The sequence below is a fragment of the Puma concolor genome, chromosome E3 (assembly GCF_028749965.1).
Source record: "Puma concolor isolate L17-30 chromosome E3, mPumCon1.1.hap2, whole genome shotgun sequence".
In the NCBI taxonomy this organism is placed as follows: Eukaryota; Metazoa; Chordata; class Mammalia; order Carnivora; family Felidae; genus Puma; species Puma concolor.
Genome location: NC_141682.1, coordinates 6,932,345 through 6,994,764, shown reverse-complemented (window position 1 = coordinate 6,994,764; position 62,420 = coordinate 6,932,345). Strand labels below are relative to the sequence as shown.

At 43.0% G+C, this 62,420-nt stretch overlaps 3 protein-coding genes and 1 long non-coding RNA gene across 9 annotated transcripts in view; 2 read left to right on the top strand and 2 right to left on the bottom strand.

Moving 5' to 3' along the window:
• The first annotated feature begins 3,399 nt into the window (after positions 1 to 3,399).
• Positions 3,400 to 14,781, top strand: ZNF394 (zinc finger protein 394). Its single transcript, XM_025923281.2, has 3 exons — positions 3,400 to 4,081; positions 4,753 to 4,888; positions 13,701 to 14,781. Exons 1-3 carry the CDS (start codon positions 3,629 to 3,631, stop codon positions 14,774 to 14,776), a joined length of 1,665 nt encoding a protein of 554 aa, XP_025779066.2. The 5' UTR covers positions 3,400 to 3,628; the 3' UTR covers positions 14,777 to 14,781.
• A 3,827-nt stretch (positions 14,782 to 18,608) lies between these two features.
• LOC147572917 (uncharacterized) lies at positions 18,609 to 26,174 on the top strand. The gene is made up of 2 exons (XR_015245528.1): positions 18,609 to 19,192; positions 25,393 to 26,174. It is a non-coding gene; the product is annotated as an uncharacterized LOC147572917 (long non-coding RNA).
• On the bottom strand, positions 24,703 to 37,686 carry ZNF789 (zinc finger protein 789). Of its 6 annotated transcripts, none has more exons than XM_086692326.1 (5): positions 37,603 to 37,686; positions 34,765 to 34,842; positions 29,771 to 29,897; positions 27,485 to 27,598; positions 24,703 to 25,880 (listed from the first exon to the last, which is right to left on the bottom strand). In XM_086692326.1, the coding sequence occupies exons 2-5, from the start codon at positions 34,831 to 34,833 to the stop codon at positions 24,868 to 24,870; spliced, it is 1,323 nt and encodes a 440-aa protein (XP_086548452.1). In that variant the 5' UTR covers positions 34,834 to 34,842; positions 37,603 to 37,686; the 3' UTR covers positions 24,703 to 24,867. The 6 variants fall into 6 exon arrangements, with proteins under 6 accessions (XP_086548452.1, XP_086548449.1, XP_086548450.1 ...); XM_086692323.1 differs by having other exon boundaries at positions 37,519 to 37,640; XM_086692324.1 differs by lacking the exon at positions 37,603 to 37,686 and adding an exon at positions 37,380 to 37,518.
• Positions 37,687 to 55,532: 17,846 nt separating this feature from the next.
• Positions 55,533 to 62,420, bottom strand: part of LOC112859940 (uncharacterized) — an 11,657-nt gene continuing 4,769 nt past the window's right edge. Inside the window, exons 4-5 of the mRNA XM_086692322.1 lie at positions 61,673 to 61,799; positions 55,533 to 58,214 (exon numbers count right to left, since the gene is read on the bottom strand). Coding sequence (XP_086548448.1) covers positions 57,001 to 58,214; positions 61,673 to 61,799 — 1,341 coding nt within the window. The 3' untranslated portion in view covers positions 55,533 to 57,000. The remainder of the gene's footprint in view (positions 58,215 to 61,672; positions 61,800 to 62,420) is intronic.

Sequence of the window (62,420 nt, the reverse complement as noted above, 5' to 3'; positions counted from 1 at the left end):
GATACAACTCTGCTTCACATTGTCATCTCACACAAAATGTTTATGTGTCCTTATAAGGACATAGATTATCTATTTATACACAATATTTAAATTCTGTACTGGTCAGGGGCGCCTAAGTGGCTCATTCGGTTGAGCTTCTGACTCTTTAAAAAAATTTTTTTTTTTATGTTTAGTTATTTTTGAGAGCGAGAGAGACAGAGCATGAGTGGGAGAGAGGCAGAGAAAGAGGGAGACACAGAATCTGAAGCAGCCTCCAGGTTCTGAGCTGTCAGTGCAGAGCCTGATGTGGGGCTAGATCCCATGGACCGGGAGATCATGACCTGAGCCAAAGTCAGCCACTTAACTGACTGAGCCACCCAGGTGGCCCGAACTTCTGACTCTTGATATCAGCTCAGGTCATGATCCCAGGGTCATGGGGTCATGCTCAGTGCAGAGTCTGCTTCAGATTCTCTCTCTATTCCCTCTGCCCCTCTCCTCCTGACAAATAAAAAGTAAAAGAAATAAATTTTGTACTGGTCAGAAAGGTTCATCTGATTGCTGCTTTTCAATTCGTGTGTACACAAATTACCTGTGGATCTTTCCAAAATACAGATTCTGATTCAGTAGGTCTGGAGCAAGGCTTGAAATTCTGCATTTCTAACAAGCTTCCCAGAAGTGCCAGTGCCAGTGCTGTCTCCATGCTTGGAGAAACAAGGCCTCATGTAACCCTGTCACCTGTGGGTGTGGGACTTGGTGCCATAGCAGAAAAGATAAAAAAAGGAAAAGAAGAAAGAAAGAAAGAAAGAAAGAAAGAAAGAAAGAAAGAAAGAGAAAGAGAGAAAGAAAGAAAAGAAAGAAAGAGAGAGAGAGAGAGAGAAAGAAAAAGAAAGAAAGAAAGAAAGAAAGAAAGAAAGAAAGAAAGAAAGAAGAGAAAAGAAAGAGGGGAAGGAAGGAAGGAAGGAAGGAAGGAAGGAAGGAAGGAAGGAAGGAAGGAAGGAAGGAAAGAAAGAAAACTTTTCTTGGATGAGGTGAAAATTAAGTCATCATGCTACCCAATTTCTGATATAAATGCTTCATGGAAATTTTTTATGACTAAGGAAGAGGGTGAAGTTTCATTAGAAATGAACATTAACTTTTTTGAGCGTGCAGGGAAGTGACAGAGAGAGGGAGAGAATGAAAATCTCAAGCAGGCTCCCCACATGGTGACATTATGACCTGAGCTAAAATCAAGAGTCTGATGCTTAACCAACCGAGCCACCCAGGCACCCCTGAACATTAACATGTTTTATGACGCAGATTATGGGTGAAACTCCTTATAGGGAATTCCATTCATGAGGACAAGCTCTTTTCAACAAGGCTGTAAAGCTGTTTCTGCATTCCATAACTCAGTCTACAGTAAGAGCCCTTGATTAGTCTGTTTACAATGAATAATTCTCTACAACTCTATACACCAGCTGTTTTCTTTGGTCTTTGTCCTTGTAGCAATAATAAAAGGAAACTAATTTGTATTGTTTGAACTCAAGGCAGGGAGCAAGCTGCCTTCTATTTCTTCTGCCTCAACCTCAAACAATTATCTCTGTCTTCGTTTCTCCTCATTATATTCCTTTTTTGATATCTCATATTCTTACATTTAAAAAATATTAATGAAAAGAAAACAACACAAAGACCCTGGAACCGTGAGGAAGAAATGGGTGTACATACATAGACTGTGCCCATCACCTCCCTTCTTTTCTTCCTCAGGGAAAAGTACTTTTTCTTAGGAACTATGGAGAGTTTGGCCTTTTGGCTTTTCTCTTTCTTTAAAATTCTGCCCTGTTCTGGGGTGCCTGGGTGGCTCAGTGGGTTAAGCGTCGACTTCAGCTCAGGTCATGATCTCACAGTTCATGAGTTTAGCCCCGCATAGGGCTCTGTGCTGGCAGCTCAGAGCCTGGAGCCTGCTTGGGTTTCTGTGTCTCCCTCTCTCTCTGCCCCCACCCCCGCTCAGGCTCTGTCTCTCTCTCTCAAAAATAAATACTAAATTTTTTTTTTAATTTTGCCGTTTTTTACCTCCAAGTTCTTTAGAAAGTGTTTTATTTATATAGTCAATATGATGCCAAACACAGATATAATCGAAACCAGCGAAGCATAGGAAAGAAGAGGGAGAAGGTGGCAGCAGTGTCCATACTGATATTCAAAAGTGAGGGAGAGCGAGTAAATGATAGAACAGAAGGGTTGAGCTTCGAAGAGGACAAAGTCCTTGGCAACTTTGATGCCTGAGTGTAGGACATTGCAAGGGAGCTGCGCATAGGAAAGCTTAATGTCAGAGGGATTTATTGGAATTTATTTAATCTATTGGGGATTTGTTGCCTATAAACTTATCTACACCTTTTTTTAAAACGTTTTTTAAGTTTATTTATTTTGAGAGAGAGAGAGCGAGTTTGTGAGGGGGGGACAGAGAGAAAGAGAGAATCCCAAACAGACTCCACACCATCAGCATAAGCCTGACTCAGGGCTCCAACCCATGAACCACAAGGTCATGACCTGAGCCAAATCAAGAGTCCGCGGACTGAGCCACCAAGGCACCCCTATCTAAACTATTTTTAATTTTTTTTTTACATTTATTTATTTTTGAGACAGAGAGAGACAGAGCATGAACAGGGGAGGGGCAGAGAGAGAGGGGGACACAGAATGGGAAGCAGGCTCCAGGCTCTGAGCCATCAGCCCAGAGCCTGACGCGGGGCTCGAACTCACGGACCGCGAGATCGTGACCTGAGCTGAAGTCGGACGCTTAACCGACTGAGCCACCCAGGCGCCCCTAAACTATTTTTTAATTAGAACATTTCTTCAGCTCACATGGACGTTTTAAGTTTTAATCTCCTGGGGAAATCTTTCACTATACCCTCCCCATCAGCCATGGCTGATTATGTCTACCTCTGGGTCATACAAATGTACCGTGCATACATGCAAAGTATTACATTCACCACCCTGTCCTGTAAGGATTTAAGTGTCTAACTCTCTTAGGAGCCTGAGGATAGAGACTATTCCTACTCAGTTTAATACCTATGGAGTCGAGCACGATGCCTTGGCATGTTGCAGGTAACTCTACAAACCTTTCTTGCATAAATACCACATTGATAGATGACCGTTTACCACTCATCGTATAGTTGGACCTTTTTCCTACAACTAAAGTTACAAAACTTTTTTCACAGACGATGTGTTTAAAAAATGACATTCAAGTTGTAAAATAAGAGTGTCATTTAGTTCTGTTAAGCTGAACGACTATAAGCTCCACCAGAACGGTACACACGCACCAGAGCGTCTCTGGAAGGGGCAGGACGGCAAACCACCGAGATGGGTCTCACTCCTCCTGGGCGCCTAGAGAGGCTCCGGAAATGCCCGGGAGGGGTGGGCACCGCAGGGAGTCGGTGACGCACTTCCGGCAAGGCTTTATTCGTACTTTTGGTCACCTGGCGCCGCGGGTCGTGGTTGGACTAACTGCGGGTAGGAGTAGTACCGGAGGGGGCCGGGCCGGATAGGGCCCCGCTTGAGACCGGACAGTGGGGACCCGCCGCTCTGGGAAGGTCCGATGATTTCCGTGGCTTTTTGCAGGGTTTGTTGTCTTATCACTTGAAGGCAGAACTCCGGAAAAGTCAGCACGTGCTGGAGAAAGATGAGTTCGAGCTTGACCGCGAGTCAAGTCAGTGACTCCGAGGCAGGAGCCTGGATGGCAGCTGAGAAGTATAGGGTCGCCGCGCCGTCTCTGCGTGATGGACTTTTGATAGTGAAAGTGGAGGAAGACTCACCCGGAGGTCAGGAGTCGGACCTGCCCGCGGACTGCCAGGATTCCGAAAAGTCGCGGCAGCAGTTTAGGCGGTTCCGTTACCAGGAGGTGGCTGGACCCGAAGAGGCGCTAAGCCGGCTCAGGGAACTTTGTCGCCGGTGGCTGAGGCCTGAGATGCATACGAAGGAGCAGATCCTGGAGCTGCTGGTGCTGGAGCAGTTCCTGAGCATCCTGCCCCAGGAGCTCCAGGCCTGGGTGCGGAAGCACTGCCCGCAGAGCGGGGAGAAAGCTGCGGCCGTGGTGCGCGCTTTTCAGAGAGCGCTTGATGGGGCCTCACCCCAGGTGAAGAGTGAAAGTGTTCTGGTGGTAGGGGTGTGAGGAATAGAGGTACACGGGGTGCTAAGGGTTTCAGGCCTTTTTTCCTTGCTACATTTTTGAGCTTCAGGGTGTACATGAAACTTTCTTTCTGTAGTGACAAATAAATCTATCCAGGAAATGATCTTTGAGTTAATAGACTTCTGAGCACAAAACCAACGTGGGAAGGGAAAGTAGATTTTACTGAGCATCCGCTGTCAGGGAGGTACCTTCATCTTCTTAAATTTATGTCCATTTCACGCACGAGGTAACCGTATCTCACAGCCAGCACTGGAATTTGGCACTTTCTGGTTACCTGTACATTTTTAATCTGTATCCGATTTCCATTTTGATAAATCACAGTGATATAACTCAAATGAAGATTTTGCTCTTACCCCAAATTAGTGTGGATAGTCCACGGAAAGAAAGGCTTTCCAGGATTGCAAGAGAATTTCAGCCTCTGTCTTTGTTACTCTGAAACTCCAGTTAGTACAACACTCACTGGAACAGACTCGACAGCCATGGTTATTACTTGATTCCCAGGGCTTCCTGCTCAGGGTTTGCAGACTCCTCCGGAGTCTGGCCTCATCCTGAGATTAACAGTCACTTATGCTGTCCTGGGACACCAGGTGCTGAGTGGAGGTCTCGTGTTGTTTCAGGAGTTGGTGAAGATTGAGAATGTGGCTGTGTCTCTAAACTGTGAGGAGTGGGAGCCTCTGGACCCAGCTCGGAGGGAGTTCTGCTGGGAAAGCGCACAGGAGGATCATAGGACCTCGGTCTCACTGGTCTCGCCGAGTAAGTGCTGGCTTTGTTTCTAGCTGTGTGTGATCTGTCTCTGAGCCAGTCACACACCCATGTTGAGAGCCATGGAGTCTCTTTTGTCACCCCACTGGGACCTTGCTGTTCTGTATTGTTAGGTGAGAGATTCAGCTTTTTATTTTGGTTCATTTTAAATAAAATGCATACAGAAAAATATAAAAAATATAACAGGCACCTTATATCTACCACCCAGGTTTATCATATTTTAATATTTGGCCCTAATGGCTTCATTCTCCCTCCCTTCCCGCCGCCCCCCCCCCCCCCCAGAAAAAAATGTAACAACTGTAGATGAAACTCTGGATACCCTCCCTGAAGCTGTTCCCCTCACTCTTACTTCAGAGGTAACCAGTATCCTGATTCTGGTACTTACTTCCATGCATGTTTTATATTTTCTACATGTACATGTAGCTACGTGTGCACATTACGTGTGTACTTCTATATGCAAAAATGTGTATATAAACTGTATATGAACAGAAATACATATACTTGTAAACATATATAGTATTTTTAAATGTTTTGATGCTGTATAAATTATATTGCTGTATGATTCTTTTGCACCTTGCCTTTCTTTTTTTTCCCCATTACATTTTTGGGATTTATCCATGTTGGCACATGTAGCTCTAGTCCACTCATTTTAACACTTATATCTTTCATTGTATGACTTGTCCAAAATTCATTTATCTACTGTCCTCCATCAGTGGACATCAAGGCTTCTAGTTTTTCACTGTTACAAATAGCATTGCCTCGAACATACTTGAATCCTTCTGTGTTCATATATAGGAACGTATATAGGAACTATAGAGAATAGACTTAGGTGTGGTTGCCCATCTTACTGTTCAGAAGGCAGGAGTGCAACCAGTTTGTACTCCTACCAGAAATACATGAGAATTCTTCCTTCTCTACATCCTTACTGACATTTGGTGCCTGGCTGATGGCGTGATGTCGCAACACAGTAGCTCACATGTTCCTTTTAAAATGTTACATCACGCCTCTGCTCAGAACCTGCAGTGGCTCTCTATTTCATGCAAAGGAAAAGCCTGTGTTGCCTAATGTGACAAGGCCCCGTCACCCTGCACACCCCTCTCCTACGCTGCCCCTCGCTCATTGTGCTTCAGCCCCACTGACCTCCCTGTTCCTTGACCATGGCAGGCATCCTGCCTCCTGTTCTTCGCTTTATTTGATCCTTCCACCTGGAATATTCTTTTTTTTATATATTTATTTATTTTTGAGAGAGAGAGACAGTGTGAGAGGGGAAGGAGCAGAGAGAGAGGGCTACAGAGGACCCAAAGTGGGCTCCACATGGTCAGTGCAGAGCTCGATGTGGGGCTTGAACCCACGAACTGTGAGATCATGACCTGAGCTGAAACCAAGAGTTGGACGTTTAACCAACTGAGCCACCTGAGTGCCCCTCTTCCTGGAACATTCTTCCTTCAGATCTCCACTGAGCAAACTCCTTGACTTGTCTCCAGTCTGTGCTCAGATCTCACTTTTCAGAGAGGCCTGACCTGACTATCATGTTTAATAGTGCAGTTTGCCTTTCCACTGTCCCCTCCTCCCACACTACTGTCCCATCCCTTACCTTCCTCAACTTGGTCCACAGCATTCATCACCCTCTGACGTCCTATAGAATTTACTTTCTGTTTATCTATTGTCTGACCACCTCTTCTAGAATGTAAACTCCACAAGGGGAGGGGTTTTTGTTTGGTTCTAATATATCCCAAGCAGTTGGAACAGATAGTGCTTGGCAGGTACTCAATAAATACTAGTTGGGTTAATGAATGAATAGTATTTTGTTGTTTTTAACTTACATTTCCCTGATTGGTTCTGGGTTAAATCTTTTCAGATTTTTTTTTGGGTGGGGGAGGCATTCTGTGAATTGTCTGTATCCTATCTCCCTTCCTTTCCTCCATTTTTTTTTATTGCTTTGTGGCAGTTCTTTATATTTTCTGTATTAACTCTTTGTTATTTTACTATAAAGTAAGCTAGAAAAAAGAAAATGTTATTAAGAAAATTGTAAGGAAGAGAAAATACTTTTACAGTGCTGGACCAACTTTACCAAAAAATTCTGTGCATGACTGGGCCTTCACAGGTCAAACCCTTGTTCAAGTGTCAACTATAGTCAGGTTTTTTGATCTTTTACTTTATGATTTGTGTTTTTCCAACCTTTGGAAAATACAAGGCCCTTCTCAGTCTTGATTCCATCTTTGCAGAGGCAACTTTAATATCTTTTTTGTGTTTTTCACTGGTATTTATTTTCATATTCCTAAATAGGATGCTTATTCTGCTAATTTTCCCCCGATTTCAGGTATTACTTCTTGACTGTCTCCTGAGGGAGACGGGACCATGCACACATTTAGCAGTCTGTAATTCTCTCATTATAGTTAAATCAGTTCTTTTGCATATTGATACAATATTTCAATATCCTACCCATGTAAATACTACCTGTAACCTGTATGATTACATGTCTTTTATTTTACAACTTCTAATTTTCTCTGGAATTAATAATGCCTCATTTTGCATGTGCTGCCTTTCTACCTATTGAACACCAGTCTACCCACAGTCTCCCTGTTAGAAATGTAAAACTGTATGTTCAAATGTATCAGGTATGCTATCAGTTTCATAGTTCCCTTGGAGGAAGCCTGCAGAAACTTCTGCTCCAGTGTGAATGGGCTTCCCTCCAGGCCTGCCACACGGCTATCGTCCTAAGAACCTTCTTTGACTATCACTCTGGAATTCCTTTTCTCTTTCCTGAACCCCACACCATTCTCTTCCTAGGTTTACCCCCTTCGATTTGATGGAGAACATCTTCCAGTATCTTCCAGAGAACATATTCTTGGGAGCTTAATTTTTTGAAAGTTTGCCTGAAAATGTCTGAAAATGTCTCTATTCCTCTCCTACATCCAGATCATGGGATGGCCGGATTCCCCATTAGAAATGATTTTACCATTGAATTTTGAAGACTGAATTTTCTAGTTAGCTTGCCATGTTGCTACTGAGAAATTGGATGCCATTGTGATATTTTATCCTTGGTGTGTGATGTTTGTTCGAAAGCCTTTAGACTCTCTTCTTTATTCCTGCTAGTATGAAGTTTCAGAATGGGTGCAGCTTAGTGTGAAGGAGGCTTTTTTTTTTTGTTTTTTGTTTTTGTTTTTTTGCATTCATTGTTGAGTAGTAGGTGGGTCCTTGTAACATAGACACCCACACTTTGAATTCCGAGAAATTAAAAAAAAAATTTTTTTTTAATGTTTATTGATTTCTGAGAGTGAGAGAGACAGAGCATGAGTGGAGGAGGGGCAGAGAGAGAAGGAGACACAGAATCCGAAGCAGGCTCCAGGCTCTGAGCTGTCAGCACAAAGCCCAACCCTGGGCTTGAACCCACAAACCTCGAGATCACGACCTGAGCCAGAGTCAGACGCTTAATTGACTGAGCCACCCAGGTGCCCAAGAAATTTTTTATGGTATTGTTTTATCTGTCTGTCTTTCGATCTATCTATTTTTATCTCATTATTTTTTTCCTGTTTTCTTTCTGGGATTTCTGTTCATTGGATGTTGGAACTCATGGACTGATCGCATCAGGTTCTTCTCTGCCCCTTCTCATTTCTTTATCTTTTGTTTCACATTCTGGGAGATCTCCTTAGCTTTGTTTTCCAGCTGTTAATACTGAAATATTTCTGCTCTCATTGATATTTTCAGGAGCCTTTTCTTGTTCTTTAAATATTCCTTTTCTTATAGCCTCCTTGTTTCCTGGATGGAATATCTTGTCTTATTTACCTGAGAATGTTAACTGTAGATCATTAGATTTTCTGTTTTACACATTGCATGTTTCCTCAGCACTTATATTCGAGGTTTTCCTGAAATGTTGGTAACTTTTCACTTTCCATTTGTTTTTGTTTTTTTAATTTTTTTTAACGTTTATTTATTTTTGAGACAGAGAGAGACAGAGCATGAACAGGGGAGGGTCAGAGAGAGGGAGACACAGAATCTGAAACAGGCTCCAGGCTCCGAACTGTCAGCACAGAGCCCGACGCGGGGCTCTAACTCACAGACCGCGAGATCATGACCTGAGCCGAAGTCGGATGCTTAACCGACTGAGCCACCCAGGCGCCCCTTCACTTTCCATTTGTATGTGATAGTCAAACATAAGCATTCTGACTGAAAACTCTGTATTGGGGTAGGATTGTGACCTGGTGCCTTTTATTCCCCTGACTTACTCATTCCATAACTGGAAGCCCGTACCTCCCATTTTGCCCAACCTTTTTCCCCCGCCCCTCTGGCCACCATCAGTTTGTTCTCCGTATTTATAGATCTGATTCTGCTTTTTGTATATTCTTTTTCTTTTTTTAGATTCTACATATTAGTGGAATCATATGGTGTTTGTCTTTCTCAGTCTGACCTGTTTATTTATTTGTTTTTAATTTGTTAAGTTTGTTTTTTAAAGTAGGCCCTACACCCAACATGGGCTTAAACTCACAACCTTGAGATCAGGAGTCACATGCCTACCATGAGCCAGCAGGCACCCCATGACTTATTTAGCATAATACCTTTTAGGGCCATCTGTGTTGTTTTATCCTTTTTTATGACTACATAATATTCCATCATGTATATATTATCACATTTTCTTTATTCATCTACTGATGGACCTTTAGGTTACTTCCATAGTTTGACTATTGTAAACAATGCTGCAATAAATGTAGGAGTGCATATATCTTTTTGAATTAGTGTTTTCATTTTCTTTGGGTAAATACCCAATAGTGGAAATATTGGATCATATGGTATTTCTCTTTTTAGTTTTTTGAGGAACCTCAATACTGTTTTCCATAGTGGCAGCACGAATTTACATTACATTCCCACCAACAGTGCATGAGAGTTCCTTTTTCTCCACATCCTCACCAACACTTGTTATTTCTTGTCATACTGATTTTAGGCATTCTAACCAGTATAAGGCGATATCTCCTTGTGGTTTTGATTTGCATTTCTCTGATGATTAGTGATGTTAAGCATCTTTTCATGTGTCTGTTGGCCATCTCTATGTCTTCTTTGGAAAGATGTCTTCAGGTCCTCTGCCCATTTTTTTTTAATGTTTATTTATTTTTGAGAGAGAGAGAGCATGAGTGGGGGAGGGACAGAGAGAGAGAGACGCAGAATCTGAAACAGTCTCCAGGCTCTGAGCTGTCTGCACAGAGCCTGATGTGGGGCTTGAACCCATGAACTGTGAGATCATGACCTGAGCCGAAGTTGGATACTTAACCAACTGAGCCACCCAGGTGCCTCTAGGTCCTCTGTCTATTTTTAAATTGGATTGTTTATTTTGGTGTTGAGTTGTATAAGTTCTTTATATATTTTGAATATTAATCCCTTATCAGATATATCATTTGCAAATATCTTCTCTTATTAAGTAGGTTGTCTTTTTGTGTTGTTAATGGTTTCCTTTGCTATGCAGAAGCTTTTTTTTTTTTTTTAAGATTTTATTTTTGGGGTGCCTGGGTGGCTCAATTGGTTAAGCATCCAACTTCAGCTCAGGTTATGATCTCGAGAGCCAGCTCAGAGCCTGGAGCCTGCTTCAGATTCTGTGTCTCCCTCTCTATTTGCCCCTCCCCTGCTCGCACTCTGTCTCTGTCTCTCTCAAAAATAAATAAAACATTTCAAATATTTTTTTTTATTAAAAACAAAAGATTTTATTTTTATCTAGACTCTACACCCATCACGGGGCTCGAACCCACAACCCTGAGATCAAGAGTCACACGCTCCGCCAACTGAGCCAGCCACATGCCCCCTGCAAAAGTTTTTTTTTTTTTTTGATGTAGTCCCAATATCTTATTTTTGCTTTTGTTTCTTTTGCCTTAGGAGACATATGTAGAAAATAGCTGACGTCAGAGAAATTACTGCCTATGCTCTCTTCTAGGAGTTTTATGGTTTCGGGTCTCACATTTAGGTTTCTAATCCATTTTCAGTTTATTTTTGTGTATGGTGTTAGAAAGTGATCTGGTTTCATTCTTTTACATGTAGCTATCCAGTTTTTCCAACATAGTTTATTGAAAAGACTGTATTTTCCCTATTGTATATTCTTGCCTCCTTTGTCATTGATTGACCATATAATTGTGGGCTTATTTCTGGGCTGTCTATTCTGTTACATTGATCTGTGTCTATTTTTATTCCTGTACCATACTATTTTGATTACTACAGATTTGTAGTATATCTTTTTTTCTTTTTAAAATTTTATTTTAAAAAAAAAATTTTTTTTTCAACGTTTTATTTATTTTTGGGACAGAGAGAGACAGAGCATGAACGGGGGAGGAGCAGAGAGAGAGGGAGACACAGAATCGGAAACAGGCTCCAGGCTCTGAGCCATCAGCCCAGAGCCCGACGCGGGGCTCGAACTCACGGACTGCGAGATCGCGACCTGGCTGAAGTCGGACGCTTAACCGACTGCGCCACCCAGGCGCCCCTAAAATTTTATTTTTAAGTGATCTTTGCACCCATTAATAGCCCCAAGATTAAGAGTTGCATGCTCCACCAACTGAGCCTGCCAGGCATCCCTGTAGTATATCTTGAAACTGGTATTGTGATACCTCTGGCTTTGTTCTTTCTCAAGATTGCCTTGGCTATCAGGTGCTGTTTGGGGGAATTTCCATATGTCAGGCCTGGGCTTGCAAATTTTACCATAGAGAGATTTATTCAACAAATATTTTTATTGAGTGTCTGCAATAAGCCAGATGCTGTTCTTTTTTTTCTTTTAATGTTTATTCATTTTTGAGAGAGAGGGAGAGCCTGAGTGGGGGAAGGGTAGAGAGAGGGGAGGACAGAGGATCTGAAGAAGGCTTTCTTTCTGCTGACAGCACAGAACCCGATGCAGGGCTCAAACTCACGAACTGAGAGATCATGACCTGAGCTGAAGTCAGACGCTTAACTGACTGAGCCACCCAGGCACCCCAGCCAGGTGCTATTCTAAGTGCTGGGGACGCATTAGGGAACAAAACCTATGAATCCCCTGTCACAAAAATCCCCGCCCTTTCTTGGAGCTCATGGTTTGGGACGTGAGCAGAGAACAGCACTGAGGTTCTACCAATTGTGTGTCTGTTTTCACTTGATTCTCCTGATGTGAAAGTGGTCCCTGTCCCCTGTTCTCAGTTGTACCTGGTGTCCCCAGTCCAGAATTTATGTGGTTCAGTCTCCCTGGGGAGTAAACTGCAAAAATTCTGGATTTGGGGTGGAATCTGGTGGCTTACCTGCTCCTTTATATAAAGACTTGCAGTCAGTCCTAGATTTGTCTCCCACTCCAGACATTGGAGGCATGGGGTGTGTCTGTTACTATAACCTATCACATGAATACAATTTCTCTTGTTAAACCATCCTCCATGGGGTACAGGCTGTCGTGCCCTTCTTGACACCCCTTCCTGATATTGTGTCTTCTGCAACGGTGGAGTGGGGCAGGGGGAAAGAGATGGGTGTGTGGGTATAGGCACAAGTGTAAAAGGAAAGAATGGGGTTTGTACAGGTAAATATGAGTACATTTGGCAGGTTAATTAAAATCATTTAACTTGAAGGGCTCCTGGGTGGCTCAGTTGGTTAAGGGTCTGGCTTCGGCTCAGGTCATGATCTCGCGGTCTGTGAGTTCGAGCCCCACGTCAGGCTTTCTGCTGACAGCTCAGAGCCTGGAGCCTGTTTCAGATTCTGTGTCTCCCTCTCTGTCTCTCCCTGCTCTCGCTCTTTCTCCCTCTCTCAAAAATAAACATTACAATTAAAAAAAATAAAATCATTTATCTTGAGGAGTGGTTCATTGAGAAAGTTAAAAAGGTTTGGGAGGGTGCTTATTTTTTTGCAGGCACTTGCTTATTTTACTCTTGCACCAGCATGAAATGTCACCCTTTTTTCTTTCTTTTTTTTTTTTTATTGTATTTAAATTCAAGTTCTTTAACATATAGCGTAAAAACGGTTTCAGGAGTGGAATTTAGTGATTCATCCCTTACATATGACACCCAGTGCTCATCATAACAAGTGCCCTCCTTAATGCCCATCCCCCATTTAGCCCATCCCCCCACCCACCTCCCCTCAAGCTACCCTCAGTTTGCTATCTATTTAAGAGTCTCTTCGAAGATGTGGAGAAACGGGAACCCTCTTGCACTGTTGGTGGGAATGCAAACTGGTGCAGCCGCTCTGGAAAACAGTGTGGAGGTTCCTCAAAAAATTAAAAATAGATCTACCCTATGACCAGCAATAGCACTGCTAGGAATTTACCCAAGGGATACAGGGGTGCTGATGCATAGGGGCACTGGTACTCCAATGTTTATAGCAGCACTTTCAACAATAGCCAAATTATGGAGAGAGTCTAAATGTCCATCAACTGACGAATGGATAAAGAAGATGTGGTTTATATATACAATGGAATACTACTTGGCAATGAGAAAGAATGAAATCTGGCCATTTGTAGCAACATGGCTGGAACTGGAGAGTGTTATGCTAAGTGAAATAAGTCAGGTGGAGAAGGACAGATACTGTATGTTTTCACTCATATGTGGATCCTGAGAAACTTAACAGAAGACTAGGGGGGAGGGGAAGGGGGAAAAAATTACAGAGAGGGAAGGAGGCAAACCATAGAAGACTCTTAAATACTGAGAACAAACTGACGATTGATGGGGGTGGGGGGGAGGGGAAAGTGGGTGATGAGCATAGAGGAGGGCACCTGTTGGGATGAGCACTGGGTGTTGTATGGAAACCAATCTGACAATAAATTATATATATAAAAAGAGTCTCTTACGGTTTGCCTCCTTTTTATTTTTGAATGTTTCAGGTTTGGAAACCAGAATGGAGAACAAAGACTTTATTCCAAAACAAGAAATTTTAGAAGAAGTAGAGCCGCAGGGGCAGCTACAAGAAGGGTCCCACAGGAAGGCTCCCCCTGGATGTAGTGACACTGGTGAGATAGGGGTAGAAAAGCAGTCAAGAAATCCCTCATCATTGAAACTGGAAAATTCTCCTGAAGAGGAAGGACTCCCCTGCACCGCAGATCTCAAGAATGGTCCCATGGAGGAGGGAGACTTCAGACATGGCCAACTTGGGAACAGGGCCAGAAGTTCAAACTCTGTTCTTTGTCAGCACGTGCAGGCCACAGGGAGGCCCGTTGACCACAATGACCTGGGGGACAGTTGTACACAGAGTTCAGAGCCGGTAAAGCATCACACAGTGAAACCTCCCCGCTCCTTTGACAGCGAGGAACAGCTCCACAGTGCAGACCTCTTTAAGACCCAGCGACAGCTCCGTGAAGAAAGGCCGTATAAATGCGGGAACTGTGAGAAGAGTTTCAAACAGCGTTCTGATCTTTTTAAACACCAGAGAATCCACACGGGGGAGAAACCCTACCAATGCCAAGAGTGTGGGAAGCGCTTCAATCAGAGCGCTGCCCTGATCAAACACCAGAGGACACACACGGGCGAAAAGCCCTACACCTGCCCTAAGTGTGGGGACAGCTTCCGGCAGAGCTCCCATCTCACCCGGCACCAGAGGATCCACATAGGAGAGAAACACTTCGAGTGTCACGAATGCGGGGAGACCTGCCGTATTTCCAACCGTTTTAGACATCAGAGAATTCACAAAGGGGAGAGACCCTACACGTGTGAGGAGTGTGAGAAGAGCTTCAAACGGTGCTCAGACCTCTCTAAACACCAGAGGGTCCACACTGGGGAGAAGCCGTATGGGTGTTCTGTGTGTGGGAAACGCTTCAGCCAGAGTGCAACCCTCATTACGCACCAGAGGACTCACACTGGAGAAAAACCTTACAAATGTCTTGAATGCGGGGAAAGCTTTAGACAGAGTCCACACCTTATCCGACACCAAAGGATCCATAGAAATAAAGTTCCACCGTTTTGACATGGCTGCTGCTTGGGCTGTTTTGGTGTGTGTGTGTTTGTGTGTGTGTGTGTGTTTTCTGTTGTCCAGAAATGACATTCTTTGGCATTTGGAGTATGTCAGTCATTTGTGGATCGTATTTCCACGGTCATCACACCCAAGATAGATCAGTCAGTAGGTCTCAGTACCTACTCTGAACATCACTGTGAAGCAGGAATGTGCAAGTGGAGAGCCCTTCCAAAGGATGAGGGGGTCCCATGGAAGGGCCTCCCGACGACATCAAGGGCTCACTTGTAACAGTTCTGTCCTGGTCTCTTCTCTTTTCTTACCTCTGCTTTCAGACCAAATCTTGCCCACTCCACTCACTGCCCTGAGAAATATTTGTGACACTTAGAATTGTCTTTCTGCTTTGATGGTGGACAGGATTTCAAATACATGATGATCCAAAACACCGTGTAAAGTTTGGTACATACAAGACACGCTCTATATTTTTTGCTTTTTTAAAAATGAACTTTGCAGAGTTTCTCTTTCTTCCCCATTCTAGGGGTTCAATTTTATAAGTCTTGTTGATTTCTTTTCAAAAGAGAGGCAAAGGGAAACGCCACCCAAATACACCTACAAATTCCCATCATTGTATCCTTTTCTAAGCTTATTAAATTAAGGGCACTTTATTTGAGAACTTTTGGTTTTTGATGAAAGTCCGCATTAAACCTTTTGGTAAGCTTTGTGTAGGGGAGAGGGAGGGAGGCTCTTGTGATATCAAATAACCTAAAACATGTTTTTTCTGTCAAGGCTTCTTTCTTTTTTCTTTCTTTTCTTTCTTTCTTTCTTTCTTTCTTTCTTTCTTTCTTTCTTTCTTTCTTTCTTTCTTTCTTTCTTTCTTCCTTCCTTCCTTCCTTCCTTCCTTCCTTCCTTCCTTCCTTTCTTTCTTTTCTTTATATTTACGAGAAAGAGAGAGAGAGAGACGGAGAGGGAGAGGGGCAGAGAGAGAGGGAGACACAGAATCCGAAGAAGCCTCCAGGCTCTGAACTGTCAGCACAGAGCCAGAAGCAGGGCTCGAACTTGTGAACTGCAAGATCATGACCTGAGCCAAAGATCAGATGCTTAACCAACTGAGCCACCCAGCCACCCCTGTCAAGGCTTCCTAACGTATGGGACATAAGGAAGTGGTGTGGAGTGCATCCTTGGGGGTGTTCCAGAAGAGGACACCAAAGGCAGAAAGAAGCTCCTTCAGCTCTTGCTTGTTTTTTTTTTTGTTGTTTTTGTTTTTGTTTTTTGTTTTTATTTTATTTATTTATTTATTTTTTTATATATGAAATTTATTGTCAAATTGGTTTCCATACAACACCCAGTGCTCATCCCAAAAGGTGCCCTCCTCAATACCCATCACCCACCCTCTCCTCCCTCCCACCCCCCATCAACCCTCAGTTTGCTCTCAGTTCTCAACAGTCTCTTATGCTTTGGCTCTCTCCCACTCTAACCTCTTTTTTTTTCCTTCCCCTCCCCCATGGGTTCCTGTCAAGTTTCGCAGGATCCACATAAGAGTGAAACCATATGGTATCTGTCTTTCTCTGTATGGCTTATTTCACTTAGCATCACACTCTCCAGTTCCATCCACGTTGCTACAAAAGGCCATATTTCATTTTTTCTCATTGCCACGTAGTATTCCATAGTGTATATAAACCACAATTTCTTTATTCATTCATCAGTTGATGGACATTTAGGCTCTTTCCATAATTTGGCTATTGTTGAGAGTGCTGCTATGAACATTGGGGTACAAGTGCCCCTATGCATCAGTGCTCCTGTGTCCCTTGGATAAATTCCTAACAGTGCTATTGCTGGGTCATAGGGTAGGTCTATTTTTAATTTTCTGAGGAACCTCCACACTGCTTTCCAGAGCGGCTGCACCAATTTGCATTCCCACCAACAGTGCAAGAGGGTTCCCGTTTCTCCACATCCTCTCCAGCATCTATAGTCTCCTGATTTGTTCATTTTGGCCACTCTGACTGGCGTGAGGTGATACCTGAGTGTGGTTTTGATTTGTATTTCCCTGATAAGGAGCGACGCTGAACATCTTTTCATGTGCCTGTTGGCCATCCGGATGTCTTCTTTAGAGAAGTGTCTATTCATGTTTTCTGCCCATTTCTTCACTGGGTTATTTGCTTTTCGGGTGTGGAGTTTGGTGAGCTCTTTATAGATTTTGGATACTAGCCCTTTGTCCGATATGTCATTTGCAAATATCTTTTCCCATTCCGTCGGTTGCCTTTTAGTTTTGTTGGTTGTTTCCTTTGCTGTGCAGAAGCTTTTTATCTTCATAAGGTCCCAGTAATTCACTTTTGCTTTTAATTCCCTTGCCTTTGGGGATGTGTCGAGTAAGAGATTGCTACGGCTGAGGTCAGAGAGGTCTTTTCCTGCTTTCTCCTCTAAGGTTTTGATGGTTTCCTGTCTCACATTCAGGTCCTTTCTTGCTTGTTTTGTTAATGGGTATTCACTGACATGTAATACTCTATCATCCATAAAATGCATCCATAGACATTTTCCATTTGACTTCCTACTTCCATTTCCATTTGACAATCCTACTGAGGTAAAGTGGACAAGGTAAGCTACCTTGTCATTCCCAGGTAGAAAGGAAGTGGAGGCTCACAGTTGATGCTTTAGAACTTGGGTGATCTGACTGCTTGTCTAGTAACGTGAGTTTTTTCCTTTACATCAGTGATGGGCTCCCACCCCACCATGGCTTGCCTCTTCTCCCTGCCCCTCCTCCCCTCTGCCCAGTAGTAGTGGTGGAGGGCCAGTGGCGCATGCACACGCCTCAAGATAAGAAACACTAGCTCAGAAATGGGGTTAAAACGATCATTATTTAACTTCCCAGCGCCGTCTTTCCACCCCTGTGCCTGGTGAGGGAAGGCTATGGGGTTTGCTTTTTTGCCCTTGTTGGGTTAAACTGTAGGAATGAAACTAAGCCTGAGCCTATCTTATCTTTCTACACACAAACATGTATTGCATGTAAGTTTTTTTTTTAACCTGGTTGGGGTTTTTTGTGTGTTTTTTAATTTATTTTTTATTTTTATTTTATTTTTAAAGTTTTATTTATTTAAGTCATCTCTACACCCAACATGAGGCTCGAACTCAAAGACTGAGATCAAAAGTCACATGCTCTATTGACTGAACCAGCCAGGTGCCCCTGTGGTTTTTTGTTTGTTTGTTTGTTTTATTGTAATGTTTATTTTTGAGAGAGAGAGAGAGAGAGCATGAGCCAGGGAGTGGCAGAGAGGGGGACACAGAATCCAAAGCAGGCTGCAGGCTCTGAGCTGTCAGCACAGAGCCCAATGCGGGACTCAAACCCACGAACTATGAGTTCATGACCCAAGCCAAAGTCAGGCGCTTAACTGACTGAGCCACCCAGACACCTCCCCGCGGGGTTGTTTTTTTTTTTTTTAAATCGAGGGAATATAAGCATACTATTGGATATTTGGAAAAATAACAGGAAAAGAAATTACCCATAATCCTACAACCCTGATCACCTGTTATAGGCATTTTGTTGTATTTCCTTCTGTTTTTTTTTTTCTCTGCATGCTTCTCATGTAATGAAAACCATAGTGTTTTTTTTTTTTGTTTTTTTTTTTTTTTTAATTTTTTTTTTTCAACGTTTATTTATTTTGGGGACAGAGAGAGACAGAGCATGAACGGGGGAGGGGCAGAGAGAGAGGGAGACACAGAATCGGAAACAGGCTCCAGGCTCTGAGCCATCAGCCCAGAGCCCGACGCGGGGCTCGAACTCACAGAGCGCGAGATCGTGACCTGGCTGAAGTCGGACACTTAACCGACTGCGCCACCCAGGCGCCCCAAAACCATAGTGTTTATATTTTACATCTTTTTAATATTATGTCTTAAGGGTTTTACGTGGTTTTCATAACCTTTATGCTTAATGGCTGCATCATTATCCATTGAGTAGATTTGATAATTGTGTCCCATTTTCCTTTTACTGGTCATTTCAGCCATTACTCCTTTTTGTTGTTGCAAGCAATGCTGTAGTGAAGATCAGTGTAATTTTAACATAATTTGGATTGTTCTTTATTTTTTTAATTAATCAATTTATTTACTTATTTTTATTATTATTATTTTTTTTTACAGAGGGATAGTCCAATGGGGGAGAGAAGCAGAGGGAGAGAGAGAATCTTTTTTTTTGTTGCTTTAATTATTATTTTTTATTTTATGCAAAATGTGCATAATATTTTAGGATCCCACGCCATTTAACTGTTTTTAAGTTGAGAATCCTTTACACTTTGAACACCTCAAATGTAAGACTCAGGGAGGTCTTTCTGACAAAAAAAAAATCTCAAAAACTTCACTTAATTTGAATTTACATCTTTCTAATTGTCATTTTCCTAGGATGAAAAGAATCAACTGATGACAACAAATGTGTGGCTCAAACAGGTAACTGTCAGTCCAAGCATTATATCCGCTAAACTAATTATTTCCAGTCTTTTCTATTTAGAAAGACTCCCATTTGAAAAATAATTATTTTCAGAGCATATTGAGTTCTTCAGTGAGATATCTGGGAATGGTTAGGAAGGGGCTATTGGGGCGCCTGGGTGGCGCAGTCGGTTAAGCGTCCGACTTCAGTCAGGTCACGATCTCGCGGTCCGTGAGTTTGAGCCCCGCGTCAGGCTCTGGGCTGACGGCTCAGAGCCTGGAGTCTGTTTCCGATTCTGTGTCTCCCTCTCTCTCTGCCCCTCCCCCGTTCATGCTCTGTCTCTCTCTGTCCCAAATAAATAAATAAACGTTGAAAAAAAAATTTAAAAAAAAGGAAGGGGCTATTACTTTTCATTTTCTTTTTTTTTTTTAATTTTTTAAATTTACATCCAAGTTAGTTAGCATATAGTGCAACAACGATTTCAGGAGTAGATTCCTTAATGCCCCTTACCCATTTAGCCCATCCTCCCTCCCACAACCCCTCCAGTAACCCTCTGTTTGTTCCCCATATTTAAGTCTCATGTTTTTGTCCCCCTCCCTGTTTTTATTATTTTTGCTTCCCTTCCTTTGTGTTCATCTGTTTTGTCTCTTAAAGTCCTCATATGAGTAAAGTCATATGATTTTTATCTTTCTGTGACTAATTTCACTTAGCACAATACCCTCCAGTTCCATCCACATAGTTGCAAATGGCAAGATTTCATTCTTTTTTGATTGCCGAGTAATACTCCTTTGTATATATAGACCACATCTTTATCCATTCATCCATCAATGGACATTTGGGCTCTTCCCGTCCTTTGGCTATTGTTGATAGTGCTGCTATAAACATCGGGGTGCATGTGTCCCTTCGAAACAGCACACCTGTATCCCTTGGATAAATACCTAGTAGTGCGATTGCTGGGTCGTAGGGTAGTTCTATTTTTAGTTTTTTGAGGAACCTCCACACTGTATACAGAGTGGCTGCACCAGTTTGCATTCCCAGAGAGAGAGAATCTTAAGCAGGCTCCATGCTGACCGTGGAACCTTACACGGGGGCTTGATACCATGATGCTAGGATCTGGGATCGGGACCTGATCCAAAATCAAGTGTTGGACACCTAACTGACTGGGCCACCCAGGCGCCCCCTTGATTGTTCTTCAGAATCTAAGCCTAGATTCCCAAAAGTAGAATTTCTTGATCAGTGTGTGAGCTAATACACATTCCCCCAAAGCAAGTACCAAATTACATTCCTTTATGAGTCTTCTACTTGAGCCTTGTCACCTTACTGCATCTTAGTTTTTTTTTTTTTTTTTCCTAAATGTACAAAACCCAAAACTAAGTCATTTTCTTCTCAGAACTCCCTTGCTTGATCCTGGACCTGGTGGAATAGTAGCGCATGGCCAGGCAGGAGGGATGGCGAGAAGGCTGGCCTGGGTGTGTTCAGGGTCTGGTGTGTCATGTGGAGAATGTCACTTATGAATGAGATTTCGTATCTAGCACTGGGGCTGAGAATGAGGGCGTGGACATGGTGTCTGTTTAGGCAGGCCATGAGCTGTATCACCCTGGTGTTGTTCTCCCCAAGCCTATCAAGGTTATTTGCCCAGGGTCACAGAGCTAGTAAGCAATAGAGTAGTAGTGATAGCCTGATTCCAGTGTTCTTTTTACTGGAGGAACGCCACAGACTTTTTTTTTGTTTTTGTTTTTGAGAGAGAGAGGGAAGGTGTGTAAGCAGGGAAGGGGCAGAGGGAGAGGGAGAGAAAAATCTTAAGCGTGGAGCCCAACATGGGGCTCGAGCCCACAACTTTGGGATCATGACCTGAGCCAAATTCAAGGGTCCAGTGCTTAACTGACTGAGCCACCCAGGCACCCCAGGAATACCACAGACTTAGAGCTGACTGTCCTCTGTGTACTTTTAGCTTTCCCTCCATTCTTCCCTTCTTCTACCCTCTCGACACATTGACTGTTGCTTACATACTACTTGAATTTTCCATATATTTCCACATATATGCATGCCTTTGTTCAAGATGCTTTTAATCCCAGATCCCTTTTCCCAGACCCTAGCCCACCAGATTAACAACGGAAAAGTCGACTCTTGTAAAACAATTTTAAAATGTCACTTCTTGGGGCGCCTGGGTGGCACAGTCGGTTAGGCGTCCGACTTCAGCCAGGTCACGATCTCGCGGTCCGTGAGTTCGAGCCCCGCGTCGGGCTCTGGGCTGATGGCTCGGAGCCTGGAGCCTGTTTCCGATTCTGTGCCTCCCTCTCTCTCTGCCCCTCCCCCGTTCATGCTCTGTCTCTCTCTGTCCCAAAAATAAATAAAAAAACGTTGAAAAAAAAATTAAAAAAAATAAAATAAAATGTCACTTCTCAATTATCCTACCCCAAAATATTTCCTTTACTAAACTACCATTATCTGTAGGCTTTGTCACTTACCATGCAAACTATCATAGCCAGTAAGTTAACGTGAATACGCCATCTCTGAACCCTAGATTATAAAGGGTGAGTGGATTAGCTCTCGTGCCAAAACAAAAGACCACAGACTAGGTGGCTTAAATAACACATTTATTTTCACACAGTTCTAGAGGCAGGACATCCAAGGTTAAGGTGCCCTCAGGGTTGGTTTCTGTTGATGCCCCTTCCTGACCTGTAGACAGCCTCCTTCTCACTATGTCCTCACATGGCCTTTCCTCTGTGCAGTGGATGGAGAGGCCTCTAGTATCTCTTCCTCTTAAAAGGACACCAGTCTTATCACTGAACGCCCCACACTTAGCACCTCATTTAACCTCAATTACCTCTTTAAAGGCCCTGTTTCCAAATACAGTCACACCAGGGGTTAGGACTTCAACGTATGAATTTGGGGGACACAATTCAGTCCATAACAGAGGGCAACAATCTTTCCATTCTTCACATTCTCCCATAGCACCTACATAGCATCTCCTGTCCTACAAAATGGGAAGTCCAGATATTTGTTAACAAAGTGTTAGAATTCCTGACTGGAGCTAGAAGAGAGAGTGATATGGTCGTTTAAATCTATTGCTTTAGCATGTCTTTGAAACATTTCCAAGTTCTGTTCTGGAAGGTCCTGTGCCCTGCTTGGGACTCAGAGGTCTCTAGGGCAGTGGCATAGAGTTAAAAGGGAAGTTCCTGGGGCTCAGGGTGGGAACCGCAGCAGCACATGGCTGGGGCCCTCTCACTAACCCCACCAGAGAGTGAGGGACCAGAGGTTGTGAGGCATCTGCGGTTCCAGGAAGGGACGTGGGGCAGGGCAATCTACCAGGCACATGCAGTGGGATGAGCCCACTTCCCACTGTGCTAACCTGGCAGGTTCTAAACACTCTCTGACAACCATTGGTGCCCCAGCAGGTGTTACAATGGAATGTGGGATGATTTGACAGCATGGCTTGGGAGCCTCCATGGCCACTTATCTTGGATGCCCACATATCCACACTTTCATTTCAAATGGTCCGCCTAGAATATGTTACCTTCAGAACCACCCTGGATTATTCTGGAAAGCAAAGGGCTTATCATAATTGGGCTCCCCACTTTATTTTTAATTGTCCAAGGTCCACTTGCCAGACTATATGTCTTAGCCGTTGGCCACAGCCCAAGAATAACCTTTACGGCATGCATCTAGGTCTTCATATAGCCAAGTGTCCTGCCTGTAACAGTCTCCCCACACCAGATTACTGACCTCCAGTTCAGTTCTCATCCATACAACTGAGAGCTGCCATCAGGACGTTTGCTTTAAAGATTTTAAGTAATCTCTACATCCAACGTGGGGCTTAAACTTAAACCCCGAGATCAGGAGTTGCATGCTCCACCAACTGAGCCAGCCAGGTGCCCCTATGTATCTAATCACTGTGTGTATGTATGTATGTATGTATGTATGTGTGTGTATTGATTTATATGGCTTCCACTTAGCACTGGAGGGAAGCGCTTTTACATAGGTCCCCATCTCCCAAAGTTGTTTTAAGTGGTCTTATCTCCCACTGGCTTATTTCCCCCTCAGTCAGAAGTCTCAACTTCTTAATTTTGTGTAGGTTCTTCTAGCCAATTCATGCTGACTACAAAATGACTGCTTTTGGAACCCAATATACATTCTATCCCTTTTCATTATTTTCCTCCTGCAAGGCTTAACATTCCTTAATTTTCTGAGGTGCCACTTCCTTTCTCAGTGATCTTTGTTTTTATATGTTGGGTAAGAAGTCATAGAATTGGTAGGAGCAAGAAAATAAAATCAAGAAGAAACTAGACGGGATTTATAGGAGAGGATCTAAATAGCAGCAAGTTGTAATGCAGACCTAGGATGCTGTTTAGGATAGTAGAATTTCAAATGGGGTTCTTGTCTTGGTGAGCTGTAGGGAAGAGTTGTAAGGTCAGCTCAACTTACATAACCTGAACATAAGGATGTGCTTGGAATAACTGGAGAAAGGGTATGGCTCCCCAAGGACTATAGCTGGGGAAGACAGCTGATAAGGAGCTTCTAAGGTAAATGAATGCATAATCCTCCCATGGGAAAACTGAAAACCATGTAAAACACATGCTTCAGAGTTATTCCACCCCAGGAGAGAATATCATATTCGTCAAATTCCCATCAAGCTTTAGTCGAGGCCTGCTCTCAAAATGTGCTAGTTACCCTACAGAGCAGTGGCCTTTTCGTGGTTTTAAAAAAAGCCTGCAGACCAAGAGACACACAGTGCAAGTCAGATGAAGCCCAGCAGATGGAGTAAGCAGGGGGCAAGGGCACCAACGGCTTCTGTTAACACTTGACTTAGAACTCTCAGTACAATCTAGTGGCACACTAGTTTTAGTTTATGGATACATTTTAGTCATTCTTAGGTGAGTAGCCCTTACTTTATTTTTAAAAATCCAATGTAATATCAGGTAATTTTTCCATATGAAACCAAGAAAGGTATTTCTTTACACCCATTTTTTTTTAATTAAAAACTTTTTTTTTTCCTCCAGTTTTATTGAGAAATAAGAAGAGCATTCTTAAATCGTTCATAATCATCAAATGGTCTCCAGCCTAGGGAACCACATAGTTTTTATGCCTCCCTTCTGCCTTGACTTGAGGGAATGAAAGTATGGTCGGGGGAGGGACTCAAGGGAGACTGTACATAACAGCCTATTCCATGTTCTATGAAGTAATTCTTTTAAAAAAATATTTTTTTAATGCTTATTTATTTCTGAGACAGAGAAAGACAGAGCATGAGTGGGGGAGGGGCAGAGAGAGAGGGAGACACAGAATCTGAAGCAGCTCCAGGCTCCAAGCTGTCAGCACAGAGCCCGAGCTCAAACTCACAAACCGTGAGATCCTGACCTGAGCCGAAGTCGGTCACTCAACCAACGGAGCCACCCAGGCGCCCCTCTATCAAGTAATTCTTAACTATAGCAAGGAGGTTAGCTGTAGAAAGAGGGTCCCCAAAGCAAAACCATTTCAGTTCCGGTTAGTAATTGTCTTAAAACAATGTAATTACACATAACTACACTAGTGGTAAGTTCTGGTCTTCATTTATTTTATTTTTTTTAAGATTTTAAGTAATCTCTACACCCAACGTGGGGCTCAAACTCACAACCCTGAGATCAAGAGTTATAGGCTCCACCAACAGCCAGCCAGGTGTCCCAGTTCTGGTCTTTAAATGGTCTTTTTCCAGTTAGTATCACACAGATACCTGTTCTCTGTGAGTACCCTGATGCTTAATAAAGCTTGTGCGCCAGATAAAAGATTTTCCACATTTCTCACATCTGTAAGGTCTCTCTCCAGTATGAATGACCTCATGGCGATGAAGATTTGCCTTAAAACTAAAAGTTTTTCCACATTCTGTACATTCAAAGAATTCCTCCTTGGTATGGGTTCTTTGATGCTGAATGAGGTCTACATTCCGACTGAAGCATTCCCCGCATTCACTGCATTTATGAGTGTTCTGTTTAGTGTGAATCTGTTGATGGCTCATAAGGGTCGAATGCCGACCAAAGGCTTTTCCACACTCGACACATTTGTGGGGTTTTTCTCCACTATGGATTAGCTGATGTCGAATAAGGGTTGAATTCTGACTAAACGTTCTTTCACACTCACTACATTTATAGGGTTTTTCTTTGGTATGGATCCTCTTATGTTCAATAAGATATGCCATCTGACGGAAACATTTTCCACAGTCATGACATTTATATGGCTTTTTCTGCAGGTGACACTGTTTATGGACAGCAAGAGTGGACTTCTGTTTGAAGGCTTGCCCACATATGTCGCATTCAAAGGGGTCCTCTGATGTGTGAATTCTATGATGTCGAACAAAATTTGCCTGACGTCTGAAGACTCTTCCACATTCACTGCATTTGTAAGATTTTGCGTTTGGAGGGATTTGCTTATGCTGCAAAAACAGTGATCTCTGACTGAAAGGCTTTCCATACTCATCACACTGGCCACGCCTCCTCCCTGTTTGAGCATTCTGATCTTGAATAAGGTGAAGGTTTTGAAGGAAGTTCTTACTGCATTCATCACCAATAGTGGGAAAGGCAAGTCTGTAAATGTCCACCAATTCGTTACATTTACGTAACTTTTCTGAAGATCCCTTGGCTGTTTGCTGCTTTACTGCCGATGTCTTACACGACTCTAAATCTTTAAAGATCTTCTGCCCTGGAGTTGGCTTTTTCATCTTCCATCTGGCTTCAGAACCTAACCAAATAAAAAGAAAACATAGAAATGACCTGCCCACCACATCACAGAAGGAAAAAAAAGAAGCCACCTGTGTGTGTGTGGAAGACACTCAAGTGAAACGAAGTGCTTGCTTAGTTATATTGTCCTGCTAAAGAGGCCCAAATTCTGATTTCCACAGGACTCACGGCTCTGACACCAGAAAGAGTTCTCAAAATCAACTGAACGACTGAAAAATGCACAAGTGTGTGTCAGAGAAGTGAGAACTAAGTAAATATATCACTACTATTGGAAAAATAAAACTTACTCTTGGTACTCAGTGAAGTCACATAAACATAGGACAGGTGACATCTTATACTTTCTAGGTTAGTATTTTTTTAATAATTCTGAGAAACAACTCTTTAAAAACGGAGAGCATAAGACACAAGAGAAAAGGAACCAGAGGGAAGTAGGTACAAAGGCCAATGGAATAGAGTAGAGGTTCTTGATCAGAGGTGATTTTGCCTCCTGGGGGGCACTGGACAATGTCTGGAGACATTTCTGGTTGTCCCAACTGGGATGGTGCTACTAAAACCTAATGGGTAGAGGCTAATATGGCTCAACACCTGACAACGCACAGGACAGCTCCTCCACAACAAAGAATTATCCAACCTGGGGCGCCTGGGTGGCTCAGCTGGTTAAGTGTCTGACTTCGGTTCAGGTCATGATCTCGTGGTCTGTGGGTTCAAGCCCCACATCGGGCTCTGTGTTGACAGCTCGGAGCCTGGCACCTGCTTCGGATTCTGTGTCTCCCTCCCTCTCTGCCCCTCCCTCAGTCATGCTCTCTCTCTCTCTCTCAAATAAACATTTTTAAAAACTAAAAAAAGGGGCGCCTGGGTGGCGCAGTCGGTTAAGCGTCCGACTTCAGCCAGGTCACAATCTCACGGTCCGTGAGTTCGAGCCCCGCATCAGGCTCTGGGCTGATGGCTCGGAGCCTGGAGCCTGTTTCCGATTCTGTGTCTCCCTCTCTCTCTGCCCCTCCCCCGTTGATGCTCTGTCTCTCTCTGTCCCAAAAAAAAAAAAAAAGATCTAGCCCCAAATGTCAATAGAGCAGAGGCTGAGAAACTCTGGAACACAGGAATGTGAAAAAAAGGTAGAAGCAGCAATCAGGACATAGTAAGTAGGAAAAAGTAGGTATGTTGAGAAACACCGTGGGGATATGACAAACAGGATGAAGGCAAAGGAATGAGAGGAAAACAGAGGGGAAGGATAAGTAACGAGCATAGAAGAAAGAAGTACCTGATTTGGAAAAAGAGTTCAGAGAAACACTCTACCGCCGTAGAACGAGCATGAGCTTTGCAGGCTTGAAATCGAACCTCAACTATCAATCTGTGTGACAGATTGATACAGTTTTTAAAACTATAAGTCAATCTGTGTGACATCTGAATCTTTGATTCTTCATCTGGAAAATGGGTCTAATGGCCACACTTACGTACTACCTTCAGAGGGCAGCAGGGATGAATAAGTGGGATAATGGATGTTGAACATGTGGCTCAGGATCTGGGGGGCACACGAGGGGCTTCACTAAGGTGCTTTCCTGCCCCGTCCTGATTTTTCCACTTGGACTGGGTCCTCTCCTCACCCACCTGGGCAAGCACTACTGGAAGCCTTCCTAGTCCCAGTTCTTGGTAGATCCAGGATCCATGGCTCTTCCCACTGCTCCAGCAGGCAGATCACCTCAGGTTTGGGAAACTGAAATCCTACTCATGGGGAAGTAAATGGGATGTGGTTAGTGAGTTACAGAGAGAGGTCCCAGCGCTCACCTTAACCCCCTTGAGTCTACAGTGGCAAACAGATAAGAGCAATAATCAAAAGGGCTGGTGAGAAGAGAATTTGGCACAATCTTTCTGAAACTCCAACAATCTTTACTGAAAGATTCAGTAAATTCTCAACAATATTCACACCCTTAGATTTGGTCATTGTAGAGATACAGCCTAAGGAACAATCAGGACAAGATTAATGTGCCAGAGATGTTCAGCACAGTTGTACTTATGCAAAACTGGAAATAAAGTAGACATCAGTATGGGAACAGCTACAGTGTAACGTGAATTCAGTGAAGGCAAAAGTATTAGATCCTAAAAATCCATGTGCTCAAAGAATATTAAAATAGGAAAATGTTCCCTATATATCTTAAAGGAGAATGCAAAACTCATGAAGTATGACCCAAATTTTGTTTTTAAAAACTATATGTGTGGGTATATGTACATTAAGTATTAATATATATGAAAAGACTAGGAAAAAAGTAAACCAACATGTTAACAGGGGTAATTTCTGGGCAGTAGGCCTGCAGATGATTTTTATTTCCTACTTTGTTAGTGAAAGGCCATTCAATAATCAGAGAGACTAAGAGCCCATACCCTTTAACACCAATATTCTGGATCTTGGGAACAGTCAGAAATTCATATAAGGATTTATGGTCACAAACATCCATTAGAACATTAAGTATAGTAGATGATAAATCCATAAACAAGTCAACAACAACAACAAGAAGCCAAACTAAATATCCCCAAATGGGAAAATGATTAAACATTACAGATCATACAACAGAATTACATTATGATCATTTACTGTATTTATGGGGGCTTTTAATAACATAGGGAAAATGTTGAAGCTTAACATTAGTTAAGATTTAAAGGAATTACAAAATTATACACAGAATATGTTCAGCCACATTTTTTTAAAGCTTATTTATTTATTTTGAGAGTGACAGAGACACAGTGCGAGTAGTGGAGGGGCAGAGAGAGGGAGAGAGAGCGAATCTCAAGCAGGCTCCATGCTGTCAGCACAGAGCACGACGCAGGGCTGGAACTCACAAACTGTGAGATCATGACCTGAGCTGAAACCAAGAGTTGGATGCTTAACCGACTGAGCCACTCAGGCACCTCTGTTCAGCTACATTTTTTAAAAGGAGAGAGAGAGAAAAACTGGATGGAAACACTCCAAAATATGAACAGTGTTACCCCTGAACGTTCTCCCGTTCCTGTACCTTGTGTGTATTACAAGTCTGCTCTTGTAAATGCTTCTACAAGGAAAATAAACATCAAAAACTCCAGAGGTGGGCAGACAATCCCACAGGAGGTGGTCAAGACTGTATGTAGCAAGAGTGTCAGTGTGGGCGTCAAAGCTGGACCCCAGAAAGAAAGTGCTTTGTTGAGAAAACGCCCATGGGAGGAGACTCTGCATTGCAATAAGCCAAAGGCAGGGTCCGTGAGTGGGGAAGCAGTGGAGGTTCAGAAATGAAGTCCGTTAGGAATCGTTTCCTAGACACCCAGTGATGCTGCAAACAAAGAAGGAACCCATTTCCAGAGGGAAGAAAGAAAAAGACTTTTCGAGAGAAAAAGAAGCTAACCTTTGGAATCCAAATCAGCCATAAACCGTTCAGCTCCTATGGGTCTTACAGATAAGGAAGATGCGGATCGGGGTGGGGAGTGGATTAAGCGTCTCTGACCTCTAAAACAATAGGCAACTATTCATTGTCCACAATCCCTTATTTGAAAACATTGTAGAGGCCAGCTGCGTTTGAGGTCAGAATTTTTCTGGATTTTAGGAAGGTGACTTGGTGTGTATGTTTTCTATTATGTACCACCCCCAACAGGGGTTGGAGCCGTACCCTTAATCAAACACGCTGATATTTCTGGTACGCTAAATATATAGATGTGATGACCACATGGGAAAAAGAAGGATGATACACAGCTTCCAGTAGAAGAGATCAGGTTTTACCACCTGAACACTTCAGGTTGGGTCTTATAGCCAGATGAGTTATGAAAAAACTTCTAGTTTGCAAAGCTTTTCTGATTTTAGAATTGCAAATAAGGGGCTGAGCACTTGTGTAGACACTCGGAGCCAAATCTTCAAGCCAAGTCATTCATTACCCAGCAGGATCATGTTCCTGTAATTCTCCAGCATCACGTCTCTGTAGAGGTCCTTCTGAGCCCAGTCAAGTTTGTCCCACTCTTCTCTAGTGAAGTACACAGCCACATCCTCAAATGACAGCGACTCCTGAAAACAGAGACTAATTATAGCCTCAATTCTTTTTTTTTTTTTTAAGTTCATTTATTTTTGAGAGAGAGCGAGCAAGAAAGGGAGAGAGAAAGAGAGAGACAGAGGGGATCCCAAGCAGGCTCCACACTGTCAGCAGAGCCCGACACGGGGCTTGAACTCATGAACCGTGAGATCATGCCCCGAGCTGAAATCAAGAGTTGGACACTTCACCAACTGAGCCACCCAGGTGCCCCCAACCTCAGTTCTTAAAACGACTTTGTGAACTATCATTATTCTACAGGTGAGGCTTGAGGAGGTAAAGTGACTTGGCCAAGCTCATTCTTTCCTCTATACTATAGCGTAGACAAACTTTTTCTTTTTTAAAGTTTATTTATTTTGAGAGAGAGAGAAAACGTGCATTTGTGAGTGGGGGAGGGGCAGAGAGAGAGAATCCCAAGCAGGCCCTATGCTGTCAGTGTGGAGCCCCATGCGGGGCTCAACCTCACAAACCATGAGATCCTGACCTGAGCCAAAATCAAGGGTCAGACGCCTAACCGGACTGAGCCACCCAGACACCCTGACAAACTTATTCTGTAGAAGGCCAGATGGTAAACATTTTAGGCTTTCCGGTGATTTGGTCTCTGCTACAATTATTCAGCTCTGCTGCTGTCACACAAAAGCAGCCAGAGACAACAGGTAAGTGAATGGGCAGAGCTGTGTTCCAGTGAAACTTGACTACCGGGTCCAGGTCAGTTTGCTGACCCTGCTCCATATACCAGCACCTTTAACAAATAATATATTTCTGTCCCAGATTCCCTTGGGAAAGAGATGGCACATTCAAATGAGGTCACTGAGGATAGGTTGGCATGCAGACAGTTTGCAAAGGAAGGGACAGGCTTCATGGAAGCCAACAAGGCACGCAGAAGCATGCCAGGCTGGCTCTCATGGGGAACAATCACCCATATGTCTGAAGGGGAAGACGGAAGGAGAGGGGTTACTGGAGTCCAGAAAGTTGTTAGAAGACTGGAGCTCTGCGGCCACAGCCCAACAGGCACGGGGCTGTGGGAATAAAACCCGACACCACTTTCTTCCAGGTTTCTGGTCCCCTGACCCCTTCCATCCCATTGCCAAAAGCCAGCTGGAAGCCGGAGGGCAAGAGAACCCATCGATGGTGTGTGAAGGTCAGCCTCCCAGGGCCCAGACCAAAGCGGGGGAGGGTGGAACATATATCAGAGGGGGGCAAACAGAGACCGTTGGGACAATGTACTACGGGGTAGAAGTTTTGTAGAAGTTTCCATTTGCAACTATGTTCAACTCATGTGGGCTGAGAACAGAAGGTGCCTCCCACCACGGGAGCTCTTGGAGCAGAGGCCTAGTGTCTGCCCACCACACTCCCTTCTATTAGGACAAACTGAGTAGCATCAGAGGCTATCTGTGCATGAAAAGGGTGATCAGGAAAAGGAAATACTCACCCCCACCCCCTCAGGAAACAGACACCAGAACCTCCCAAATTGCATGACCCTTCTTTCCTCCCTACCAAGCCTGATTTCCAGGACGATGGTGTCAAGTTCCCATTCACTACCCATCCCAAATGTCCCTCCTTTTACCACAGCTGCCCTGCAAGTCTCCTCAGCGGACAGTCTCTGCTCTACGTGAAGGCTAACAGGTAGGAACAAAATGGCTTCATCTCCCACCAAGTTATCCCTATACACTCAGTTTGAGAGTCAGGCCTTTAATGTTGCCCCAAACTCTTGCTCTCTCATGTTCCTTCTCAGGGTTTTCTATATCTTTACCACTCTCTTTCTTTCAAGAAACATTTATTGGGCACCAGTAAGTTGCTAGCCTTCAAGCTGTAGGCCAGCAATAAAGGTTCCTACTGAGGCCCCAGGATATAGCTGTTCAGGCTGTGCACTGTTCAATCCTGCAGAACACAGTTCCCATCACAGCTGTGTGAATGGGGGGTTGCTACATGCACAATCTGTCTGACTCTGTAGCAGCCTTTGTCCCTGCTCAGGGAGTGAACTGTCCAGTGGGGAAAGATGGAAGTCAACATGGTAACGATCCAGTGGGAGGTACTTGGAGGGGGCTAGGAGGACATGTGACTCACCCCCACTAATCCCTTCGGGAAGGCATTGCCCATTATGTCCCAGGAAAGAGCCCAAGGGGCACAGGCTCCCTAACCCCTCTCACACTCCCACCAGGCATTACCTGTGTTCTCACTCCTCCCCCTCCACACCTCAGCAGAAGAGGCTCTTCTAGCAACCGCTGCCCCTCTCCCTCCACCTCTGCTTCCATTCCCTCGTGTCTCCCCCAGGGTCTTAATCCAATGACAGCACTCTGCCTTTTCTATATCCTTACCCTCTTCTCCCCTACCATACCATGACTTATAATAAGAAATATAGATTTAATCTTCATCATTTCTGGCACAGAGCTCCTAAAACCGCTGGAATTCCTAAGGGATAAGAGCAAAGGAGCATCTCTTAATAGTTGGTCTTTTGCCCTTGGTTTCTGAAATAGCTCCAGAGCCACAAAGGCATGTCACCTTACAACAAATTCCTTTGACCACACCTGAGTTAATCTTAAAGAGGTGAGCTTTGGAAAGGCCCCAAGTCTGGGAGGCTGGTTGCCAGGAGGAAGCAACCAGGTGACCAGAGGGTTTGAACCCTCCACCCCAATTCAGAGGAGGGAGAGGGGCTGGAAATCCAATCAATCACCAAAGACCAATGACGTAATCAATCGAGTCCACACAATGAGTCTCCATAAAAACCCAGGAGAATGGGGTTCAGAGAGCTTCAGGGCTGTCGAGCCTGAGTTGGTGCTGGGAGTGCTGCACACTCAGCACAGAAGCTCTGTGCCCCTTCCCCACACCTTGCCCTGTGCACCTCTGTGTGGCTGTTCGCGAGTTACAGCCTGTAATAAACCACTAATCTAGTAAGTAAACAGTTTTCCTGAGTTCTTTGAGTCACACTAGCAAATTAACCGAACCCAAGGAGCCAAGTCATGGGAACCTCCAAATATATAGTCAGTCACTCAAGGCACAGGTGACAACCTGGACTTGCAATTGGCTGGTGTTGGAAGTGGGGGAGGGGCAGTCCTGTGGGACTGAGCCCTTAACCTGTGGCATCTGATGCTAACCCTTGAAGAGAGCATCAAAACTGAGCTAAACTACAGGGCACCTGGCTGGTGTCAAGGAAGTGCCCGATATGTGCGGGAAAGCACCAGCACCAGTGAAGTGAAAGCATGAAAGGAGAAAGCAGAGAGACACAGGAATGTTTTTCTTAAACACTTACTTCTCCACTAACTCCTTCCCCTTCGCCACCAAAAATGCCAAAATCTCGCCTGTCTTTAAGAAGATGTTCCGTGCTTTCCTTCTCCTCTGGTTTTGGCTCTCTCTCCTTCCCTTACCGGACCAGCTTCCAGAAGAAAACTACACACTCACTTCCTGTCACTCCATAAGCCACCATCTGGTTTAAGCCTCATCAAGCCTCTGCAACTGCTCCCTATGTCCGCGCACCTGGGATCGCAGGGCAGAGTGATGCTAATGTAGGAAGTCAGGGAGGGTTTCACGGAGAAGAGTTTTTAGTTCAGTCTTAAAATGCAAATATGTGAGTTTGCCTGTGAAGGGGAGAACGGGCTGTGCAACGGAGCGGAGGAACGGAAGAGCGCTGCAGACTCTCTGGCGGTCAGGGCGCACTGGCCATGAAGCCAGAAGAGCGCTACAGACTCCTTGTTCCCTGCTTGTCCCGCTGTCCTTTCAAAATTGTTGCAATGGCATCCTAACTCGTCTCCTTAACTTTAAACTCAACACTTTTTTTTAATGTTTGTTTTGAGAGAGAGACAGTGACAGCAGGGGAGGGGCAGAGAGAGAGAGACAGAGAGAGAGAGAGAGAGAGAGAGAGAGAGAGAGAGAGAGAGAGAGAGAATGTCAAGCACGGACAGCACAGAGCCTGATTGACGCAGGGCTCAATCTCACAAACCGTAAGATCATGACCTGAGCTGAAATCAAGAGCCAGATGCTTAACTGACTGAGCCACCCAGGTGCCCCTAAACTCAACTTAAAAAAAAAATTTTTTTAATGTTTATTTTTGACAGAGAGACAGAGCATGAGCAGGGGAAGGGCAGAGAGAAAGGGAGACCCAGAATGGGAAATAGGCTCCAGGCTCTGAGCTGTCAGCGCAGAGCCTGACACAGGGCTTGATCTCAGGAACCATGAGATCATGATCTGAGCCCAAATCAAGAGTTGGACACTTAACTGACTGAGCCACCCAGATGCCCCTAAACTCAACTTTTCATAATCATCCTCCGTAATGTTACAAATTCAGTAACTAAGCTGCTCTTGTTCTCTTTAACACGGGCAGATCAGAATTTATCCCCATATTACAAGAATCTGTTTACATATCTACTTTTCCATAAAGACTGTAAACTCCTTCAGGTAGAGTTTATCTCCCAGCACAGAGGATAGTATCTGGTACACAGTAGGTACACAGTATCCCTCACTGACAGAAACAATCAATGACTATGGTAACAGTAGCTAAAGCTTGCAGAGTGCTTAAAATATAACCAGATACTATGGTAAGTATTACTTACTTATTTTCATAAGTGTCTCACTTAATACTCACAACTCCTTGTGATAAGAACTGTCATCGTCCCATTTACAGATAAGTAAACTGAGGCCCAGAGAGCTTATGTGACTTGCTGAAGGTAACACAACTAAAACAAAGCCTGGACTTGAACCTGAGCCCACAGTTCAAGCTCTTTACATCATACCTTCCAAGAAAGAAAAGTCCCCAAATTAATAAAGATGGCTCAACGTGAACAAAGGAGTCAAGGCCATTGCAGGGCCACAGGGAGTATCCTAAGGAAGGGGAGGAGCCGCCCAGCTCACCTTCCACCCAGCTGTCACGAATACAGCTTCCACATCCTGGTCTTGGAGATGGGGCAGGATTGCAGCCATCAGTCTAGACTGAAGGAGAAAAACGATCATGAGTACGGCCAGAACTTAAAGCTCTCTCACCAGGCAGCCCTGGGACAGGGAAGTCCAACGAGGCCAACAAACCTCAGCTAATACCCAGTCACGGTGTTTGGTGTCAAAATGGGTGATAACATGAAAGGAGCTGTTAGGAGAGTCTTTTCAGGAATTTCTGAAGTTAGCTCAATTTCCAAAGCTTTATCCAAGGGCCCCGCCCTCCCCTTCTCCCTAGAGTATGTTCTGTAGAATACGTTCTCACTGAAAGACTAAATACACAAAGGGACAAGACCATAGACAAAAACAGAACTCTGGCTCACCACCTGTAGCAACCAGCCCAGAACCCAAACCACAGCCAGTGTAGCAATCAGCCCCACATCCAGATTTGGTCAATAACTGCCAGATTATCCTGAATTTTTACTTCCTTCTTCCAATTTAGGACCAACAGAGAAAGCCCTCCCCAACCACATAGGATGTTCCGTTTCTACTTACTTAACCCACCTCCAGCTTTCCCAAGCCAATAGCCTCCAAAGTGGGTACATCCAAACTTTCCCCTTTTTCACCCCACTTTCCCCTGCCTGCCTTGAGTCTCTGCTAAACACGTGACAGTGGCTCCCTCCCTTGCTGTGGCAGGCTCTGAATGAAGAGCCTTTGCTCATTCGCATTTTGGGGGGTGGGTGGGGAGGGCGGTCTTCATTTATTTCTGCATCTCACACAGAATCAGCTCAGAGAGTATAAAATGACGTTACGGCAGTTGGAGATTTCAGGCTGCATTTTATATACACAGAGGTAATCACTGTCAAAAGGATATTCAGAGAGCTTTACTTGATATGAATATTTTCTTGAGGGAGAAACAAACAAGGAGACTTCTAAGCCGAAAGCGTGAAGAAGCTGAGAGCTCTCGGCAGTCACTGCTCAGTTCAGAAAGCACGTGAAGGGGAGAGAAGATGCTGCCCCATGATTATTTCGAGCTTCAGGCACTTGAAAAGAGGCAAACGCAGAGAAAGGCCTTCTCTGAACCCCCTGCATATGCCTAAAGATAGATCCTCCAAAAAGAACTCAAGTGTCATAAATTCCCCTCCCAAGGAGTTTCACCAACCAGGGAAGATAGACTTGTGTCACAGGAGAGGAGACTAGACGTTGACACAACACCCAGACAAACTTTGTCACAAACTATTGGACCTTCTGTCTATTCTTCTACGGGCCCGTTCATCTTTCCTAAAAAGCATTTACTCTCCTCTAAGAGGCCTACATCCTCTCTCCCCTTTCCCTATTAAGATGGTATTTAGGGGTGCCTGGGTGGCTCCGTCAGTTAAGTGTCAGACTCGATTTCGGCTCAGGTCATGATCTCACGGTTTAGTGAGTTCGAGCCCCGTGTCCAGCTCTGTGCTGACAGTGAGCAGCCTACTTGGGATTCTCTGTCTCCCTCTCTCTCTCAAAAATAAATAAACTTAAAAAAAAAAAAAAGATGGTATTTAGGCCTGAATTCTAAGCCACCCCAGGAGTTACTCATTTTTCCGTGGGTATTTCCCACACATACATGAAATATACATGTAAATAGACTTGTCTGTTTCTTAATCTTTTATTGCAGGAGTCTCAGCTAAGAACTGAGAAAGACAGTTATTTTTCTGCCCCCTACACAGGAGATGAGGAAGTAGCTTTGTTTTCTATCGTTTACTAGAAACTTACAACCCTATTTTAGAATAGAAACACTGTACAAGTTGACTGGTCTGCAACTGACGCGCTAGGAAGCTACAAGTCACCCTGACATGAAGAAAGCTTAAGTTCTGCAGGAGAGTCTGCACTTTGGGGAAATTAGGGCAGTTCAAGTTTTGATTCCACAGCCATGGGTGGTCGGCCTAGGGTACATCCAAATTGTGGCCCTCCACAATTGTTACAGTAGTAACAATAGTTACTGGGATCCAGGTGATTTTTTTCATTGTTTTTTTTTTTTTTTTTTTTTTTTTTGTGCTTCTCTGGCCACTGGTGAACGCTGCTTTCTCTAAATGCGTTTTTAAGAACATCCCTCGCACCATTCACGTACCCTAAAAACACTGCTTGGAAGATCCTCTGCTCTGCCTTTTAAGCATGGAGGCTCTCCAAAGAAACGTCCTGATCGATGGCTTCAAGACTGGGGAAGGGACCTCAACCCTCTCATTACCTAACTATCCCGTCTACCGTGCATTGGAAGTCAGAATCTAAAACGCCACTTCGCAACAATGTGAACTCTGGAAACGTTCGATCACATCTCCTTTTCGTCTATAACCTAACCAAACCAAACCGAACCGAACCACACTATTAACCAGCCGTTCATTCATCGGACTTGTTCCTCCTTAATGTTGAAGACCCGACGCCACGGAAAATATTCACAAGTTGACATCTTCAGGAAGACGCTCCCTTAAGTCCCTGCGACCTGCCCCGAAGGCGGGGGGTGAGGACTGTCTCTCGAGCCCTGTCACCTTCCGTTGCGGGGACACCGTGGCTCTGCCGCCGCACCCACCCGTCCCATCACACGAGCTCCTCTCTTCCTAGACCTGCTTCCGACCCTCCGCGGTGCCATCTCCTCCGGGAAGACCTCAGTGTCCACCTGCGGCGGCCCCCATGGCTGGGCTTCCCTCTCCAGGTTCGGGTCAAGACCCGTGACAGGTCGCCGCCCCTCCGCTAACCCCCTACCTGAGGGCGCGAATGCGGAAGAAGCCCGCGCCACTCGCCGACCCTTATTCCTGCGCGGGGAGCCCAGCTTCTCGGCCAGCGTACCTTCTAGGAAGCTCGGAGGCTTCGCAACTCTCTGGTCCGTTTAATAGAGAAGGGGCCTCCGTCTCACGCACCCCTGGTCGAGGCCAATCAACTGCCGCAGAGGGTCCCGGTTGGGGCACGTGACTTTCAGGCCCCGCCCGGCCGGTTCCCGCCCAGCCAAGCAGTTCGGAATCTCTAACAAGAATCACCATGAGGCTTTGAAAACTCTAACGGCGAGACCTTCCCCTCCCACACCAGTTGAACCAGAATGCGTTAAGATGGGCCCTTGTGCAATTGCGTGGGTTTTTAAAAAATGTTTTATACATTTATTTTGAGGGGGGGAAGGGCAGAGAGAGAAGGAGAGAGAATCCCAAGCAGGCTTAATGCTGTCAGTGCAGAGCCAGATGCCAGGCTCCATAAACTGTGAGACCGTGACCCGAGCTGAAATCAAGAGTCCCAGGCTTAACTGAGCCTTTGGGGCGCCCTCAAATTGTGTATTTTTTTTTTTAAATTTTTTTTTCAACGTTTATTTATTTTTGGGACAGAGAGAGACACAGAGCATGAACGGGGGAGGGGCAGAGAGAGAGGGAGACACAGAATCGGAAACAGGCTCCAGGCTCCGAGCCATCAGCCCAGAGCCTGACGCGGGGCTCGAACTCACGGACCGCGAGATCGTGACCTGGCTGAAGTCGGACGCTTAACCGACTGCGCCACCCAGGCGCCCCTCAAATTGTGTATTTTTAAAAAGCTCCCCTTGTGAGTGTAATGTAGAGTGACCACCTTTTAATTTGTTTTTTAAAAAATATTTATTTTTGGCAGAGCGTGAGCAGGGGAGGAACAGAGAAAGAGGGAAACACAGAATCCAAAGCTGGCTCCGAGCTGTCAGCACAGAGCCCAACACAGGGCTTGAACCCACAGACCGTGAGATCATGACCTGAGACAAAGTCGGTTGCGCAACCGTCTGAGCCACCCAGGTGCCACTAGAGTGACCACCTTTTCAGAGAGCCACCCTAGACACAGTCCTACCAGACGAATAACATAGTATGTTGAATATAATGAATTATTATGCATATCTGTGTTATTGCTGTAACATAAAAATATGAAGATAGGTATTTATCTGAAATTATGTTATTCAGAATTTACTTTTCTGTTACATGAATGCTATTTAAACAAAGCAACATAGGACTAGTTAACAGTGGCAATTAGTTGTAATTGATAGTAGGACTAATCTTTGATAGGATTCTATGTTTAGTAAAGAAAAAGAAATTAACAGTTAAAAACACTCTTTGAGGTACTGTGTGAAATCCTGCCTTTAAGTCTTGATTTTCATGGGCCAAAACATTAGAGAGAGGGGGGAGAGAGAGAGAGGGACAGGGTGTTTGTTTTACCAGTATCATACGAGTTGTTTGACCAGGGACAAATTAGATAACTCCTCTGTATGTTACTTTCCATGCATGTAAAATGAAGAGATTAGTACCATGAATTTTATAGGGTTGTTCTGAGTAGTAGTACCCCCTTATCCTCTGTTTTGTTCTCCTCATTTTCAGCTCCCTGAGTCAATCATGGTCCAGAAGCAGACGATCCTTCTGACATATCCTGAGAAGGTAGATAGTAGCCTAACGCTACCTCACAATGCCTACATCATACCCCTCACTTTATCTCATCATAGAAGCATTTTATCATCTCACATCATCACAAGAAGGGTGAGTACAGTACAATGAGATATTTTTAGAGAGACCACATTCACATGACTCTTATTACTTATTCTATTTGTCCTATTTTATTGTTGTTGTTAATCTCTTACCATACCTAATTTACAAGTGAAACTTTATTATAGATATGTATGTATAGGAAAAAACACAGTATATATAAGGTTTGGTACCATCCACACCTTTCAGGCATCACCTGAGGGTCTTAGAACATATCCCTCCACAGGTAAGGGGGGAATACAGATAAAGCGGGGCCACTTTCTGCTTGTTCTCTACTGTATTGAATGAGTTAATATATGTAAGGTGCTTATAACAATGCCTGGCCACAGTAAATGTTCCTAAAGCATTAGGGAGAGAAACCTTCAGTATTCTAAACATCTTTAGATGAACACATATTCATTGACTCAGTGTTGTAGCAGTTTGAACTTCCAAGAGACAAGAGAATCAGGAAATACAATGAAATTCATTCATTCAGTTAATATTCGTTGAGGGCTTATAATGTGCCAGGCACTGTTTATTTCAAATATTATACATTAAAACATTATTCAAAGTATTTAAGGCTTGGTCCAGGCAAAGGGCAGCTGATCTCATACAGGAAAAACCAGTTGAGCTTTTGAAAAATTATGCTGTGCTAAAGGAAGGACATTGGAGACTTGGAAGACTCAAATTCAGGAGTAGTTTCCCCTCTCAGGATATTTACTGACAGCTGAAGCTACATGGATCAGGAGGCCAAAGAACTGTACTAAAATACTGGGAAAGGAACAGAAGAATTTTCAATGTCCCAGTGCTTGAGACAGAGACTACTTCAGTGACGAGATTACTAACTGTAGGTCTTACAAGCAGTAGTTTCTATTGCTACTCTTTAAGCTCACTGATCCTTGCACATATTGTCGTTTTTATCTCTAGAAGTTCTCTTTTTCTTTTTATTACCTTGTATTTTTCTGTTATTGCATTTATGTTCTTTTAAGTCTTTGAGCATATTCATAATTATTTTAAAGTCCTTGTCTCCCAACCCATAATGTCTGTCATTTCTGGATCTGTTTCTATTGACTGATTATTTTCCTGGTTTTGGATTACATTTTCCTGCTTCTTTACATACCTATTAATTTTTTATCGGATGCTAGACATTATAAATTTTACATTGAGTGTCAGAGTTTGTTGTTTTCCTTTTTAAAAAAAATGTTTATTTATTTTTTGAGAGAGAGAGGGAGAGACAGAGCATGAGCCAGGGCAGGGCAGAGAGAGAGGGAGACACAGAATCCAAAGCAGGCTCCAGGCTCTGAGCTGTCAGCACAGAGCCCGATGTGGGGCTTGAACCCACGAACCATGATATCATGACCTGAGACGAAGTTGGATGTCTAACTGACTGAGCCACCCAGCACCCCTGTTGTTTTCCTTTAAAACCATTGGAACCATATGATCCAGAAATCCGTCTTCTGTAAATACCCCAAAGAAATTAAATCAGTGGTTCAAACAGATATTTGTACACCCATGTTCATAATAGCCTTATTCACAACAGCCAAAAGGCAAAAGCAAGCCAAGTTTCCTGGGCAGAGGAGTGGATAAGCAAATTGTGGTGTATCCATACAATAGAATATTTTTCAGCCTTAAATAGGAAGAAAATGTTGACAAATGCTACAACATGGGAAAACCTTGTGGACATTATGCTAAGTTAAAAAGGCCTGACACGCAAGGACAAACATTGTATGATTCCACTTTTGTGAAGTACGTAGTCAAACTCATAGAGACAGATAGTAGAAGGGCTGAGGGGAGGGGGAAATGGAGAGTTGATGTTTAATGGGGACAGAGTTTCAGCTTGGGAAGAAGGCCAGTGGTGATAGTTGCAGACAATGTGAATGTACTTAATGCCACTTAAAAATGATTAAAAAGCTAGGGGCACCTGAGTGGCTGAGTCAGTTGAGTGCCCGACTCTTGATTTCAGCTCAGGTCATGATCCCAGGACCGTGGGATCGAGCCCTGCATCAGGCTCTGTGCTGAACGTGGAGCCTGCTTGGGATTCTCTCTCTCCCTCTGCCCTTCTCCCCTGCTCTCACTCTCTCTATATATATAAAATAAATTTTAAAATGGGAAAAAAATTTTTATTTTTAAAAGTGATTAAAAATTTAAATGTTATATATATTTTACAAGAATAAAAATATTTTTTTTCCTTTAAGACAGTTCAAATTATTTTCTGATCAGCTTGACTCTTTCAAGGTTTGTTTTGAAGCTTTGTAAAGATGAGTCACCCCCAAAAGAGTGTGACTTTGGCCTGAAAGTTTGAGCAAATCTTGATGTCCCCTAAGGCTAGTTATTGTACTTCTAGGAGTTCTGCTGAATGCCTCAGGTCAGAGTCCTCAGATTTCAACGTGAACATCTCCCAGCTCTGTGTGAACGCTGAGAACTATTCAGCTTACTGTTTCCTGTTCGTTCTTTGCCTGGCATTGATTCTATTAGGAACAGACTCAAGAGGATGCTTTATGGAAATTTCTAGAGATTTTCTCTGTGTAGCTTCTGGCTTCCTAGGATTCTGCCACCCAAACCCAGCTGCCTCTGCCTCCTTGAACTCAAATGTCTGTCTCCTCATCTTAGAGAACCTGCTATGGTCTGTATGGACTCTTCCTCCCCTGCACTGTCATAAAAGGTGCCTTTTTCTCAGGGATCACAGGTCTGTACTGTCTGTTGTCTCCAGTCTGAAAACATTTTTCATATGTTGTCTAGTTTTTTTTTTAATGTTTATTTATTTTTGAGAGAGAGAGAGAGAGAGAGAGCGTGCATGAGTGGGGGAGGGGTCTAAAGAGAGGGGGACAGAGAATCCCAAGCAGGCTTCATGCAGTCAGCACAGAGCCCAACATGGGGCTTGAACTCATGAACCATCAGACTATGACCTGAGCCAAAGTTGGACGCTCAACCAACTGAGCCACCCAGGTAGGTGCTCCTGTTCTCTCTAATTTTATAGTTTTTTACATGAATTCGGTAAGTCCACTCTTACTAACTACATCATGGCCAGAAGAGGAAACTCTGTATAGTTTTAACATGCATTTATTTTCCTTCACATGTGCTTAAAATTTTCAGTATTTAAATTGTTAAAAAGAAGCAACAGGCCCCAAATGGAGTCACTTGAGTTAAACCTGATGCCCACGGGCTGGGTCTGGGGACCCAGAGGGAGTCCCACAGGACTTGGCTGCGTGTAGGATGGAAATCGAGCGTGAGCCAGCAGGAAGTGAGAGCAGAGTTTATAGAAGGTGTAGAGAGAGTGCAGATATAGATAGTGTCCGGGCTACTCAGAAAGAAAAGGAGGGAGTCTCGTCTTTGTTTGGGGTCTGGGATTTTTACTGAGGACAGGGATCTGGTGCACGTGTCCCCTCAGGTATCCAGGAACTGGTTAGAGCAAAGACAAGGACCCAGGTGTTATTCCTTGGAACAAAGGGGCCTTGGCATTAAGATGTCTAGTGCCATGGTCCAGAATGTGCATAGGATGGCTGTGGTGTCTAAATGAGGTATCTATCTGGTCAGATGGGGGCCTCCAAATGTGGGGCAAAGATCAGGTGGAAGCCAATGGTGCAGGTGGTGAAAGAATTCACCTGAGGCAGAACAAAGGCAATAGAAGTTTATGGAACACACCGCAAGGGAGCAGCAGGCAGGTCATGTCTGCCATGAGGCAGTGGGTGGGGGCTGTTTTTAAAGCAGGGAAGGTGAGGAGTTATGGCGATATATGGAATTTTCCCTTTTTTGGTAACTGTTCCTGGTTGTAAGTAACCCATTGGTCAGTTAGGGCCTATGGATATTTTGGGTCACCCAGTGGGCCTGTCTCTATTCAGCCAGGGAATCACTGTGGGCCCTTTCCACACCCCATGACTCAAGCCCGTTTGCCTAAAAGCAGCCTCTACAATGGCTTCCTCTGGTCATTCTCACCTAGTCTTTGCTTAGATGTTAAATATATCATTAATTCCTTGTCTTTTACAAGGAGGACATTCAAGGGGCACCTGGGTGGCTCAGTGGGTTGAACGTCTGACTTGATTTCAGCTCAGGTCATGATCTCACAGTTGGCAGGATCAAGCCCTGAGTCCCGGCTGTGCGCTAACAGCACAGAGCCTGCTTGGGATTCTCTCTCTCCCTCTCTCTCTGCCCCTTGCCCCACCCCCTCATAAATAAATAAATAAATAAATAAATAAATAAATAAATAAATAAAATTTTTAAAAATCCAAGGAGGACATTCTTACACATGTGTAGAGTGGGGTGGGGGCACAGGTCCTAATAAGAATAGAAGCAGGAAAAGAGCAAAAAACCAGATTTCTATGGAGTCCTTCAGTTTCCCTATCTCAAACCCATGACACCATGCCAAGATTTAATACCTGACATGATTACAGTTTCGACCTTCCCTAGGTATGTAATCCTAACTGGTCAGTCCGGAATTTTTTGGTCAGCACCACTGAGGCAATGCTCCTAATGGCTCTACTGTCCCCCAAAGGAAGGTTACCTTGCCAGATGATTTATTTTTCTATCTATGACTTCCTTGTTATACACTCTCTCTGCCTTTTTAAAAAAGGTTTCCTGCTGGGGGCTTCTGGGTGGCTCAGTCAGCTAAGTGCCTCACTTCAACTCAGGTCATGATCTTGCGGTCCATGAGTTTGAGCCCTGCGTCGGGCTCTGTACTGACAGCTCACAGCCTGGAGTCTGCTTCGGATTCTCTGTCTCCTTCTCTCTCTGACCCTCCCCTGCTTTCTCTCTGTCTCTCAAACATAAATAAATGTTAAAAAAAAAAGTAAAATACATAAAAACACAAACCTTTCCTTCTGTAGCCCTCTGGAGTTCCATTCTAGTGCTGGATGGGATGCTACCTGATTCATGAATCATTCAATAAAGCCAATTCAGTCTTTAAATTTATTCCACTGCATTTCTTCTTACAGTTTCATTTGAATTTTGTGACTGAACTATGATTGTACGTGAATATTTTCCTCTTGGTGTATAGACGTTGTATTTTGGATTTTTGAGACATAATTAGAAATATTTCTCTATTCCCAAATTAAAAATGAATTCACTATGATTTTGGTTTCTTCTTCTTTCTCTCCACACCCTCCTCATCCTTCCCCTCCTCATTGTTCTCCCCTTGTACTTTTTTTTTTTTAAGTTTATTTATTTATTTTGAGAGAGACCATATGAACACATGCAAGCGGGGGAGGGGCAGAGAGAGGGAGAGAGAATCCCAAGGAGGCTCCGCACTGACAGAGCAGATCCTGATGCAGGATCAAACTCATGATCCTTGAGATCATGACTTGAGCCTGAGATCATGACCTGAGCCAAGATCAAGAGTAGGATGCTTAACCAACTGAGCCACCCAGGTGACCCTGCTTATTTATTTTTTTACATGAGTTCTAGAATTCATAAATACAGCTGCAGGGAAAAAAACTACTTATACTGGTATCATGCTAACATTATAAATTAACTTAGGGATGTTTATATCCTAGTTCTCCTCCTCCATTAGGTCCTTGGATGAGCCTTGGGACCTCAGTTTTCCTGCCTGTCTCTTGCGTTGGTAGGACTTGTGTCCCTGTTTCTGCCTTTTGCTTCCATTCTTATTCATCTCTAGGACTAGGCGGAACACACTGTGTCTAGCTTTAAACCAAGTTCTCTGGGGTTCTGACTCCCTTATGTGGTTCCTGCCAGCCACTTCCTGTCTATGCTGGCATATACATTATATTATTTCTCTTGTGAAATCTGAAAGAATCTCATTTCATTATGTGCAACTTTGACAAAAGCCTCATCCAGACTCTCTCCCATCCCTCAGACTGGACCCTCCAGGTATGAGGTGACAGAAAATACATCAGTCTGTGTCCGCCAGTTCCTGGCACTGTAAAGCCCTTGTAATTCCCTGAGTGATAATAGCATCAGGAGCATCTCTTATTCTAATATTTGTTTTTGACCTCATCCCTGACACAGGACTTTTAAAACCCTTGTAGATTCCTGGGGACCCTGGGTGGTTCAGTCGGTTAAATATGTGACTCTTGATTTTGGCTCAGGTCATGATCTCATGGTTCATGGATTCAAGCCCCACGTTGGGCTCTACACTGACAGCATAGAGCCTGGGTGGGATTCTTTCTCTCCCTCTGTCTCTGCCCCTCCCCTGCTCGCACACTCTGTCTCTCTCAAAATAAACCTAAAAAACAAATTTTTTAAAAACCCCTATAAATTCCTAATGGTAAAAGCACTGGGAGCATCTTTTGATCTACTGAGGTGACTCTGGGTGGGTTCTTAGGTGCCTCCTGGATGGGCCACGGTCACCAGTAAGACCAATACCATGATGAGAAGCTTGGAATTTTCAGTCCTGCCACTCACTTCTCCAGAGAGGGCAGAGGGCCTAGAAATGGAGTTAATAATTGATCATACCTGTGTGAAGAAGCCCCCATAAAACCCCAATAGTGTGGATTTGGGAGCTTCCAAATTGGTGAATACATCCACGCCAGCAGCATTGTGACATATCCCAACTCCCTGGGGACAGAAGCTTCTGTGCTCTGGACCCTCCCAGACCTCACCCTGTGTATCTACCTCTTCATCTGGCTATTTATCTGTATCCTTTATCGTATATATATTTAAATGTTTTATTTACTTTTGAGAGAGAGAGTGCCAGTAGGGGAAGGGCTGAGAGAGGGGGACAGAGGATCAGAAGTGGGCTCCATGCTAATGGCAGCAAGCCTGGTATGAGGCTCAAACTCAAGAACCGTGAGATCATGACCTGAGCTGATGTCAGACACTCAACCGAGCTACCCGGGTGCCCCTATCATATTTTTTTAATAAACTGGTAAATGTAAGGAAGTGCTTCCCTGAATTCTGTGAGCTGTTCTAACAAACTAAACAAACCGGAGGAAGAAGTTGTGGGAACTTCCAGTTTGTAGCCAAATTGTACAGAAGTTGTGGGTAACCTGGGGACCTACTACTTGTGACTGGCATTGAAAGTAGGGTGAGGGCAAATAAATAAGTAAACTTAAAAAACAACAACAACAACTATGTTCCTCCTTCTCACCATTCATAGCCCCAGTACTCTCAATCTTTCCTGGAATTAGAGGGCAAAAATGGAGCTTAACTGGGATAAACAGAGATTCTACTTTATCTATTTTCTCTCTTTTTTTTTTAAGAAACTTTTTTCAAAGTTTATTTATTTTGACAGAGAGAGAGAGAGCACAAGTGGGGGAGGGTCAGAGAGAAATAGAGACAGAATCCCAAGCAGACTGTGCAATATCAGTGCAGAGCCCGATGCGGGGCTCGAACTCACAAACGGTGAGACCATGACCTCAGCCGAGATCAAGACTTGGATGCTTAACTGACTGTGCCAGCCAGGCGCCCCATTATTTTCTCTTTAATGTATGAAATCACCCACACTGAAGACATGCCTGGATCCAAAACACAGTCTGCCAAGTTAAAGTGTGTTATTAAGGAAAATATATTATTTGAGGAATATCCAATAGAACTGCATGAGACAGGTCAATAATTCTATACCATGAAGCTTTCTTTTTTTAATTTCTTTTTTTTTAATTTTTTTTAACGTTTTATTTATTGTTGAGACAGGGAGAGACAGAGCATGAACAGGGGAGGGTCAGAGAGAGGGAGACACAGAATCTGAAACAGGCTCCAGGCTCTGAGCTGTCAGCACAGAGCCCAACGCGGGGCTCGAACTCACGGACGGTGAGATCATGACCTGAGCCGAAGTCGGCCGCTCAACCGACTGAGCCACCCAGGCGCCCCTACCATGAAGCTTTCTTAGCAATGAAAATCCAGTATGGACTAGAGGCTATGGCCTTACCTAGATTGATAGTCATTTGTGCTATGTATCTTTTTTTTTTTTTTTTTTTTTAAGTAGGCTCCATGCCCATTGTGGTGCTTGAGTTCGCGACCCTGGGATCAAGAGTCAGATGCTCCACTGACTGAACCAGCCAGGAGCCCCTGTCCTATGTATTTTTCCACACACTCGGTCATCATATTTTTACAAACTGACGCTTTTAAGTGTCCATGGGAACATTCTCTTATGCCTCATGTAGTAGCCATGAGGACATGCCTTGTGAACCTTTGCTACAGGGAACAATTGGCTGAGGTCCTAACTGCCTCAACACATGCCTCCCAGGCGCTGCTCCCTGGCACTGAGTGTGTGTAGACCCTCTAGCAGACCATCCCTGGAAGGTATGGGACTCTTCTTCGGCTGACATTGGCTCGAGATTCCCCGAGGACTTTGCTGAATTTTCCTTAAACTGCAGGGCGGCATCATGCTTCCACTGACCATTCCCCTCTCCTTCCCGTGGGGTCGTCTTGCATCTTGGGCTCTCCCCAGCTTTAAAAACTCCCACCTTATTTCCTTTCTCACAGGCATGTCTCCTGATAAAATCCTTGCATGTTTCATCACATCTTGGCATCTGCTTCTTGGAGGACCTGGACTAACATCACAGAAAGAGCAATTTTCCAAAAGCCCACACTCGCAAAAGGAAAAGTCTAAGCTATTTCATGTACCGTTAGCCTGTTCTCTACTCTGTGGGGAGACTGAAAGCTGAATCATGTCTATTTCCACATAATAAGAGGAACTCTTGGTCCTGGATGATGGAATTATTCCCCTAGTTTCACCCCCTTTCACCTCGGGCACCATCAAGCCAGTGCATAGCAGGGAAGACTATTTACTGACTCCTATCCTTCCAGGAGTAGTATATTGTTGAATTTGACGGACCAGAAGAGGGAACTGGCCTACTTGCTACCATCATGAGAATTCAGGTTAATTTTGCTATTACAATCCCATCATCACACTCTTGCAAACCAGGGGATAAGAGCAGCCAATGAGTATGCTGGAAAGAACAGATACTGTCTCCTAATATTGAGTAATCTCTTTGAAGCCTGATTGTTTACAGTTTCTCACTCGCCAGGGTTAGACGGCTCTGTCCTTTGCACATGCCCCATTTTTAGAGGGCCTACTTCCATTACCCCAAGAACTCAGGTCTTAAAGAATATGGGCAATGCTATAGACAGCAGTGTTAGGTACTGTAAGTCTGCACCAACGCACTCATGAACTGTTTTGTAGATGCTCTGTTTGTGTGCCAAATTTGACCTCTCCGGTGTCCATGCTAATTAGTCTTGACCAGGCCACTTAGATCCAAAATCCTCTTTCCAGGATGTTTTATGTTGCAATTCTTCATCTCAGGGTCATGAGTTGAAGCTCCACATTGGGCGTAGAGATTACTTAAACAAATAAATAAACTTAAAAAAAAACGTCTTTATGAACATGTTCTTTTTGTACTTGAGAGGATGCATTTGATTAGGGATTCTGAGAAGCCTGGGATTATGATTTTGGATCTAAAGATGCCGATAATTTGGGACAAGTTAACTTCATTTTCTTGGACGTTGCTTCTAATTCATATCTTCCCCCTTATATCACTCACTGGGAGTCTCTCATAAATGTGGGGAAACCTCATGCTGTTAAGAAACATCACAATGACCTTTGAGGTCGATACCCTCAGCAGTTCCTTGTTGTATTCTATGTTCTCCCAGGACTTGGAGGTGGGAATGATAATTAGGAATTTCTTATAGGCTCCCACTTTGTCCAGCTCAGTGATCAACAGAGAGCTCCCCTGGATTCCCAAATCATCATCTTGAGTCACAATGCCCACTCAGATCCATTTAAAGTAGGGTCATTCCCTGGGCCCAGGATTGGTCACTAGTGTCCTCTGCAGAAAAGGAGTCTCATTACTGAGACAGACTCCAGTGGGTACATAACTGACCCAGAAAGTGAACACATCTTTTTCATAAATCAGAAGCGAATCCTGACAGAAGCGTATAGAAGGAATACTGAAACCTATCCTTACATTTAAAGTTTTGATATGTATGATGATGTTTCTATACCAAATCGTAACATACATGTAAATTGTTCTCTCCAGTTTATTTACTTTCTAAATAAAGGTGGGGCAATTCTCAGCCCTTGGAAATAATTTCTCCCTAAACTCCTGGGCAGAGGAGGCAATGTAATCTAGGTTCAACTAGAGCAGACCTCTTAGAGTTTAATTTCCAACATTAAAGGCAAACGTATCCTTGATATTAAGGAACAGCCGGTTCTTTTGTTTGGCTACTTTCTGTATTTAATTTAAATACACATTTAAAGTAAATAAATCTAGGGGCGACTGGGTAGCTCAGTCAGTTGAGTGTCCAACTCTTGATTTCAGCTCAGGTCATGGTCCCAGAGTCAAGGGATCGAACCCCACCTCAGGCTCTGTGCTGCGCATGGAGCCTGCTTGAGATTCTCTTTGTCTCTCTCTCTCTTTCTCTCTCCCATTATCTCTCTCTCCCTCTCCTGCTGCCCCTCTCCCCTGCTAGCATTCTCTAAAATAAAGTAAAAACAAAAACAAATCTAAAAAGAAAATAATAAAGTAAATAAATCTTATTTTGTATTCTTGATAGTCCAGGGATGGACTAACCAATTTACAGAGAAATTACAGCTTAAGAAAAAACCAGAGCATTTATGAAATGACTAAAATAGCTTCAGAGCAGCTAACACAGCTTTGCATTAAAAGTCATCTCTTGGGGCGCCTGGGTGGCGCAGTCGGTTAAGCGTCCGACTTCAGCCAGGTCACGATCTCGCGGTCCGGGAGTTCGAGCCCCGCGTCAGGCTCTGGGCTGATGGCTCAGAGCCTGGAGCCTGTTTCCGATTCTGTGTCTCCCTCTCTCTCTGCCCCTCCCCCATTCATGCTCTGTCTCTCTCTGTCCCAAAAATAAATAAACGTTGAAAAAAAAAATTAAAAAAAAAAAAAGTCATCTCTTGATTCAAACTACATGATTGGAATCAATAGATTTCCCCATTGTTTCTATTGCACTATAGCAATGCCTTTTCCCCTTGACAATCAGACAGGTAGCTAATGTGGTTCCACATCCCTCAGATTGTATCCCTTCCTCCCATATCCTGCCTAAGAGGAAAGCGGTGGTCATAATCAGGAGTGCAGAGGGAGGGCATTTCCAGGGCTGTTGTAGTTTCTCACAAGATCTAAAACAGTGAGGGTAGGTGCACATGATGTTGAAGCTGAAACAATTATTATGATTATGATTTTATAAATTTGGAACAGCTACATCCCCAGAAATTCTGGGCAACTGGTGTTCTACCGTATGATATTTCACCATTGTCATCCCTGTGCTTAGGAAAAAGAAAAGAACTCATTAGATAACCAAGGCCCCCAAATAAAGTCCCTATTTTTTTTAATGTTTATTTTTGAGAGAGACAGACAGAGCATGAGCAGGGGAGGGGTAGAGAGAGAGGGAAACTCAGAATCTGAAGCAGGTTCCAGGCTCCCAGCTGTCAGCACAAAGCCCAATGCAGGGCTCAAACTCATGAACTGTGAGATCATGACCTGAGCTGAAGTCGGACGCTGAACCGACTGAACCACCCCAGTGCCTCTAAAGTCCCTATTTCTTATCCTAATGTCCAGGATCCTCTCAGTATGAATCATGCCTTTTCTGTCAAAATCCAGTCAAACCAGTTATCTTATTATTTCCCAAATATTCTATTTACTGTGAAAATACACCTTAGGTGGAGGATAGGTTCTGAATTTAGATGGTGAGATGAATCAAATGACTTCACAATTATTCCTGTAAAATCCTTTACCTTATCCAAAATATGTGATTTTGTATGAACACTTGTACACAGCAAATATGTATATATGTAAAATATATGCAGTAATGTACAGTATATCATTCTCGAGGGGGACTATACTCAAATCATTTAAGTTATTTACTACTCAGCTCTTTTCAGCAAATACGTGAAGATTTTAGGCTCTTGCTAGCTTGAACATCTTCCTGTTCATCAATATCTTGTTCTCTTGTAGAACAGTTTAATTATTTCCTTGAACTTCGTTTTGGTGTTTTCCCATGGCTCTCAGTTAATTCCCATGAGTCTCAAAACTTTTTCATTTCTTCCTTGAAACTGTGAACAAAGTTATCACCAGCCACTTTTCTGGTTATCTGAATGATGCATTTTATTTCTTTGGCAATGGTTGAGAATCCCTTAAAATCATTCATGTATTTTTATTTTATTTTATTTTTTTCTTGAGGCAGAGCACAAGTGGGGGAAGAGGAGCAGAGAGAGAGAGAGAGAGAATCTCAAGCAGGCTCCATACTCAGTGTGGAGCTCAACGCACAGCTCCATCCCACAACCCTGGGATCATGACCGAAGCCGAAATCAAGAGTCGGACACTTAACCGACTGAGCCACCTAGGTGCCCTGCCCCTCATGTATTTTTATTAAAAGTTTATATAATGACCAAAACTAATAGGTAATATCTTGCATTTATTGAGGATTTCCCTGTGTTCCAGGGACTATCTCATGCGCTTTACATGAATTAATTTACAGCATCCACATAACAACTCTGTGAAGTAGGTGCTATTGTTTTCCTCATTGTACTGATGAGGAAACAGGGTCACGGGAAAATGTTTGCTGAATGAGGAGGAATGCCTGTGTGCTCCTTTACATTTTGAGAGGGACTGCACTGTGACTTTGGGTTGAAACTGCAAAGAGGTTGTTCAGATTGGTGGGTAAAGGGTGACAAAATGAAAATGAGCTTTTTAATCACTCACCTGAGTTAATCTGTATAGTTCCAGCAATCTTGCCATGGGTATGGACAGCGCCGACTGAGGTCCCCAGTTGGAGCAGGGATAGGAGCGTGAGCTCAGCAACTGTAGTTGGATATTGGGTTTTTGGACCCTGTCAGGAGGCATGTGGTTCCCTGAAGGGCCCCTGAGATGAAGCTTCCAGACCTCCAGATGGAAAATCCTAGAGTGAGATTGGGTAACCGATGGATGTCTCTGTTGATTTCCTCAGTCACAAAGAAGAAAACCCAAATTGCCCAGTAACACCAAGCTGTGATTCTTAGTAAACAACAACAACAAAAATACAAATGAAGTTTTAGAATTTCCTAAAACCTACCCATATCTTTACAGTCTTTTAATGAGGTTTTTTTTTTAATGTTTTTGTTTATTTTTGAGACAGAAAGCATGAGTTGGGGAGGGGCAGAGAGAGAGGGGGAGACAGGAATCAAAGAGGGCTTTGCGCTGACAGCAGAGAGCCCAACTCGGGGCTCGAACACACCAGCTGTGAGATCATGACCTGAGATGAAGTCAGACACCCATTCTACTGAGCCACCCAAGTGCCCCATGAGTCTTTAAAGAAATATGTCCACAAACAGTCTTTGCTTTCTTTGGGCGTGATGAAAATCACTGAATCTCCATTCCAGCTCTCCAGCTCCAGATGATCCCGTCTAATGTGTTCAGGGCAGGGATCAGGGTGAGGCAAATGAAGCAATCACCTTGGATGCAAAATTTAAGAGGGCACCAAAAAACTCAGTAATCAAGAGAAATAATGTTTTAATGCAATATTTTCTAAATCAAAATTAATGCAAAAAAGTCCATGAAAAACAAAATATCAGACTTTTAGATAAGACAAATTGTTGTTTGCTTGTTTTATAATCCAGGATTATTGTGAATTTGGAAGTTATTTCTAATCAGCTCATGGTTCCTGGACCATGAAGCCATCACATCCCACTCTGTACAGGTTGTCATTTTTTTGTCATTTTTATCTATCTATCTATCTATCTATCTATCTATCTATCTATCTATCTATATTTTTATTTTTTAAGTAAACTTGATGCCCAGCAAGGGGCACAAACTCACAACCCCAAGATCAAGAATCACATGCTCTACTGACTGAGCCAGCCAGGTGCCTCTATAGTCATTTTTTCTTAATTATGGAGCTTTTATTAACTTTTCCAATCTGATTCAAATCACGGGAAGATATTTTGATAAGTGTATATAGGGGCATATATGTTTCTTTTTGCTTCAGGATCCAATATGGCTTAGAATAGTACTAGATGGATACTAAAATTTTTTGAGTGACTCAAAAATCAAAACAAAATACAGTAGAGGGTGGCACTCTACCCCTGCTCCATTCACTTCACTCCCTCCAATGCCTACATATAATTTTCTTGTGTACTCTCTCAGTTTTCTGTTGTTTGTAAAAGTAGCCATACGAAAGTACCAACCTTTGCCTTTGTTGATTTTCTTTATTGTGTATCTGCTTTGTATTTTAAAATTTCTCTTTATCATATATTTTCTTTTACTTTGTGTTTAAATTTGCTTCCACTTTTAGTCTTTCAATGGAAACTGAGATGATGGACTTTCAACCTTTTTTTTTTTTTTTTTAAGTTTATTATTTGAGAGAGGGAGAGCACAAGAGGGCAAGGGTTAGAGAGAAGGGGAGACAGAATCCCAAGCAGGCTCTGTGCAATCAATGCAGAATGCGATGCGGAGCTGGAACTCACAAACAGTGAGATTATGACCTGAGCTGAGATCAAGAGTCAGAGGCTCAACTGACTGAGCCACCCAGATGCCCCTCAACCTTTTTTTTTTTTTTTTTTTTTTTGGGTAACATTTATTTTTGAAAGACAGAGAGAGACAGAGCACAGGTTGGGGAGGGGAAGAGAGAGAAGGAGACACAGAATCCAAAGCAGGCTCCAGGCTCTGAGCTGTCAGCACAGAGCCCAATGCAGGGCTCGAACCCACAAACCGTGAGATCATGACCTGAGCCCAAGTTGGATGCTTAACCCACTGAGCCACCCAGGCACCCCTCCTATTTTTTTTGTTGTTGTTGCTGATTTTTTTAAATTTATTTTTGAGACAGAGACAGAGCATGAGCAGGGGAGGGGCAGAGAGAGAGGGAGACACAGAATCCGAAGCAGGCTCCAGGCTCCGAGCTGTCAGCACAGAACCCAACGCGGGGCTCGAACTCACAGACCGTGAGATCATGACCTGAGGTGAAGTCGAATACTTAACTGACTGAGCCACCCAGGCGCCCCACCCCTCCTCTTATTTTTATTGATCTCTACTTTCATCAAATGTAGTAGAGAATATCCTAAGTCCTTTAAATTTACTGAGCCTTGCTCTAAGCCCCAGTGTACAATCTAACTTGAACATTTCATGTGCACTTGAAGGGAATGTGCACTCTGAAGTTGCTGCGTGTTCCTTGTGTGTTCTATAAAGTATATATGCCACTCAATTCAAGATGGTAGACAATATAGACATATTGTTCAGCTCTTCTAAATATTTAATATTTGTTGTCTAGATATTCTATCAACTGCTGAGAATGGAGTGTTATAATTTCCAATTATAAAATTGTGGATTGTTCTTTTTTAAAATTTAGTTCTGTCAGTTTTTACCTTGTGATTTTGGAAGCCCTGATATTAGGCACATAATATATTAGTAAACTTAAAATGATCTTATTTATAATATTAACACATCACATCTGTAACATAGTTACACATTATAAGATTTACCAACCTTGATGAATTGACCATTTTATCATTATAAAATGTCCTCTGTTTATGATGATACCTTCTTGAATTCTATTATATCTGATATTAACATATCCAGCTTTCTTATGATTAGTGTTTTCATTGTGTATCTTTATCTCTTGAATGTTCACCTGTGTTTCTGTATTTAAAGTGTTCCTCTTTTATTTATTATTATTTTTTTATTTTTTTTTTTAACGTTTATTATTTTTGGGACAGAGAGAGACAGAGCATGAACGGGGGAGGGGCAGAGAGAGAGGGAGACACAGAATCGGAAACAGGCTCCAGGCTCCGAGCCATCAGCCCAGAGCCTGACGCGGGGCTCGAACTCACGGAGCGCGAGATCGTGACCTGGCTGAAGTCGGACGCTTAACCGACTGCGCCACCCAGGCGCCCCAAAAGTGTTCCTCTTTTAGATATAGTTGGGTCATTCTTTATTCAGTCTGACAACCTGTCAGTTTTATTTGGAGTGTTTCTTTTAGGTTTAATGCAATTGCTGATATGGTTGAACTTAGGTCTCCCAGTTTGCTGCCTGTTTACAATTTGTTCTATCTGTGTCTCTCTTCCTCCTTTCCTGCCTTCTTCTGGGTTAAACATTTTAAGTTTTATTTATTTAGGTAATCTCTACACCCAGTGTAGGACTCAAACTCACAACCCCAAGAGTCGCATGCTCCTTGACTAAGCCAGCAGGCACCCCTAGGGTTAAACATTTTTTAATATGTGATTTAATTCCTCTACTTGCACTATTATTTAATGGGTATTCTTTAGGGATTACAATATCATCTGTAATTTCTCGTAATCTCTTTAGCATTACTACTGTTTGTCATACTAAATGTAGAAACACTTTTTATTTACCTTTCCTTCCACCTACATCCCTTGAAGTTCAGTATTAATTCGTGCACACAACTAAATTTTATTATAATTTCAGGAAATTCTAAGATACAAACTATACAGTTGGAGTCAAAAGTTTAACCCTTTGAAGTTCCCTTCCAGTCACCCTGTCTCCACTCCTGATTTTGGTCTTTAGGGTCTCCTCTTGTTTCTTATGGTTAATATTTGCCACCATCAGGCCATGGGTAGCAAGCACAATATAGGATCCTTGTGGGCAGAAGAGGTTGAGAAAGCTGTAAGCGGGCTTAAAAGAGCACATTTAGCAAGGGTAAGGGGCCAGAGCAGAAGTTAGGATCAGGCAGCTCAATTTACACAAAGTCAGAGAAAACAAAAAAGGACCAAACAAAAGGATCCAACGTCAGGTAAAAGAAAGGATGACATTATATAATTGGCAAGAGAAAAAAAGGCAGAAACAAGGACACAGAGAGCTCCCGAGAATGAACGTGGGTTGTTATTATCCTTCCTTATTGACTTGATCCTTGTGCACTAAGAGCCTAAATCAGTGGTTCTTAATCTTGGTGGAACTACCTGAGGAGTTTTTAAATTCCTGATGCCCAGGCTACACCCCAGGCCAAATTTAATCAGAATCTCTAGGACTGGGACCCAGGTATTTTTCAGATGATTTCAGTGTACACCCAGGATTAATAAGCAATGGTTTAAATGTTTGCAAATGTTCAAGTGAACAAGTGGAGTGCAGGGACAGAGAAAAGGAAGATTTCCTAGGCTTAGATATTTTTCTTCCTCTTTATTTTCCTAGAGAAACATCCTGGTGATTTTCCTCTTTGGGATCCTGATCTTCCACACTTGGCTTCAGGTTGAAACTACTATTTAGAGAGCCATCAGCCTCAAGTACTGTTAAGTCAGCTGCTTGGGGTAGTTTTTCTACTGACATTAGATGCTTAGCTCCTGACTCTCTTTTCTCTGACTTAACCAGACTTTCTCCTTCTGTGCTCCCCTAGGAATTCTCCACTCTTCAGCTTCTTGGGTTCTGTTACTATACCTCTTGTCCTCTTCCCATACCTAATACCATTTCAAGGAAGAGAGCTATTTTTTGCATGATGCAGCCTCATACATTTTTGTAGTAGCCGGTAATACTTAGAACACAGGTCTACATGATCAGTAGAGAATACATAATTCTTTTTCTTTTTTCAATGTTTACTTTTAAGAGAGAAAGACTGCCAGCAGGAAAGGGGCAGAGAGAGAGGGAGACACAGAATCTGAAGCAAGCTCTAGGCTCTGAGCTGATGTAGGGCTTAATCTCATGGAGTGCAAGATCATGACCTGAGCTGAAGTCGGATGCTTAACCGACTGAGCCACCCAGGTGCCCCTCTTTTTTCTTTTTTTAAGTAAACTCTGCCCAACATGGGACTCGAACTCATGATCCCAATATCAAAAATTGCATTGAGCCAGCCTTATTGAGCCAGCTGGGTGCCCCAAGAATACATAACTATTTCATGAATTTACTGCATTCTATTCATCATGAATTTCTTTATGTTGATAAAAGGCTGAACGCACACTGAAGGTTTTCTCACATTTCTTACATCTGTAGTGTTTTTCTCCTGTGTGGGTTTTCTGATGTTGAATAAGAGATGAACTCTGACTGAAGGCTTTGTCACAACCACTGCATTTATATGGTTTCTCTCCAGTATGAGTTCTCAGATGCTTTGTAAGAGATGAGCTCTGGCTGAAGGCTTTCTCACATTCTTTACATTTGTAAGGTTTCTCCCCAGTATGAATTCTTTGGTGTCTTATGAGAGCTGAGCGATCACTGAAGGCTTTCCCACATTCGTTACATTTGTAAGGTTTCTCCCCAGTATGGGTTCCTTGATGTTGAATAAGAGCTGAACAGTAGCTGAAAGCTTTCCCACATTCACTGCATTCATATGGCTTTTCCCCTGTATGAGTTCTCTGATGTTGAGTGAGGCCCGACCTGTCACTAAAGGCTTTCCCACATTCTTTACATCCATAAGGTTTTTCTCCAGTATGAACTCTTTGATGTTTAATTAGGGATGAGGTATCATTGAAAGCTTTCCCACATTCCTTGCATTTATAGGGTTTCTCTCCAGTATGGATTCTGTGGTGTTGAATAAGGTATGTGCTTTGGTTGAAGGCTTTCCCACATTCATTGCACTCATAGGGCTTTTCTCCAGTGTGAATGATATGATGCTGAATGAGGGCTGACCGATGACTGAAGGCTTTCCCACATTTGTTACACTCGTAAGGTTTTTCTCCCGTGTGAATTCTCTGATGCTGAATAAGTGATGAGCTCCGACTGAAGGCCTTTCCACACTCAGCACATGCATAAGGCTTCTCTCCAGTATGAATTCTCTGATGTAGGATAAAGGCTGAGTAGTAACTGAAGAACTTCCCACATTCATTGCACTTCCAAGGCTTTTTCACTGAGTAAATATTTTGATGTTTGATTGGGTTTGAACTTTCCCCAATTTCATTACAATCCTCCACAGTGGTTTTGTTGTGTTTAATTATGGCTTGCCTTAAATCTTTCTTCCGGTTTCCTTGCTGCCTTTCTAATGTGCCTTCACATTGCCAGGCTTCTATCAATCTGGAGTCCCAGGCCTCAACCTTTTTAAGTCTTTCTATTATCAGCTCTCTTTCGGAGGACACTTCTTCATAAAGTTCTTGCTTTGAAAAAGATTCTTTAGTTTCAGGTATAGATTCGGAATCTGAAATAAATAAAAAGTACACGTATTTTTGTTTTCTCTGTGATGAGAGAAAGAAAACTGCTGAGTTAGCAAGAGGAAAATAAAACAAAAATGATGCTTTTTAAAAAGTGTTTATTTATTTTTAGAGAAAGAGAGATCCAGAGAGAGGGGCAGAGAGGGAGAGACAGCTCCTTGCTGTCAGCGCAGAGCCCAGCGTGAGGCTTGATCCCACAACCAGGAGATCATGACCTGAGCTGAAACCAAGTCAGATGCTCAACCAACTGAGCCACCTAGGCAACCCCAAAAATGATGCTTATTAAACATGTTTATTAGAATGTTTTCAGAAAGCACTTCCTGGCAGTGGCAGAGGAAGTGTCAGAAAAAAACAGAGATGGGAGAATGAGTAATGTAAGGCACAATAAAAGGACAATGAGGATGCTGTACTTAAGAAAGTGGAAAACTGAGCAGACTAACCAGAAAGGAGGATATAAGCAGGTGGGATGAGAATAAATGTTAATATAAAACATCTAGAGAAGGGTGGAAAGATGAAAACACAGGTTGAGATTAGACAGTTTTGAAAAAGTACAAGACAAAAAAAATCATTTATAATAATCACCCAGAAACAACACTTTTGACTTTTTCAATAGTTCCCTCCAGTCCCCCAGAAATAAGTCAGAGAAAGACAAATATCATATGATTTCACTCATATGTGGAATTTAAGAAACACAACAGATGAACATAGGGGAAAAGAAGCAAAAATAAATAAAAACAGGGAAGCAAACCATAAGAGACGCTTAAATACAGAGAATAAACTGAGGGTTGCTGGAGGGGAGGTGAGTGAGGAGATGGGCTAAATGGGTGATAGGCATTAAGGAGGGCACTTTTTGGGATGAGCACTGGGTATCATATGTAAGTGATGAGTCACTAAATTCTATTCCTGAAATCATTATTACACTATATGTTAACTAACTCGGATTAAAAAAGAAAGAAAGAAATGCTCTTATAGGCAGAAGGTGATTGATACAAGTCAAAAACTTGTATCAATGGGCCAAACTGACCCACCACAGACCAAATCTGGCCACTCTCACTTGTTTACATATTGTTTATGGCTGCCTTCATGCTACAATGGCAAAGTTAACTAATTGCCAAAGAGTATATGGCCCACAAAGCAGAGAATGTTTACCATCTGGTCCTTTATAGAGAAAGTTTGCCAACCCCTGATCAATATAAAAAATGAATAGTGCTGGCAATGGCATAAATGAAAATAGATATAAAATTAATTTTTTTCTTACTAAAAAAATTTTTTTATGTTTATTTGAGAGAGACAGAGCATGAGCAGGGGAGGGGCAGAGAGAGAGAGAAACATAGAATCTGAAGCAGGCTATAGGCTCTTAGCTTTTAGCCCAGAGCCTGACACTGGGCTCAAACCCATGAACTTTGAGATCATGACCTCAGCTGAAGTCAGAAGCTTAACCAACTGAGCCACCGAGGGTCCACCCCCCCTTTTTTTCTTATTTTTAATTACTCTAAGAGATAATTGACGGTCAAACAAAAATAGTAGCAATATATTGTGACTTTATAGCGTATGTAAAGGTAAGATACATGAGAACAATTATACAAAAGATGGGAGAGAGGAATTAGAAGTCTCCAGAAGTAAGGTTCTTATACCAGACATGATGTGGTATAATATTCTTTTTCTTTCTAATAAATGTTTACTTATTTTTGGCAGGGGAGGTGCAGAAAGAGAGGGAGACAGAGGGTCTGAAGCAGGCTCTGTGCTGACAGTAGAGAGTCCAATGTGGGGCTCAAACTCAGGAACTGTGAGATCACGACCTGAATTGAAGTGGGACGCTTAACCGACTGAGCCCCCCAGGTGCCCCTGGTATATTACTCTTTAAAAATATACTGTGATTGGGTGCCTCGGTGGCTCAGTCAGTTGGGCTGCCGACTACAGCTCAGGTCATGATCTTGTGGTCTATGAGTTCGAGCCCTGTATCGGGCTCTATGCTGACAGCTCAGAGCCTGGAGGCTGCTTCCGATTCTGTCTGCCCCTTCCCTGCTTGCTCTCTGTCTCTCTCTCTCTCTCTCAAAAATAATAAACATTTTAAAAATTTAAAAAAATAAGAAAAATTAAAAAATAATAAAAATATACTGTGACTGGGGTACCTGCATGTCTCAGTTGGGAAAGCGTCCAACTCTTGGTTTTGGCTCAGGTCATGATCTCATGGTTTGTGAATTCGAGCCCTGCATTGGGCTCTGCGCTGACAGCACAGAGCCTGCCTGGGATTCTCTCTCTTTCTCTCTCTCTGCCCCTCCTCTGCTCTCTCTCTCTCTCAAAATAAATAAATTTTAAAAATAGATAACTGTGATTAATTAAAGAAGCATTTGGGAACTCTAGGACAACCATTAAAAGAACTTTAAATAAGGTTTAATGGTAAGCTAATTGTGGATATAAAATAGAGTAAAAAAAATATGCAACCAAAAAAGTGAAAAAGAAAGAAAAATGAATAAGGAATAGATGGAACAAATAGAAGACAAGTAGCTATATGTAAGATTTAAATCCAACTATTTGGGGTGCCTGGGTGGTTCAGTTGGTTAAGCGTCTGACTTCGGCTCAGGTCATAATCTTGCAGTTCGTGGTGCAGCCACTCTGGAAAAGTTTGGAGGTTCCTCAAAAAATTAAAAATAGAACACCCTATAATCCAGCAATTACACTATTAGGTATTTATCCAAAGGATACAAAAATGCTGATTTGAAGGAGCACATGCACCCCAATGTTTATAGCGACACTATTGACAATAGCAAAATTATGGGAAGAGCCCAAATGTCCATCAAATGACGAATGGATAAAGAAGATGTGGTATATATATACAATGGAATATTACTTGGCAATCAAAAAGAATGAAATCTTGCCATTTGCAACAACACGGATGGAAATAGAGTGTATTATGCTAGGTAGAATAAGTCAGAGAAAGACAAATATATGATTTCACTCATATGTGGAATTCAAGAAACAAAACAGATGAACACAGGGAAAAGGAAGTGAAAATTAAGATAAAAAACAGAAAGGGAGACAAAACATAAGAGACACTAAATTCTATTCCTTAAAAAAAAAAAAAAAAGATAAAATGAATGATTGCAAAAAAAAATTGACCACATATGTGCAGGTCTATTTCTGGACTATCTATTCTGTTCTATCGATTTACATCTATACCAGTACCACACTGTTTTGGTCACTATAATTTTATAAATCTTAAAACCAATGTAATAAAGCTATCCTTTTTCAATACCAGAAATAGTAAACTTTTACTTGCCAAAAGAGAAAAAAAGCCCAATTCTGAGCCCAGAGTGATCAGGGATCTCCTAGGAGATCAGGGCTTTCTGGATTTTAAGCAAAACTATGGCATTTTAGATGCCATGAGTTATAGAGAAAGTTTATGTCCCAGTAAGCAGTTTGCATTACAAAATAATTTCCTTACCCCAAAATACCAGGCTCCCACAATTCTCCACTTTCATATCAATGCCCATGTACCTTTGGGCAGAATTCAGCTCTTCTTCCTCCACATGACCGAAGTCCATTTCCTCATCCTTGACTGTCACCAATTCCTGGAAGAACAAGCATATTCTTTAATTTATGTTTATTTATTTTTGATAGAGACAGAGCACAAGTGGGGAGGGCAGAGAGAGAAGGAGACAGAATCGGAAGCAGGCTCCAGGCTCTGAGCTGTCAGCACAGAGCCCAATGCAGGGCTTGAACCCATGGACCGTGAGATCATGACCTGAGCCGAAGTCAGACACTCAACTGACTGAGCCACCCAGGCGCCCCAAGAACAAGCATATTCTTATAGAACTTGGGGAGGAGAACAATCTATAAGAGACAGTATTTTTTAATATGACGGTTAAACCTTTATTTTAATGGAACAGTCTAAGATTTCTATGTATTAGTCTGTATTAGGGAAAATAGTAACAGCTAATACTTATATTTTCTATGTGCTGAGCCCTTTGAACTACCTCTTGTAATGATAACTTCATGAGATAAGTACTATTATTAACAGCATTTACAGATGTGAGGATCAGATATGACATCTGGACCCAGACATCTGTCTGGCTCCAAAGCTATACTCTTTTGGTTCTTTTTTTTTTTTTTTTAATAGAACAACGTATTTTATTTCATTTCATTTCATTTTATTTTATTTTACTTTACTTTAGAGAGAAGAGCATGAGTAG

Bases quoted from the DNA above. Each gene is read 5' to 3' on its own strand.
- ZNF394 (XM_025923281.2), top strand. From the start codon at position 3,629: ATGAGTTCGAGCTTGACCGCGAGTCAAGTCAGTGACTCCGAGGCAGGA. The intron at 4,082-4,752 runs GTGAAGAGTGAA...GTGTTGTTTCAG, and splicing joins TTGATGGGGCCTCACCCCAG to GAGTTGGTGAAGATTGAGAA. The intron at 4,889-13,700 runs GTAAGTGCTGGC...TGAATGTTTCAG, and splicing joins GGTCTCACTGGTCTCGCCGA to GTTTGGAAACCAGAATGGAG.
- ZNF789 (XM_025923356.2), bottom strand. From the start codon at position 37,405: ATGGCACCGCGGAGGGTCGGAAGCAGGTCTAGGAAGAGAGGAGCTCGT. The intron at 29,898-34,764 runs GTGAGCTGGGCG...CTCTGTTTTCAG, and splicing joins TCGTGACAGCTGGGTGGAAG to GAGTCGCTGTCATTTGAGGA. The intron at 27,599-29,770 runs GTAATGAATGAC...CCCCATGAGTAG, and splicing joins CAGGAACATGATCCTGCTGG to GATTTCAGTTTCCCAAACCT.